We start from the raw sequence: 60,948 nt of genomic DNA on the forward strand, positions 1-60,948 counted from the left end.
TAATTCCTCTTTAATGCACGCTTATAATGCGTCCTCGTCTGTCACACTTCACTGATAATGAATCGACATACGCTATCATGTGTGATGATATTTTCACATTTAGATGTAATGATTCGTCACCAATTAAAAGACTTATAACGAGGATTCTGATAAATTCACACTATTTTAATAATGAATCGTCACCAATTAACAGACTTTTGACGAGGTCCTGATAAATTCACAGACTGTTGACAAGGATCCGAATTAATGCTCACGTTTCTGATTATGATACCCACCAATTTAAAGAAAATTGACAAGAATCTGGCTTAATTCCGACTTCTTTGAAGATCCTGTTCAATTCAATAAAACAAAACATTTCAAACAAACTGAAACTTTGTTTCGTCCCTCTTTAGTTTACACACAACCGATTTTAATGTAGTGTCAGCATATCAATTAGCCGTTGATTTTAATATAGTGTCAGCATATCAATTAGCCGTTGATTTTAATATAGTGTCAGCATATAAATTAGCCGTTGATTTTTCTAGAAGAGTAGCTGGTCATCTTACTCAGTTTTGACCATATATTTCAGCGATTTGTATTGTATTTATATATTTTACACAACATTGTCCAGTTGAAGACACAGTATGTGATGTTTTTTTTTTTTATATGTTAATATCATCAATTGGAAAGAATACTAGTTTCAATTACTGCACGTGAAAGATAATTGCATTTCTTCCGTTTCTTGCTGTTGTTAAGAAGCTTCTTTGGTCCGATCTATCTTCTTTTTATTCTGAATCACCACTAACTAAAGTTGTTATCAGATAGGTTTAATACACAATAAATATGTGTTGGATTATAAACATGTGGGTCTTATTGTACAAATCTTTTTGCACTCAATCATTCTTTGTTTTGTTTTGTTTTCTTACAACGAAAATATTTTTTAAACATTTTATTGTGTTAAAGTTTTAGATAGTTTAACAAACATACCAAATTCCGAGGAAATTTCAAAACGGAAAGTCCCTAATCAAATGGCAAAATTAAAACATGATTAGTTAAAAAATAATAACAAAAATAGTCGTGTCAATAACATAGATAGATGCTTTTTTTTACTTGTCTAATTGATAGAAATCTAAAATTTGAACAAGTTATACATTCAAAAATTTATTTAAAAAAAAACTGTCCTATATTCTTTTGTGGTTTTCTATATTGTGATCTAATGCTATTGCTTCAGAAAAAAGGAGAAGGTTTGGTACCAATAAAACGTTAAATTCCGCTGCAAATGCTTGCACCTGTCATTAGTCAGGAATCTGATTTACAGTAGTTGTCGTCTGTTTATGTTATTTATACATGTTTTTATTCTCCTTTTTTTATATTGATTAGATCGTTGGTTTTCCCGTTTGAAGGGTTTTACACTAGTAATTTTGGGACCCTTTCTAGCTTTTTGTTCAGTGTGAGCCAAGTTTCTGTGTTGAAGACCGTGCATTTACCTGTAATGGTTTACTTTTATAAATTGTTTTTTGGACAGAGAGTTGTCTCAATGGCACTCAAACCACATTTTCCTATATCTCTTTATTCTATCTATATATTTCTGTAGCACAATTGTATTTAATAGAATAGTGCTGATGAAGGGTATATGTTGTTTATATAGAATACACAGACATGGAACGAATTAATACATATTGTACATGCTTGTTTCGTTATCATCTGTTTAAATATGCTGATAAGAACACGTTTCGTTGACATACTTAGTCAACTACTTAAATGGAAACAATATTTAATTACGAATTATAAAATTACAATATATTTATGCATATTCACAAAGGATTTTGAACAGGCTTCAAGTGTCTACATCAATCTGTTTCCTGAATTACTATTGTTAAAACAGATTTAATGCAAAAGTCTTTTTTTAAACCAACAGCTTTTTGCTTTATTGTTAGATTTTGTTTGCATTTGAGTATATCTCATCTTAAAAAAATCAGTCTTTCACCAGTATTTCGAAATGTATTGAATAAATATAATTCTGATATCTCAAAAAAAGTAATTTAAATAAGTTAAATAAGTATTCCTTCTGTTTGTATGTTGTCAACAGATTTGTATGTTATATATGTTGTTCATATTAATGCCATCTCGTCTACAACTGAAGTTATAATGTCTGTTATATGTGTTGATATTACAGGATGGAAATACACCATTAATTATCGCTGTCCATAAAGGGAACTTAGAGATAGTCCAATACCTGATCTCCGTGGGCTGTGAAAGAGATGCAATAGGCAATGTAATTATGATTTTTATTTTATCCTTTTCATCTTTACTATGCATAAATACAAAAGCATGTTGTAAATCAGACAACTTTAATATATTCCTAATATAGTTATATACATTATCTTGTTCCCTTTTCTAGAATGTGACCATCCAAGTTATACTTGTGACAGGGTTTGTACTAAGATAAGTAACATGAACAATGTAACACGTGTCATTTTATTTGGCTTATCAACTTTTATCCGATAAACATAATAAATAACCAAGTTTGTGTTCTCACAAAATTATGTAATAAAAATTAAAGTGTTCTGGATGAGAAGATGTATTAACTCATTTTTGAGTTATAAAAAATACATGATACAATTTTGTAAAAAAGGGTCTTAGTTTACTCCGTGTAGCGAAAGGAATTTATTTATTCCGTTGTTTTATACCATTTTTTTTTTACAATAAATGGATTTCAGTCATATTAGGCGTTTTGAATTTAGTTTTGTGATATTTTTTTCTGATTTTTTATAATATCTCACCGCCATTGTTCAGAAGAAGTTGATAAAAACAAGTTGTGGTACATTCTTAGTTACACACTATTATTAAACCATTATTTGTTATATTGAAGTAGTTACTGGTAAATTTCACTAACATTTATTTCACGTGAATTTGAATTCATGTGAATCTCACGTGAAATTCTCAAAAATCTCATCTTAAACAAGTTTTTACATGGAATCAGTTAATGTGAATCTCCTGTAAACAAAACTCATGTAAATTTCACGTGTAAATCACATTCTATTTTTTCATGTAAAATTCAGATAAAGTTTTAAAACGTCTTAATTTAAAAATATATGTTAAAATTTAATGAAAAGTACAATTTTTTTTTTTGTAAAATTCGTATGAACATTTTGCCACTGAGATTCATGAGAATCTCTTTTAACGAGAAATTCACATGAACATGTTAACGTGAGTTTTATCCATAATGTTTATTGAGGTGAATCTCTTATGAATTTTTTCACGTAAATTTCATGCGAGATTCAGGGGAAATAATGGGAACACATTATGCCTGTCAACATGTATATTAGTGGGCGTTCGTGTCTTGGAGGTATAAGTCATAACTTTGTTGGTTATTACTATCAAAGCGTTTGTTTTTCACTTTCAACGTGATGTATTTTACGACAAATGCATTGGTTTTCACTTTTAACGTGTTGGTTATCATTTGCAATCTGTTGGTTGTAATAACTAAGCGTTGATTCGTAAATCATACTGTATGAAAAACAAACGCGTTGTTTTTTTAAATTCTAAAGCGTAATGTTTCGTTCATCGTTATTGATGCACTTTTGTCAAACAATAAAAATATCTCTAACAAAGTTTGATCTAAATATAGGGTACGCTAAAGACTGGACCAGTAGCAAGACTAAATGAAAAAAATGCCAATAAATCTTATCCAAAGGAATAACACTGTATTGTAATTTTGAAATAGAATACGCTTCAATCATTTTATACAAATAAGAACCGGAAGCAAACACGTATTTACATATTGAAAGCTTACGAAAATGCCAACTAACTAACATTTTAAGTTTTGTCATGTTTACTTGTCTCGTCAAATTTTATCAGAAACAAACAATAATGACCGAGTTTGTGTTCTGACAGAAATATTATGTTATTTAAATCTAAATTAACTTATTAACACAAACAGGCTGAGAACATGAATGTATTAATTTCGTAGCCAGATAGAAGTAATCAAATGTAAATCATCTTTAAACCAATATACAATTATATAAAATATTCTAAAAACATGCTGTTTATGTGTAGCGTAATGAGTAAACGGTTATCTAAATAAGTTTGTACCACTAATTTAAATTATATGTATTGCATTTATTTTTGCTTCACAATATTGTCAAGTTGATGACACAGTATGTGATGTTTGTTACACATTGGAAGAACACTATTTTTCTGATTTTTTTCGTATCTGTAGTTCAAGAAAAGTTGTGTTTGTTACACACTATTATTTAAACCTTTATTTGTGATAAGTAGGTACGACACTTGCAAAGTTCACCAACATCAATTTCTCGTAAATCTCATCTCAAACAAGTTTATACGAGTAATCAGTTAATGCATGTTTCATGTGAATCTCATTTAAAAACTCATATAAATTTAACGTGTTAATCACATTTTATTTTTTCAAATAAAATCCACATGGAGTTTAAAATATCTTTAGTTAAACAAATTTGATGGGGTCAAATTTATTGAAAAATACATTTGTGAAATTCGTATAAAAAGTTTCCAGTGAGATTCATAAGAATATCAATTAACGAGAAACTCACATGAACATTTTAACGTGAGATTCATGTATAAGGACGTTTAAGATGAATCTCACATGACATGTCACGTGTGATTCAGGTTTAATTATGTGAACAAATTTTGCCTGATAACAAGTATATCAGTAGGCATTTTTGTCATTGGCAGTATAAGCCATACCTTATGACAGTTCTAAAGCGTTGGTTTTTTCTTTCCACGTCTTGCATTTTACTACAAATACAATGGTTTTTACTTTTAACGTATTGGTTATCATTTTCAATTCGTCGGTTGTAAGAACTAACACTTCGATTCGTTATCCAGACGGTATGAAAAACAAACGCGTTGGTTTTTAAATTCATAAGTGGAATTTTTCGTTCCACATCGTAAGTTTTGCACTTTTGTCAAATAATCAAAATCTCTCTATTAAAGTATTATCTAAATAGGTAACGCTAAAGACTGGACAAGTTGCAGGAATAAATGAAAAAAAACAACAATAAATTTTATTCAAATGAATTATACTGTATCTCAATTTTGAAATATAATAAGATTGAATCAGTTAATTCAAAAAGCTTACGATAATGACAACGGAACAACATATTTGTTTAGTTTTTCGAATATTTTCTAGAACAGTAACTAATTATGTTTGCAGACTATACTTGAGGTATGCCCGAGTTTTTGTGTAAGATATCGCGAAAGTTTTGAACATATATATCATGTTAAGGAGGGGTATTTGCGAAAAATACCAGAAAAGAGGATGCTAAATTTTGCGAGCCGTAGGACGAGGGAAATTTATTCTTAAGACTGGTAGACATGAACAGGATATCTTTCTATGTTTTAATTTTTTACAAAATTCAATAAATGTATCGCTTGTTAAAATGTTTGATAATCGTTTACATGTGTTACCTTTAAGCTATTCCTATAGATACAATAATTTCTATGGGATAATTTGTTTTTATATTCTTTTTAACATCCACGCAGTTTTCTATTGTGATCTTTAAATCTAAAATTTGAATTATGCCAGAGGACTAGTATTAGGTAATACACAAATTTGTGATTTGTAATGAATCGTTACTTTGACATATTTAACTTTCTTATGTGAATTCAGGATCTCAATAACTGATTATGTACCCATGTTATTTTATTATTACCCATATTACAACAATAACTATTAATTTCCTCTGTTAATACAAGAGCTAAATGACTGATTGTGTACCAATGTTATTTTATTATCACCCCTATTTCACACTAACTGTTGATTTCTTCTGTAAATACAAGATCTCAATGACTGATTGTGTACCAATGTCATTTTATTATCACCCCTATTTCACACTAACTGTTGATTTCTTCTGTAAATACAAGATCTCAATGACTGACTGTGTACCATTGTTATTTTATCATCACCCCTATTACAATCTTAACTTTTGATTTCCTATATGAATACAAGATCTCAATGACTGATTTTGTACCATTGTTATTTATCATCACCCCTATTACAACACTAACTTCAGATTTCCTCTGTTAAGACAAGATCTCAATGACTGATTGTGTACCATTGTTATTCTATCATCACCCCTATTACAACACTAACTTTCGATTTCCTCTATGAATAGAAGATCTCAATGACTGATTGTGTTCCATTGTTATTTGATCATCACTCCGGCCAGGTCATTGTCAACGTTGTATAGGTCACGTTTTCGCAAATTTTGAATACTTTATACATTTATATTTTCATTCTTATTTATGTATTAAGAGCTTGTCTCACAGAAAACCATGCAAAAGTGTCGAGGAGTGATTTTTGCAGAATCTTTTCAAATGTTGTACACACAACACATAGGCCTTGTCAATATTTTGTTTAAATTTTATTGGATAGCCGAGTTTTGTAGCGCGATCTATTTTCACCCTTTTTTACGGGAAAATTGCCAAATTCAAGTTTTTTTTTATTGATTTTAATCCACCAAATAATTCGTTTTAGCCATGAAAAATATCTCTTTTGTTCAACATGTTCAATGCAAGTGATAAGGCATTATTAAGGAAATAAAAAAAATGTAGGTAATAAATATATATTGGATTTTCGATAGTATGGCCTCTATGTTTATTAAACAGGTGTTTGAGGAATTGGCTATTTTACCAAATTTAGGACCTGAAAAAATGCTAAAATATAGAAAAGGCGAAGCTGTAATTAAAAGATGAATATACCAAAATGAACTACTATGATAGCTTAAAGAAATATAAAAAAAATCCACCCACGGCAAATGTTGAGAAATATATGTATTCTTATTCATATTTCGCCTTCGGTCTCAAGTAATAAATTAGCTTAACTTCTCTATGAGGGGTGAAGCTTACATGTAATATCTCTGTTTAAAGAAACAAACTATAACCACATAGCTGGCCAGTGACCTTGACCCTAGTATATAAGCACCTGTTCCATAATAACTTATCATTATTTTTCTAGAGGGTGTGAAGTGAACACTTCACTTGAATTCTTTTTAGTTATTTTATTTGTATCTAAGATTTAGGGGAAAGTTACTAAAGTTACATTTAACTTGTCTACGATGTACAACAAGTTCTAATGTTATTTTGTTAATTAGAAATAATAATTCCTCAATTGTCTACGATGTATAAATTTCTTGTATACGATGTATGACAAGTGTCGATGGAAATTAATTAAAATTTTTATTGTCTACGATGTATGACAATTTTATATATTCATTAAGTTTTTGCCTTAGTACGATGTACAGGCAGCACATTTGTTACTTATTTCATACTCCTGTTTGTTAAACAGGTAGATATTTAAAAGTATTTCTATTCACCTGAAGGTCGTGAGTACTCTTCAGAATTTACACGTGTTTTACCTGCACAGGTACACATTATTTTATTACAATGGCTGAATTTGATTATGCAAATGTATTGCTTTTGCAAGATGTTTAGAATTATGTTTACACTTACAAGGGTGATGGCTATGATTTTCATCACCTCTGAGTTGTTTTTGAAATTAAAGATGATAAATTTAATAGGAAAACAAGAGGTATTTTGAATAAATCCTCTTCTTAAACAGTTATAAAACCTAGTAGTTTTATAAAAGATCATAATGGCATTGCAGTTGGAAATAATTGACAAAGCAACAGAACGAGTCAAAAGTAAGTTTTTAAATCTAGTGCTACTTGTATAGCTTCAAAATCTCCTGGATTTGTGAATTTTTCTCAAGATAGTGCTGTTGAGATTTAAGATAGGCATGTATACATATTGATGCATTGACTCATTATTATTAATGTAGTAAAGAACATGTATGAATCATGAGGTTTGAGACAGTTTATCTGCCTTCAACTCAAGCAGAGTTTGTAGAGAAACCTGCTGCTTTATTCGAATTTTGCCATTAGAGGCTTACTTTAATGAAGATTTAGTTCTAATTTTGATCTGAACTACTGTAATGATACTGTTCATGTACCTCCTTTTGGAGTTTGTGCCATGGCTGATGATAGTCCAGCCGGAACTGAATTTTGATACGTCTTTTGATCCTGCATTAAGGTTTTCAGAAGCCTTTAAGGCTTCTCTTAGTGAGATTAATGGTCCATTGTCTCATCCTGTTTGTTGAACAGTTTAATCATGATTTTGCTTGGAAAATCCCAAAATTGTTTAAAAAGGCAGAAAACTGTGTCTAAGTTTTCTTCTGGACTTTCTGTGACTGTTAATAATACTACCATGTCAGTAAATATCAAATCAGGAAAATATCAAGTTCATAGAGGAGTAATGCTATCACCCTGAGAACTGTGAGAATCCTAGTGTGTCTAGGATAAATAACAAGATTGAAATGGCACTGCCTAGACAGGCCCACTTTGTGGTTTCAAAGATGCAGGAAACCCAGAGATACTTTATTAAGGGGTTGATCATCACCCCTATTGTTGAGGATTTTATTGTAAAATTCTATTTGTTTGTTTGACCATGGGTTTCTATTTAAACGCATAGGAGATGCTCAGAAATATCTAGTTGATAAAACTTATTTGTAATTCTGATGTGATAGTTGATTTATCACGTTTTTAGTTATGATTGCATGAAGCAAACTTGGTGATTATACAAAGATTCTAAAGCAAATTCTTGATTCCTTGGAAGAGGTTCCAGGTCTAGCAATATTTTTTTACTCCCAGCTGTTATGGGAAAGGCAATATCAGTCTTTTAACTGCGGAGGCTCTGTTGGTCAACAGGGCGTATACTAGTAGGCAATTCCCTTCATTGAGAGGGAGAGGTTTCCCAAAAGGGAACAGAGAATCTCAGAGGGGTCACATTTCTCAACCAGTTGCTATATACAGTAGATAACTTTAAAAATATTATGATTTGGAAAATGTTACTAATGATATATTGATATTAGATTTAATAAGAAATGGTTATAAAATTATTTTCAATGATGTACCACATATTTGAATAAAATACATTTCACCTTTCATAAGGATGAAATAATTTCAGAAGTCCAAAAATTGATAGCTAAGGGAGCTATTTAAGAGGTTGATCGATCATTGGAAAATCAGTTTATTTCCTATATTTTCTTAGTTCCTGAGAAAGATGGGTCTTCAAGGCCTGTTACCTATTTGAAAAATTCAAACAAACTTAGCTTGTGGCTAATCAGCATTTGCAGCAGGACCATTTATCTTTTGTTTAGATGTAATTCTTAGGGATGATTATCTATATATATATAGAGAGAGAGAGCTAACATCTATAGATCTCACAGATGCATATTTAAGTATCATTTTGATTATATCACAATTTCCTGATTCATGTGGAAAGGACATTGATATGATATTTATGTTCTTTGTTTTGGATTGGCTTCTGCATCAAGAGTTTTTACTAAGGTTTTAAAACCTGTCTATGTATTTTTATGAAATAATGTCACTTGAATTAAGTATATACATGCTATAGTTTATACATTGATGATTCTTTTATTATGGATCAGAATTTAGATGGTTGTATTGTGAATACAGAAGAAGTGGTGCAAATGCTTGATAAGCTGTGCTTCGGAATAAATTTTGAGAAGTTGGTACTCATTCCTTGGAAGCACATTGTTTTCCTTTGTCTCATTATTGATACTGAGCTATTTAAGTTTTTTCTGACAGATGAGAAATGGTAAAATTATCTCCCTTGGGAAATTCTTCTTAAATAGAATTGTGTAACTGTATTATAGATGATTTGCATCATATATTGGTCTTGTGTCACATGCTTTTAATGCAGTATCTGTGGGAATGTTGCAGAAACATGGTGAGAAATAATGTTGAAACACTGTATAGTTGTTACAGAGTTTATTATCATCAATCTATAGGTGAAATTTTTAACAATTTAAATCAGAAATTAAGAATTGATTTTTAGACCCATCCAAATAAGTTTTTGGATTGGACCAGATGCCTCATTAGAAGGATTTGGGATCCAAATTTGAAGAAAATTTTTCTGTTGGTAGATGGTGCTTCTTTAAGAACATGGGCTCATTTCATATAGATTTCTTAGAATTGTTGGCTATATTTTTCTTTTGGAGAGAAGTTTTTAGTCACAGAGAGTTATACAATCAGAAAATACAATTTCAGTAGCATTTATTATGCAATAGGAGGTATAACCTCTTTGTCACTTTTAAAACATGCTTACTACAAATATTTCATTATTTGGGCTTGGTGTTCAAGAAAGAACATTTTTATCACAGCTCTTTATATTCCTGGTAAGAAAATGTTGATGCTTATATGTCTAAAAAATTTACAGATTCAACAGGATGGCAATTGAAAGAAGATATATTTGTTTTGTTGTTATCACGTTTTCATTTTCAAATCTGTAGATAATTGATTAGTTGTCTTTTGACCAACAAGCTCCTTTCAGAGATGTTTGTACTTTTCATGGTCAGATTTAAGACCTTATATTTTCCCATCTTTTTCATTGTTGGGGATAATTATAAAGGAAATTATTAGTGATAAAGTTCAGAAGGCTCTTTTGATTATTCCTTTTGGTCTGCTCAGAGTTGGTTTTCTTTGCTAATACCAATTTTAATTTATTTGACAGTTAAAAGTTCTGCTAAACATAAAAGTTAGTAACAATGTTACATACCTGAAGAATGCCTTTCCGTCAGGACGAGATTTGATTTAACTGTGTATTCACTATTGTAAAAAATATAAGTGAACCAACACCTGAAGGGTTGATTGTGCGGTAGGGTAAAAACGTGTGTATTATATTCAGAAATCACTTTAATATAAACAGGAGATTTCAGAATCATTTATAAAATATATTTACACTTAATCTTGGAGATCATGCATCTATGATCAAGCATTATCAATATTTTTTGAGAAATTTCATTATTTGGTGTGTTCAAAGAGAACCAATTCCTTATCACCATCTAAAAAGGATGTTATTGATTATTGAAAATTTTTTGTAAAACACAAGCTTTTCATATTCAGCATGTTTAATGTGAATTTTACTTGTTTTATGTTGAAACAGACTTGATCCTTTAAGAAGTAGATGTTACTAAATTTGTTTGTTTACTACATGCATATGTGAAAGGTTGCTTAAGCTTGAATCTGCAATTGAAGAGTTAGATACTCTTTCACTGTGGAGATGAATTTAGTGCTATCTTTTTAAGTTCTTTATATTCATTAGAGGATTTTACATTGAAGACTGTCTTTTATACTTGTGTCTTTATTTGCCTTGACTAAAACTGCCAAAGTACAATCTTTATCAGCTGTAGATTTATTCTATGTTTTTCATTCAGAGACATGGCACTTTATTTTTTCATATACATGAGTTTTTGAAAAATACTAGATCTGTTAGTTAGTCTACCTATTAATGAGGTGATCAAGGGTTTTGATAAACCAAAACTTTGTGTTGTTAAGACAATGATTTATCATGTTTTGTGTACAAAATATGTGAGAGAATTCATCTAAGTCTTTTCGTAAAGTTTAGATAGTTAGAGAGAGTTCTAATTTTAGCTGAGGTTTTAATGTTTACTCATTTAGAGGAACTTCTTCATAAGTGCATTTAGCTTCAGGATGTTCTATTAAAGACATTATGGCAACAGCTTAGTCTGGACATATGATAAAACTTTTTATAAGTTCTATAAAAGGGAAAGTGAATAATATCAGTACTAAAACACTTTTCTTCAGTTGTAGTTACTGGATGATCTTGTGATTTCTATGCTTTATTAAATGTTGGCATTTATAAAAATTGTTTTTAGTTTGTGTCTACACTTTAAACAAGCTAATTTATTACTTGAGACCGAAGGCGAAATATGAATAAGAATGTTCCTTCATCCAAGCATATCTTGGATGTGCAGGATGAAGGTCATTCTTAGAATATGAGCCTGAGGCTCGAAAGTAATTAATTCCCACCCTATGGATTATCAGTCTGAGACCCACCCTTTTTCCAATGGGTTTTATATTTGGTCGACACAAACTTGCTTTAAATTATGATAAGTTATTATGGAACAGGTGCTTATATACTAGGGTCAAGGTCACTGGCCAGCTATGTGGTTATAGTTTGTTTCTTTAAACAGAGATATTACATGTAAGCTTCACCCCTCATAGAGAAGTTAAGCTAATTTATTACTTTCGAGCCTCAGGCTCATATTCTAAGAATGACCTTCATCCTGCACATCCAAGATATGCTTGGATGAAGGAACATTATATATCACTGTACAGCTACTTTTTATTGTATTTTTATAAAAAAAAAACATCATGTAGCTTAATCTTTTTCTTATCACAAAACCACGAATTATGGTGCAATTCTTATCAAAATGAGTGATTTTATACTTCAGCTGCTGTTTTTTTTTTTATAAAATTCAAAGCAAAATCATAGTGCAAGCAAAAATCAAAGTACTAAAAGCTCCCACGGAAAGCTAAATTTAACAAATGAAGAAAAATATTCAAAATCAAAATCCTCCAATTTGAAACTGTTTGTTGCATGTTTTGTCTTTAAACTGTTTCCATGATTATATCTGCAATTGCTTGTATATGCACTTTAATATTCAAAATGAAATATAAGCACGGAAATGTGCTGGATCTGCATATGCAAATGTAATGTTATTGGAAATCGTACATGCTACTCGAGAAAATTCATTAGTGTGTAATTATGCCAATTATTGATATTTTGGTCCAATAGTTCCTGATATGGAGGCTGTAAGATTAGAAAAACACAAATCCTAGTCACAACGACAAAGTTTGATTACATGTAGTACAGGTTTGAAAGGTGATGGCAGAATAATTTGTAATAAATTTTTAACAAAAAAAAATTCATCACGATCTTTTTTTCCACTATTGTTTGGTTTGTTTTAATGCAGTAAGACACTGAATCCTTTACAACTTTTTTCAATAGCCCATATTGACATTCTCATGATTATAGAATATATTGTTTATAAAATCATTGATACCAGTTGACTCGGCAAAAACATATCAAATTTCAGTTTACAGCAAAATGACCATATCATGTCCTTGTACTATTCTATAAATGGTCACTTCCATTCTGGCCTATAATTCTAGTTGTACATTCACAAAAACAAGATCAAGACATCTAATATCTACCCTGAAAAGCATAATTCCTATTTTTGGTAGGTTATCTCGATCGTCGCTTATTCACTATCATTTTCAGAAACTGACTGTTTGGTGGTTGAGGTCTCTGATTTTTCTTACAGAAAACATGCATTGATTCTTTTAAGTTTGTTAAGTTGTAAATCGGTTTCCTTTGAACAAATTATCCAACTCAAAAATTACAAAATTTGTACTTAATATGTATTAAAGCTGTCATTATAAAAGTACATACACGTACTTGTACCAATCATAAAAAAACGTCGAAAAGTGATTATTTGTGTGAATTTTCTAAAGACAGACAAACAGACAGACAGACAGACAGACAGACAGAAAAGTATTTTTCAGACAAGAATAAATGACAACTGCTGTTTTTGTTAAATGTATTCCCAGTTTTTACGAATTATAAGGAACAATTTAGAGCTTGACATAGATGATACATGTACTACACCTGTTATTGTAATCTGCATGTTGATAATACATATGAAAGATATATACATGTATATATATCACCAATGTTTTTGATTTGGGAAACTTTTAAAGACTGTTCCTAATGACTGTTACCTAGAAAATCACCCCCTCTTCCTATGAGAGATTTTCTCATAAATTAGTTTCGTCACAGACACTGGACTTCAGGGAAGTCTGCATCTCATGATCTGAGCAGTTACCTTCTTTATAGTATTGTGGAGAACAATATAAAGGGAGATAACTCTTGATATCAATCATTCAGTTAAAGCTACAATATCTTATTTATTTAGATGTTATACATTTGGAAAGCGTTTTATATGAATAACATTTTTAAAAATGTTCAAAATTGATATCAACATCATATTTTGTTTGATATATGCCCAAAATTGGTTTAGTGTAAAATGTGGAAAAAGGCTTGAGGTGGAGTTTTAACTTAAAAAAATAAGGTATTTCTACTAATTTGCCATGGATAGATTTTTCATATTTTTTTAATGCAATAAAAATTTCGTAAAGAAATTTATTTCATGTATTTCTGTGTTCATCTTTTCAAAAACCATTGACTTGAACTTCGCTAGTAAGTGACATATTCAAAATAAGGCTTTAAAGAGAGCACACTTTAAGTATACAAAACAAATAGAAAATGCCGTATAAATGCATAATTTATGATCTTTTATATATATTTCCACAATATAAATGGAACTAGTTTCAATTGGTGACTTTTAAAGTACTTTGAAATTAACATAAATTTGAAGGAATTTTTGGATAATTTTATTCAATTATGCAAATTAGCTTGTTACTAGAAATAGACACAATCAAGAGAAGTCTAAACTATATTTTCTGGTTTCCATTGAACCTAACATATGAAAAAAACTTCATTAGCTGTAAAACTATTAACCCCCCTCCTGGACAATTTTTAAAATTTTGCATGATTTTTTGTGAGACAAGTTATTAAATCATAAAATCTTATTATCTTTCAGATTTGAGATAAATCCTTTTAGAAACTAAAAAGTAAAAATCATTTGCATTTGGTCCTTTTGTAAACATCTGATATGATTTGTTGATAAGTGTTGATGAGAACACGTTATTGGTTGCATTTTGGAGATACAATTATATAAACCAATCCACTGTAAACCAATTTAAAAAAACAATACTTCTCATACTATATTTGTAGTATGATTTGTCTCCTCGACAGGAACGAAGATACTATAATATTATATACTTTTTAGTGACAACTGACATGTGTGCTATTATATATTGTTTATATATATAACATAAAATTGTTCAGTATATGACTATAGTTTTGATGAGATATATGTTTGTCTTTCAGGATGACTTTACACCTTTATTGGTTGCTGTACAGCGCGGATACCTGGAGATTGTTAAATATCTTATCAAGGCAAACTGTAATATAGAAGCAAGAACAAAGGTAACGACATATGTCATCTGATCTAACTCTTCTTTATTCTGAATCAACACAAATTATTGTTGTTATTTATACAGGTTAAGTGGACAACAAATACTTCTTGTATATATAAAGTCTCAGTTTACTCATTTCATCAAATTTTAACAGATATCAACATAATAAAAGGCAAAGTTTGTTTTTGACAAAACATTGTGAAGTTTATTAAAATCTGAATGAACTTATTAACACGAAAGGGCTGAGAGCGTGTATGTGTGGATTTCTCAGCAGATAGTAGTAATCAAATAAAAATATTTTCTTAATTTTAAGAAAAATACATTTTAACAATGGATAAAGTAAGATCTTATTTTACTCGTTTTATCGAATGAAATTTCTGGACTTTAACATTTCATTATCTTACAACTTATGGATTTGAATCATACGAGGCATGTAGAATATTGTTTTCGGATGATTTTTTTCTCATTGTTCGTGAATCTGAAAACATTAGTTGATAGGAAGTTGTGCTTGCATTCTGAGTTTGATACTTTTATATAAACAGAAATAATGTTTTTAAATCAGTCTAACATTGTTATATTGAATCAGATGCTACGATTTCCTCTGATAATCTGTTTACATAAAATCTGATTTAATTTGTTTAGAAGACGTTGACAAGAACATGTGTTGACAGGAACGTCATTTGTCATTTTAAGCAAGATAGATCTACTGTACCTAGTTTTTGGAAAAAAACAAAAACTTATTGAAGGTGTACATACATTAAATGGATTTGTCTTGGAAATCTTATTTTACTTGTATAATCAAGTTTTATCAAACTTTAAATATTATAAAGAACCAAGTTTGTTTTAATGCCTTTGTCTATGAGAGTTTTATTTTACTTGTCTGATCAAACTTGACCACATATTAGGCAAAATAAACATACTTAAGAACCAATGGTGGTTTAATAAGAAAAATAATATAATTAAAATTTGTTAAACTTGTCTGATTAAAAATTGAGAAGAGCATGATGTGTTATCTCCTTTCTCATCGTAGTGGAGTGATATAAAAAAAAACCAAGGAGGCATCTGGTGTTGTCGATGAAATCGAGCTGAAATTGACAACGTCGTCAGACGTAAAATAACGATAAACAGATTATCATTGGTCATCTCGACTCAATTGCTTTTCTCACTTTCAACGGTACATTCAAGCGAGATAATTATTCTCATTGAGACGATCAGCGATAATTTATAATCATATAATATTTGTTAAACATATTTAATATATAACAACAGTGTTTGACAACAGCATTTTGTTTCATGTTAGTGTTTATTTATTACCGTCAACATAAATAGGTATCAATGATAAAAAGTGAATACAATGACCAGTCACACTGTTAACAACACATACTTATAACTAAAGATATAAATCAGTAAATTGTTCATAACCAAAACAAGAAAAAAATCGTTGTTTAAATAGACATAAAAAAGTTTTAGTTTCACCTTTCAATTCAATTACTGATCAATACCTATCATAAACAACCATTACTATTTTTATGACGACCACTTACATTTTGCCAGTCGTAGTCGTTGATAAACACATATAGAATAATAGGTTGTATCAAAAACGAAACTACCTGTTATTGTGTTTATCAGTAATTATGACGTCACACAATGTATTGCCTAATATTTTCAGTGATACAGCCAGTACGTTGATGCTAGAAAATATTAAGCAGTAAGATCTAAGGGAAAATAAACGAATTACCGATAAACCGTTATACATGATCATAATCAAAGCAACCACTTAATAGAATATTCTTATTCTTGTCTCATCGTATTGATATGATAGTGTTGTACATTTTTTTCGAATAGATACACCTGGAAAAAGTATGGCAACACTTCCATTGAATACAATGTCAAATGAAATGATTTTAGAATGTGTATAATTTGGTATTTAATCTTTTTATCTTTAAACATTGATATCATGGTATTAACTTACTTTTCATCCAATATAAAGGCTACATGGATAGGACATAACAGCTGCACGGAAATAGTTTTTCGCGTTTTTCACAAAAAATGAAAATTTTGCAGAACTCATTTTTCCAAAACATTAGTTCTGCAAATAAATACATATATAAAAAAGAAGATGTGGTATAATTGTCAATGAGACAACTATCCACAAAAGACAAAAATAACACAGACATTAACGACTATAGGTCACCGTACGGCCTTCAACAATGAGCAAAGCCCATACCGCATAGTGAGCTATGAAAGACAATGTAAAACAATTCAAACGAGAAAACTAACGGCCTTATTTATGTAAAAAAAATGAACGAAAAACAAATATGTTACACATAAACAAACAACATATATGTTTGTTATGCATTTAATCATTCAGAACTGTTTGCCAAGTTTAACACACATTTTCTGTGTCAGATGTTTAGTTTAACACACATTTTCTGTGTCAGATGTTTAGTTTAACACACATTTTCTGTGTCAGACGTTTAGTTTAACACACATTTTCTGTGTCAGATTTTTAATTTGCTAGAAAAAAAACTTTTTATAAAATATCTGTATAGAAAACAGTACAAAGTTTTAACAACTTTTTCAGTACAGCTCTAATGCTGCATTTCTCTTGTCTTAATTTTGCCTAAAGTGTAAGTTAATAACACAAATTTAATTTCAAAACAGAAACGATTTAAAAGTATTTTGTAAAACCCAAATTATACACATTCTACAACTATGTCCTTTTACATTGTTTTCAATAGAAGTGTTGCCATACTTTTTTCTAGGTGTATATAAATATCTATATAGCACATCCTAAAATGACTGAATAAATAGTCAACGATTAATCTTACAACGCGATGGATCGTGTTATATGATTATGTACACTACAAAATATAATATATAACAAGTCAAAAAAGGTACAGCATCACCATTAAATAACTATAAAATGAACAAATATTATATATTTCGAATAACAGATACTCTTCTCCGGTAATAGCACGATGTCAAATGAATCCTGTCAATATATTCAAATTGAGACAATATCAAATTCTTGAAAGTTTATACAATTTAAGCGGACAACACAGACGCTGGTACAATTTTAAAATTTCTAAACACGGTGCAAAAATTTCAAAGATATGCCAAATAGTTTTTTGCGATGTGAACTGGCATAGCTCTAAATTCCCAATGGTTGTGACAGTTTAGATGTTATAACTGGATGGAGGGCAGTCCTCAAACAAAACAATCAAAAATGGTTGGTATAACATTTCAAATTTGACACTGTAGGGCAATTGCAACAGAAACTACATAATTATTATGTAATCCTCCCAAACGAATAGCAGTTTAATAATGATAAGAAATATAAGTTGTATCTAATAAGGTAAAATAATTGAACGTGGCTACGTACTTATACATTCAAAAAAGTCTAATACCATATAAGTTTATGAAAAATTAAAGATTAAATGGTGGAATCTCTCTAAACAATTTAAGTAACAGAAGGTAACCAAATGCTGAAAATTCTTTAATATTATAAGATATGAAAAAAAACTATTATTCGACACACTGAAATACTATTAATAGATTTGATTGCAAAATTTTGATGTTAGACCACAGCCTTGTAACCTTTTAACCTTCGATATTTAATAAATGGATGCAGCTCCTGAAGATAATGTGTTGAATCCTTTAAAAGATAACCGTTGAATGTTTACTATTCAAGTTTATCTTAAAGTTAAGATATTATTGAGTTCATCTATTTTTGTGATCGTGTAAAAATCTACAAATATTCCGGTTTAATTATTGCCATTTCAGGAAATGTTCTCTATTATTAAAATAATGCAAATCTTTCTGAATTAACAGTATGTTCTTGATTCTAATGCAACTAAAAATATATAACCTCAGATCATGCCCTGATCTCTAATAAAGTAAATCTGTAAATATCTCCAAAACGATACATGTGTCCTTCATTTCACTATCTATCTTGTTTGTGTGCAGAGGTTCGTGTTTTTGAGACTATATGTATATGTATCAACCAGCTGGTATGCGTTCTGCATTGTCTGCTATAAACAAAATGTAGAATGCAGTTCAGTCGAGTGGCTTAGATTTCCGGCATAAAGCAAACTTTAATAATATGAGCTCCTGTGGTCCATTGTGGGTGGAAGATGGTAATTAAAGACCCTTTTATCGAGGGCAACTTTAATATAGAGCACTTACACAAATGCTTTTATTTTCAAACCCTTTCCACTAACCTGATATACATTGATACACAATATAACTGTCGTTTTGTGTTGTTATGCATAACGTCCAATAGAGACACATGTTAAAACATTGAATTTTCCCCAGACATGTTTATTGAACATCTTTTGTTTAACTTTTGACACATTTATTCTTTTTTACAACTGACTTAAATGATATTAACATGTGGTATAAATCAAAATCTTCTTCTGTGTCTAAGCTTTATTGGTGTGCATTAGTGGAATAGTGCAAAACTGTCATACTAAAACATAAATATTTACATTTTGTATCTATTTAGTATGTGGTGTTTTTATTACTATTGTTGTCAAGTAATCAGGTTCTTCTAAACTCATAGAACTAGAAAATATTTCATAATTTCGAACATTACATTTATAGTTTAATAAATTTCTTAGCGTAATAATACAGTGGAATATAAATCAATATATAATAGCAACTTATTTCTTGTTTATTTAATATCATCTCAAGATCTTGTTGCACAGGACAAAATCATTATGTTTTTTTTTAATCTTCTTACCTGTTTTACCTATAATTTGTATCAGTACTTAATTAATGAAGAGGACTAACTAATGTAATTATCCATTAACATCATTCATTTTCATAGCATTTTAAGATTTCTGAATATTTATATTTGAAATGATTCTAACTTTTGAATATTCGCATTTTTTTAAAAGTAGGATTAAATTGATAAAAAGAAAAGGTAAGATAACAACTTCCATCAGAGTGTATGTGTACCTTTACAAAATTGCGGGAGAAAATCAAATTGACCCTAAGTATTCATAGTTCTTTCTTACATGCTTAAATTATTATACATGTCTTTGTTATTCACTGTAAACATGTTATACTATCACGAAACTATTCTCTTGTAAAATCTAGACAGGGCTAGAATTGATTTCGTTATCGTTATAATGGTATCATATATCTGTATTGCTGATTAATGACAAGAAAACAGCAGATGCTTTTCAACTCATTTTTTTATTTTAAATTTAATGGATAAGTTAAATCGAAAAGACAGGTTTGTAACCATTTCAACACGTTTTTGTTTTTTGTCTGGTATGTATATAAATATACAGGCTGTCAAACAGAAACAACTCACAACAATCATACATCGAACAATCTTGATGTTCATCACACACATTTAAAGGCGTCAACGTTTATTATTATTTGCTTGTAATACCATATTTTCAACTTAACCTGGTCAGGGAGGCCAAAATGCAAATGTATATCCATCTAAATCAATTAAATACTATTGTGTAAACATCTAAATTCGATAATATTGATTAAGCATAAATTATATCACTTATATGTAAATAATATCTCAGACTCATAGAACTATAGAAAGCTGGATTGTATTTTTCCTGTGAGTCCATTGATTTATTTTCTTTTTTTCATTTTTTTAACTGACCGTTTTGAAGGAAGTTTACACTGACACTGACTTCGAATAAATTCCCAGTTCACTGAAAAATATACAGGAATCTGATGTACAGTAGTTGTCGTCTGTTTATATAGTTCATACGTGTTTTCGTTTCTCGTTTATATATAGATTAGACCTTTGGTTTTCCCGATTGAATGGTTTTACACGAGTAGCTGTTTGGGCTCTTTATAGCTTACTGTTCGGTGTGAGCCAAGACTCCGTGTTGAAAGCCGTGCATTGACCTATTATGATTTACTTTCATAGATTATTATTTGGATAGAGAGTTGTCTAATTGGCACGCATACAATATCTTTCTATATCTTTACACAACTGACAATTGTGCCGTGTGTTTAGGGACTTTCCGATTTGATTTTCCTCTGAGTTCTGTATTTTTGTGATTTAATTTATTTGATAAAATCATATAATATTCACATCACTGATAACCAATCTTCTTAAATGCACATATAAATACTGACAATTCCTCTTTAACGCACGCTTATAATGCATCCTCGTCTATCACACTTCACTGATAATGAATCGACATACACTATCATGTGTGATGATATATTCACATTTAGATGTAATGAATCGTCATCAATTAAATAACTACTAACGAGGATTCTGATAAATTCACACTGTTTTAATAATGAATCGTCACCAATTAACAGCCTTTTGACGAGGTCCTGATAAATTCACAGACTGTTGATGATGATGATACCCACAAATTCAAAGAAAATTGTCAAGATTCCGACTTCTTTGAAGATTATGTTCAATTCAATAAAACAAAACATTTCAAACAAATTGAAACTTTGTTTCGTCCCTCTTTAGTTTACACAAAACCGATTTTAATGTCGTGTCAGCATATCAATTAGTTGTTGATTTTAATGTCGTGTCAGCATACCAATTAGCCGTTGATTTTAATGTAGTGTCAGCATATAAATTAGTTGTTGATTTTTTCTAGAAGAGTAGCTGGTCATCTTGCTTAGTTTTGACCATTGATTTCAGCGATTTGTATTGTATTGGTATATTTTACACAACAATGTCCAGTTGAAGACACAGTATGTGATATGTTTTATATGTTAATATCATCAATTGGAAAAAATACTTGTTTCAATTACTGCACGTGAAAGATAATTGCATTTCTTCCGTTTATTGCTGTTGTTAAAAAGCTTCGATGGTCCGATCCATCTTCTTTTTATTCTGAATCACTACAAACTAATGTTGTTATCAGATAGGTTAAATAAACAATAACTTTGTGTTGGATTATAAACATGTGGGTCTTATTGTACAAATCTTTTTGCACTGAATCAGTCATTGTTTTGTTTTGTTTTCTTACAACGAAAATATTTTTAAACATTTTATTGACTTTTTTTTTTAAAGTTGACTGGTTGTGTTAAAGTTTTAGATAAGATAGTTTAACAAACATACCAAATTCCGAGGAAATTTCAAAACGGAAATTCCCTAATCAAATGGTAAAATTAAAACATGATTAGATAAAAAATAATAACAAATTTAAAATAGTCGTGTCAATAGCCTAGACAGATGCTTTTATTTACTTTTCTAATTGATAGAAATCTAAAATTAAATAATTAATTAATAAAAAGTGTTCTGAATGAGAAGGTGTTGTATTAACTCATCTTTGATTTATAAAAAATACATGATTCAATTTTGTAAAATAGTGTCTTAGTTTACTCGTTGTAGCGAAAGAACATTTTTTATTGCGTTGTTTTATACCATTTTTTTTTGTACAATAAATAAATCTCAGTCATATTAGGCGTTTTGAATTTAGTTTTGTGAAATTTTGTTCTGATTTTTTATAATACCTCACCGCCATTGTTCAGAAGAAGTTGATAAGAACAAGTTGTGGTACATTCTTAGTTACTCACTATTATTAAACCATTATTTGTTATATTGAAGTAGTTACTGGTAATTTCACTAACATCTATTTCACGTGAATTTGAATTCATGTGAATCTCACTTGAAATTCTCAAAAACCTCATCTCAAACAAGTGTATACATGGAATCAGTTAATGCTAGTTTCATGTAAATCTCTTGTAAACAAAACTCATGTAAATTTGACGTGTAAATCACATTCTATTTTTTCATGTAAAATTCAGATAAAGTTTTAAAACATCTTAATTTAAAAATATATGTTTCAAGTTAATGAAAAGTACAATTGTTTTTTTGTAAAATTCGTATGAACATTTTGCCACTGAGATTCATCAGAATCTCTTTTAACGAGAAATTCATATGAACATGTTAACGTGAGTTTTATCCATAATGTTTATTGAGGTGAATCTCTTTTAACGAGAAATTCACATGAACATGTTAACGTGAGTTTTATCCATAATGTTTATTGAGGTGAATCTCTTATGAATTTTTTCACGTAAATTTCATGTGAAATTCAGTGGAAATAATGTGAACAAATTTTGCCTGTCAACATGTTTATTAGTGGACGTTCGTGTCTTGGAGGTATAAGTCATAACTTTGTTGGTTATTACTATCAACGCGTTTGTTTTTCACTTTCAACGTGATGTATTTACTACAAATGCATTGGTTTTCACTTTCAACGTGTTGGTTATCATTTGCAATCTGTTGGTTGTAAGAACTAAGCGTTGATTCGTAAATCATACTGTATGAAAAACAAACGCGTTGTTTTTTAAAATTCTAAAGCGTAATTTTTCGTTCATCGTAATTTATGCACTTTTGTCAAACAATCAAAATATCTCTAACAAAGTTTGATCTAAATATAGTACGCTAAAGACTGGACCAGTGGCAAGACTAAATGAAAAAAATGCCAATAAATGTGATCCAAAGGAAGAACACTGTATTGTAATTTTGAAATAGAATACGCTTCAATCATTTTATACAAAAAAGAACCGGAAGCAAACACATATTTATATATTAAAAGCTTACGAAAATGTCAACTGACTAACTTTTTAAGTTTTGTCATGTTTACTTGTCTCGTCAAATTTTATCAGAAACAAACAATAATGACCGAGTTTGTGTTCTGACTGAAACATTATGTTATTGAAATCTAAATTAACTTATTAACACAAAGGGGCTGATAAAATGAATGTATTAATTTCTTAGCCAGATGGAAGTAATCAAATGTAAATCATCTTTGAACTAATATACAATTATATAAAATTTTCTAAAAACATGCTGTTTATGTGTAGTGTAATGAGTAAACGGTTATCTAAATCAGTTGTTACCACTAATTTGAATGATATGTATTGCATTTATTTTTGCTTCACAATATTGTCAAGTTGATGACACAGTATGTGATGTTTGATACACATTGGAAGAACACTATTTTCCAGTTTTTTTTCGTATCTGTAGTTCAAGAATAGTTGTGGTTGTTACACACTATTATTTAAACCTTTATTTGTGATAAGTAGGTACGACACTTGCAAATTTTACGTGTTAATCCAATTCTATTTTTTCTTGTAAAATCCACATGGATTTTGAAATATCTTAAGTTGAAAAAATTTGATATGGTCAAATTTAATGAAAAATACATATGTGAAATTCGTAAGATTCATAAGAATCTCAATTAACGAGAAATTCACATGAACATTTTAACATGAATTTCATGTATAAGGTCGTTTGAGGAGAATCTTACCTGAAATGTTCACGTGAATTTCATGTAAGATTCATTTTTAATTATGAGAACAAATTTTGCCTGATAACAAGTATATTAGTAGGCATGTTTGTCATTGGCAGTATAAGCCATACCTTATGACAGTTCCAAAGCGTTAGTTATTTCTATCTACGCGTTTGTTTTCACTTTCAACGTCTTGCATACTACAAATGTCTTGTTTTTCACTTTCAACGTATTGGTTATCATCTTCAATTCGTTACTTGTAAGAACTAACCCTTCAATTCGTTATTGATACGGTATGAACAATTTTTAAATTCTAAAGTGTAATTTTTCGTTCCACATCGTAAGTTTTGCACTTTTGTCAAATAATCAAAATCTCTCTAACAAAGTGTTATCTAAATAGGTAACGCTAAAAGACTGGACAAGTGACAGGAATAAATAGAAAAAAACAATAAATTTTATTCAAATGATTTATACTGTATCTCAATTTTGAATTATAATAAGATTCAATCAGTTAATACAAAAACGAACCGGAAGTGAAAACTTCAATACATGTTAAAAGCTTACGATAATGACAACTGACCAACTTCTTTTGTTTAGTTATTTTAATATTTTCTAGAACAGTAAATACTTATTTTGAGGTATGCCCGAGTTTTTGAGTACGATATCGTGGAAGTTTTGAACAGATATATCATGTTGAGGAGGGGTATTTGCGAAAAATACCAGTAAAGAGGATGTTAAATTTTGCGAGCCGTAAGGCAGATATTAGTGATCAAATGTAAATCATCCTTTAATAATTACAAATACGTATAAACAATGTTTAAAGTAAGATCTTATTTTACTCGTTTAATCGAATGGAATTTCTTGATTTTAATACTTCCTATATTTCTTATAACCAATCGATATGAATCAAATGACAGATGTTGAATTTTCTTTTCTGATCTGTTTTTTTCGGATTTTTCGTAAACATTGGACATGTGTTTGACTGCATTTGTTGATAAGTAAACATTTGACAAGTGTTTGGCTGCATTTGTTGATAAGTAAACATTTGCCATGTGTTTGACTGCATTTGTTGATAAGTAAACATTTGACATGTGTTTGACTGCATTTGTTGATAAGTAAACATTTGACATGTGTTTGACTGCATTTGTTGATATGTAAACATTTGACATGTGTTTGACTGCATTTGTTGATAAGTAAACATTTGACATGTGTTTGACTGCATTTGTTAATAAGTAAACCTTTGACATGTGTTTGACTGCATTTGTTGATAAGTAAACATTTGACATGTGTTTGACTGCATTTGTTGATAAGTAAACATTTGACATGTGTTTGACTGCATTTGTTGATAAGTAAACATTTGACATGTGTTTGACTGCATTTGTTGATAAGTAAACATTTGACATGTGTTTGACTGCATTTGCTGATAAGTAAACATTTGACATGTGTTTGACTGCATTTGTTGATAAGTAAACATTTGACATGTGTTTGTCTGCATTTGGTGATAAGTAAACAATTGACATGTGTTTGACTGCATTTGTTGATAAGTAAAACCTTTGACATGTGTTTGACTGCATTTGTTGATGAGTAAACATTTGACATGTGTTTGACTGCATTTGTTGATAAGTAAACATTTGACATGTGTTTGACTGCATTTGTTGATAAGTAAACATTTGACATGTGTTTGACTGCATTTGTTGATAAGTAAACATTTGACATGTGTTTGACTGCATTTGTTGATAAGTAAACATTTGACATGTGTTTGACTGCATTTGTTGATAAGAAGTTGTGTTTGATACTTTTATTTCTGAAAAACAAAAAAAAAATGATTCACTCATAGGGTCTTTGCATTGGAACTAAACACATTTATTTAAAAAAAAAACAGTTATTGGCATGACACGGCTTATGTTCTTCTCATATATCTTATGATAGTATGATACTAAACCCCTAACGGGAGGGATTGTGCCTGATATTCATATGATGAAGACATAATCTTTCGATCAGTTTAATTGAGGTATGAAGCTGGCATGTCAGTTAACTGCTTGTAGTCTGTTGTTATTTATGTATTATTGTTATTTTGTTTATTTCTTTGGTTACATCTTCTGACATCAGACTCGGACTTCTCTTGAACTGAAGTTTGGTGTGCGTATTGTTATGCGTTTACTTTTCTACATTGGCTTGAGGTATAGTGGAGGGTTGAGATCTCACAAACATGTTTAACCCCGCCGCATTTTTGCGCCTCTCCCAAGTCAGGAGCCTCTTTGTGTATAATTCGGAGTTTAGTATGACGTCCATTATCACTGTACTAGTGTACATATTTTAGGGGCCAGCTGAAGGACACCTACGGGTGCGGGAATTCTCGCTACATTGAAGACCAATTGGTGACTTCGGCTGTTGTCTGCTCTGTGGTCGGGTTGTTGTCGCTTTGACACATTCCCCATTTCCTTTCTCAATTTTATGTTACATCAATTTGCGTTCATATTCTAAATAACATATTAATGTTTAATGAGAACTGTTGTCAACACATTATTTAAAAAAAAAAACTATGTTTTATATTTGGATTTATCTCCAATACTACATGTATTTCATGAATCAGTATGAAACAAACTTCTAATATCTCACAAAAAAAAACATGATGATGGAGGTTCTCAAATATAACATCAAAACAGACTTTTACTAAACATGCTAAGGTAGAAAATAAATACAAGTATGAAAGGTCATTATATTCACGTTTGATCATCGATTTGTTTTTTTATATTTATAACACACATTGTCCATTTTGTGACACATGTTTTGATTTAGGTTATATGTTGATGTTACAGATAGGATCGACACCATTATTGCTTGCTGTAGAGAAAGGACATCTTGGTATTGTTCAATACCTTCTCACAGTTGGCTGTGAAAATAAAGCACAAGACGATGTAATGTTATCTTATTCTACTACTAATTAACACAATAGTTTTCAAAGCTACCTGGCTTATAATTTAATACGTCAGACGCAAGTTTCGTCTGATCGTTTGGTTAATCAGGCAGGTTTAATTTACAACAAATACCGCTAAGTATATATTAAGTCTCATTTTACTTCTCTTATTAAACCTTATTAGGTGAAACACATTATCAACAAACAATTTATTCACACAAGTTTAGTTTTCTGAAATATAATCCGTATCCTCTTTTTATTCACATAAGAGTTTTTATACCGAGACATGTTTATAATATTTAAAAAAAAACAACAAATACCCTACTTGGTAATCAGGAGTATTTACAGGAGAACTGCAAACTTATAAACAATATCAGACAAAAGATAGTACAAATTCCGTAATTACGTAATATGAGAAAACTGTTAAAATCAGTGTATTTATATATTATTACTGTATACCTAATCATATTTGATATATAATAATTTTACTGTATAATCTCCCTGGTTAAACAGTAATTAATTTACAGGGATACCCGACTGAATGCTGTGAGTCGAGTAAGTTGTAAACAGCAGAGAATTGTGCAATGAAGGATATTAAAAAAAAATTACACTATATAACGGGGGTCTCTCGTTAAAAGTTTCGTCGTTATGGATCCAATATTATACTTATTTGATGTATTTCTTTGAGGAATGACTGTGATAGCTTTTCTGTCTATGGATAAATAACATAAAAACATGACAAAAAGGTGGAGCACACTGAATAACCCGTGTATATTACAATCATTTCTTGTATTTTAATTCTTAATTCCATTTGAAACAGGAGTAAAACATGAAAAAAACGTTGATGACATCACGGTCACATGAAAAAAATATGTCTGTGATCTAATAAACAAAACGATGTCAGCCAATCAGAATACGCGTTACATACAAAATTAAATTATTAAACAATATCGTTTTAACATGACAGTTCTGGTTGTAGTGTTTACATCTAACTACAAAAAATCGTGTTTAATATTTTCTATTTTTTATCAAGAATATAAATACTTTGGCGACTAGATATTTAATATATATGACTACTGACTTATTTCTTATGTGATATATATTTGTATAGCTATCAACTAATAATGCCTATAACATTTTATAACGAAAGTTGTACAATGTAACACAATTATATTGGATTTTATTGAAAGTACACAGCATTGCCTTGATTGTTACACAGTTTCCAATGACATTTTTACAATGTAACACAATTATATTGCATTTGGTTGATACTAATTACACAGCATTGCCTTGATTGTCACACTGTTTTTGGTATGTTTATAGTATGGAAGAACTGCGTTACATGTTTCTGCTCAGTTTGGAAATTTAGAGATTATGAAAGTGCTGATAGAAGACGTTGGAATGAGTCCGTTGGATGTGACTTACCAGGTAATATTTGATGATATAGTACCTAGTGGAAAAGTATAAGCCTTTGTGAGGTATTCTTGCATTTTGTTATATTTTTTTTTGTATCCAAATGTCAATAAAACACGTAATATTTACATGTCTTATTTTCTATTAATTAAAACATCTATGATAAGATAACAAGAACAGTAAGAATGTACCCAGACAATCAACCACCTTATTACACTAACTCACTACACCAAGTATACATCAAGTCAATAATCAAACATATGACGGTAAATATATAATACCAACAACCAACCACCTTATTACACTAACTCACTACACCAAGTATACATCAAGTCACTAATCAAACACATGACGGTAAATATATAATACCAACAACCAATCACCTAATTACACTAACTCACTACACCAAGTATACATCAAGTCACTAATCAAACACATGGCGGTAAATATATAATACCAACAACCAATCACCTCATTACACTATCTCACTTCACCAAGTATACATCAAGTCACTAATCAAACACATGACGGTAAATATATAATACCAACAACCACCCCCCTTATTACACTATCTCACTACACCAAGTATACATCAAGTCAATAATCAAACACATGACGGTAAATATATAATACCAACAACCAATCACCTCATTACACTATCTCACTTCACCAAGTATACATCAAGTCAATAATCAAACACATGACGGTAAATATATAATACCAACAACCAACCACCTCATTACACTAACTCATCACACCAAGTATACATCAAGTCAATAATCAAACACATAACGGTTAATATATAATACCAACAACCAACCACCTAATTACACTATCTCACTTCACCAAGTATACATCAAGTCACTAATCAAACACATGACGGTAAATATATAATACCAACAACCACCCCCCTTATTACACTAACTCACTACACCAAGTATACATCAAGTCAATAATCAAACATATGACGGTAAATATATAATACCAACAACCAACCACCTTATTACACTAACTCACTACACCAAGTATACATCAAGTCACTAATCAAACACATGACGGTAAATATATAATACCAACAACCAATCACCTTATTACACTAACTCACTACACCAAGTATACATCAAGTCAATAATCAAACACATGACGGTAAATATATAATACCAACAACCAATCACCTTATTACACTAACTCACTACACCAAGTATACATCAAGTCAATAATCAAACACATGACGGTAAATATATAATACCAACAACCAACCACCTTATTACACTACCTCACTACACCAAGTATACATCAAGTCACTAATCAAAGACATGACGGTAAATATATAATACCAACAACCAACCACCTTATTACACTACCTCACTACACCAAGTATACATCAAGTCACTAATCAAACACATGACGGTAAATATATAATACCAACAATCAATCACCTTATTACACTATCTCACTTCACCAAGTATACATCAAGTCAATAATCAAAGACATGACGGTAAATATATAATACCAACAACCAACAACCTTATTACACTACCTCACTACACCAAGTATACATCAAGTCACTAATCAAACACATGACGGTAAATATATAATACCAACAACCAATCACCTCATTACACTAACTCACTACACCAAGTATACATCAAGTCACTAATCAAACACATGACGGTAAATATATAATACCAACAACCACCCCCCTTATTACACTAACTCATCACACCAAGTATACATCAAGTCAATAATCAAACACATGACGGTAAATATATAATACCAACAACCAATCACCTCATTACACTAACTCACTACACCAAGTATACATCAAGTCACTAATCAAACACATGACGGTAAATATATAATACCAACAACCAACCACCTTATTACACTACCTCACTACACCAAGTATACATCAAGTCACTAATCAAACACATGACGGTAAATATATAATACCAACAACCAATCACCTCATTACACTAACTCACTACACCAAGTATACATCAAGTCACTAATCAAACACATGACGGTAAATATATAATACCAACAACCACCCCCCTTATTACACTAACTCATCACACCAAGTATACATCAAGTCAATAATCAAACACATGACGGTAAATATATAATACCAACAACCACCCCCCTTATTACACTAACTCATCACACCAAGTATACATCAAGTCAATAATCAAACACATGACGGTAAATATATAATACCAACAACCAATCACCTCATTACACTAACTCACTACACCAAGTATACATCAAGTCACTAATCAAACACATGACGGTAAATATATAATACCAACAACCAACCACCTCATTACACTATCTCACTTCACCAAGTATACATCAAGTCACTAATCAAACACATGACGGTAAATATATAATACCAACAACCAACCACCTTATTACACTACCTCACTTCACCAAGTATACATCAAGTCACTAATCAAACACATGACGGTAAATATATAATACCAACAACCACCCCCCTTATTACACTATCTCACTACACCAAGTATACATCAAGTCAATAATCAAACACATGACGGTAAATATATAATACCAACAACCAATCACCTCATTACACTATCTCACTTCACCAAGTATACATCAAGTCAATAATCAAACACATGACGGTAAATATATAATACCAACAACCAACCACCTCATTACACTAACTCATCACACCAAGTATACATCAAGTCACTAATCAAACACATGACGGTAAATATATAATACCAACAACCACCACCTTATTACACTTCCGCACTACACCAAGTATACATCAAGTCACTAATCAAACACATGACGGTAAATATATAATACCAACAACCAACCACCTCATTACACTAACTCATCACACCAAGTATACATCAAGTCAATAATCAAACACATGACGGTAAATATATAATACCAACAACCAATCACCTCATTACACTATCTCACTTCACCAAGTATACATCAAGTCAATAATCAAACACATGACGGTAAATATATAATACCAACAACCAACCACCTCATTACACTAACTCATCACACCAAGTATACATCAAGTCAATAATCAAACACATGACGGTAAATATATAATACCAACAACCAACCACCTCATTACACTAACTCATCACACCAAGTATACATCAAGTCACTAATCAAACACATGACGGTAAATATATAATACCAACAACCAACCACCTTATTACACTAACTCACTACACCAAGTATACATCAAGGCAATAATCAAACACATGACGGTAAATATATAATACCAACAACCACCACCTCATTATACTAACTCACTACACCAAGTATACATCAAGTCAATAATCAAACACATGACGGTAAATATATAATACCAACAACCAATCACCTTATTACACTATCTCACTACACCAAGTATACATCAAGTCAATAATCAAACATATGACGGTAAATATATAATACCAACAACCAACCACCTCATTACACTATCTCACTTCACCAAGTATACATCAAGTCACTAATCAAACACATGACGGTAAATATATAATACCAACAACCACCCACCTTATTACACTACCTCACTTCACCAAGTATACATCAAGTCACTAATCAAACACATGACGGTAAATATATAATACCAACAACCAACCACCTCATTACACTATCTCACTTCACCAAGTATACATCAAGTCACTAATCAAACACATGACGGTAAATATATAATACCAACAACCACCCACCTTATTACACTACCTCACTTCACCAAGTATACATCAAGTCACTAATCAAACACATGACGGTAAATATATAATACCAACAACCAACCACCTTATTACACTAACTCACTACACCAAGTGTACGTCAAGTCAATAATCAAACACATGACGGTAAATATATAATACCAACAACCATTCACCTAATTACACTAACTCACTACACCAAGTATACATCAAGTCACTAATCAAAGACATGACGGTAAATATATAATACCAACAACCTACCACCTTATTACACTACCTCACTACACCAAGTATACATCAAGTCACTAATCAAACACATGGCGGTAAATATATAATACCAACAACCAACCACCTTATTACACTACCTCAGTACACCAAGTATACATCAAGTCACTAATTAAACACATGGCGGTAAATATATAATACCAACAACCAACCACCTAATTACACTAACTCACTACACCAAGTATACATCAAGTCACTAATCAAACACATGGCGGTAAATATATAATACCAACAACCAATCACCTAATTACACTATCTCACTTCACCAAGTAAACATCAAGTCACTAATCAAACACATGACGGTAAATATATAATACCAACAACCTACCACCTTATTACACTATCTCACTTCACCAAGTATACATCAAGTCACTAATCAAACACATGACGGTAAATATATAATACCAACAACCAACCACCTCATTACACTATCTCACTTCACCAAGTATACATCAAGTCACTAATCAAACACATGACGGTAAATATATAATACCAACAACCAACCACCTAATTACACTAACTCACTACACCAAGTATACATCAAGTCACTAATCAAACACATGACGGTAAATATATAATACCAACAACCAACCACCTAATTACACTAACTCACTACACCAAGTATACATCAAGTCACTAATCAAACACATAACGGTTAATATATAATACCAACAACCAACCACCTAATTACACTAACTCACTACACCAAGTATACATCAAGTCACTAATCAAACACATGACGGTAAATATATAATACCAACAACCACCCACCTAATTACACTACCTCACACACCAAGTATACATCAAGTCACTAATCAAACACATGACGGTAAATATATAATACCAACAACCAACCACCTAATTACACTAACTCACTACACCAAGTATACATCAAGTCACTAATCAAACACATAACGGTTAATATATAATACCAACAACCTACCACCTTATTACACTATCTCACTTCACCAAGTATACATCAAGTCACTAATCAAACACATGACGGTAAATATATAATACCAACAACCAACCACCTAATTACACTAACTCACTACACCAAGTATACATCAAGTCACTAATCAAACACATGGCGGTAAATATATAATACCAACAACCAACCACCTAATTACACTATCTCACTTCACCAAGTAAACATCAAGTCACTAATCAAACACATGACGGTAAATATATAATACCAACAACCTACCACCTTATTACACTATCTCACTTCACCAAGTATACATCAAGTCACTAATCAAACACATGACGGTAAATATATAATACCAACAACCAACCACCTCATTACACTAACTCATCACGCCAAGTATACATCAAGTCAATAATCAAACACATGACGGTAAATATATAATACCAACAACCAATCACCTCATTACACTATCTCACTTCACCAAGTATACATCAAGTCAATAATCAAACACATGACGGTAAATATATAATACCAACAACCAACCACCTCATTACACTAACTCATCACACCAAGTATACATCAAGTCAATAATCAAACACATGACGGTAAATATATAATACCAACAACCAATCACCTCATTACACTATCTCACTTCACCAAGTATACATCAAGTCAATAATCAAACACATGACGGTAAATATATAATACCAACAACCAACCACCTCATTACACTAACTCATCACACCAAGTATACATCAAGTCACTAATTACACTCAGTCTGCGTTTGAATTCCCTCATTTGTTGTTTCTTTGTTTATTTATTCTGCCAATTTTCCCGAATATGAATTTTATAGCACCGCATTATTTTTATTTGCCTATTTTAATTGATCTTAATTTTTCTGACCTTAATCTGATTTTTTACCCATTTTTATCTATTCTGTTAAAACCACCAAGACCCTCAAACATGTGATATGCTTAATCACGAAGTAACAAGTCACTCGGAGTCTGTCTGCACTTACATCGTCATCTTACACAAACATTTCTTACTGAATTTCATTGTTAATTTAATAAGATCCTCTTCATACACTTCATACACCTTTTCTGTGGACTAACTAATATATTAACGCCAGAGAAGAAACATGATATTGATGTATAAAACAAACTTGGTCATCTCTGGTCTTAAAAATTTGCATCGTTTAACCTTTTTCGTTTCCCATATGAATCAGACCGTTAGTTTTCCTGTTATATAGCTTGGTTGTCGGTATGAACCAGGCTCTTAGTTGGAGCCGTACTTTTTACCTATTACTGTTTAGGTTTAAGAATTAAAAGAAAATACCTTTTAAATCAGTAATAGTTAGAAGTTCAAACAGATTTATTTAATAACGGATTCTTAACATTGAGAAATGCAGAGATTTTTATTTGATTTTCGTTGTTCCGTGTTAACTTTAAATTGTTCTTAGAACAAAGAAATAACACGACAGGTGCCGTATACGGTGCAAGAAATGTTTACCCTTCTAAGGCACCTGATATCACTTCCGGTTTTAGTGGAGTACGTGTTGTTTCTTATTTATTATTTATAAAATTCGATGTAAATGTCCTTTGGTTTTGTGAGTCTTTGTTTACTCCTTGGTTTTAATTGTTATTGTCTTTCAACAAAGGTTTGGATTATTTTCTTTGTAGATTTCAATCGTTTCCGTGATATATTAATAAAGACATATAATTCCACTTGAAGGGGGATCTGGACTATTCAACTGCGTCTAATTTCACGCATGAATTATCATGCACACGTTTTCTGTTATTTCTGTTAAAGGTGCTCAAAATGACATTTCACCAAATTTCACCAAATTTCACAATTTTTCCGCCAAAATATAGGTTTTAAGGCTAAATATTTTTGTTTTACTTATCGGTGACCTATATTTTGTATTTGCCTAATCTTTGAAGCAATATTACAGCTTGTTATACTATAGTCTTTTTTATATTCCGATTAAATATATGTCAACACTTCTATTGTCCCTACAATTTCATTGAAAATGGTTCCTTTTGTATACATGTTTAAAAGGAAATTTCTAAGCTTAAATGGTCCGGGACCCACTATTATTTCCGACCAGTTTGATTCACTCTCTGTAAAGATTAAGATAACCAAAATTACTTCTGACAGAAACTTCGAATAGGCCCGAGCCATCTTAAAAGAAAATTTGTTATAACATGAGAAACACGACGGATGTCAAATGTGGAGCAGGAACTGCTTACCCTTCCGGAGCACGTGAGATGACCTCCAGATTTTGATAGGGTTCGTGTTGCTGATTTTTTAGTTTTCTATGTTATGTCATGTGTAGTACTATTGTTTGTCTGTGTGTCCCTTTCATTTTAAGCCATGGCGTTGTCAGTTTATTTCCAATTTATGAGTTTGACTGTCCCTCTGGTATCTTTCGCCCCTCTTTTTTAACACAATAAATAAATACATTGCTATTATTGATTGACATCATGTTAGTTTTTGGCTATGCTAGAAATAATTACAAGACTTCAGGAAAATCGCTTCTCAGTTTCAAAATAACAAGCCTTTGTTAACACTGGCATATATTGATAGGGGATTAATAAAGAAACCAATAGAGCACAAATACAATATAGGTCAATGTGCTTGTTTTCAAGATATTAGCCATTGAAATTATGACGGTTAAATGTTCTTTCTTGATTTTTCATAGCTTCATCATGGACAAGTTAAAGTTCTCAAAAATAGTTAAAAAAAAACCTTGCTTATAATTATACAATTAAAAGATTTATAAAAAGAAAAATGAGGGTCTATGGGCAAAATGTTCTAACCAATCAAATGGATAAAATACATCAAAGATGCAACTTTATGTTTAACTTTGTCATTATGTAGTTTCAAACAGAAGATATATACATAGTCGAGCAGCGACCAAAACAACAACTTCTCTGCGATATGGCAAAGTAACTAATGAGATTCTATACTTTTAATAAAATATTTAATGTGTTTAAACTTGTTGTTGACATCCCAATTCTTCATTTTGTCTCGTTCATTCGTTGACGAAAGGACAAAATACTACCAGCAAACAACAACAGCATTTAAAGTAAACATAAAACAGTCAATAACAAATAACGAATGCAACCAACAGAAACTTCAGACACAATGTCAAAAATCAAAGACATGCTAAATATCAGGTACTAACAGCAACCAACAAAAACAAAGAGCAATCAATGTTTTATGTGTACTTGACATGTGATAAAACAAAGCGATACTCAATTAAATGTTAAGGAACATATGTATACTATTATATTGTGTTTTAGGGTGATACTCCTTACCAGCTTGCTGCAAAGGAAAACCGACAAGATTCTACAGGAAAAAGAAAAGAAAAGAAAGAAATAATGGACTATCTCAAGGTACATGTACTGCTCTATTAAATGGTATATAACGATCACAAAAGTTTACAGAACATATTAATGATGAAACAAAACCAGCATGGAACAGAGAGGAGTGATAGTTTTGTTATATGACTTTGTAGTATTATTTTATTAAACGGCAGATAACGACCACAAAAGTGTCGAAAAGTATATAAATTATATCAGTAGACATGTCATTAATTTAAGCGAAACGAACTTCAAACATATCAAAGTAATATTGTTTGTCAGGTGACTTTTTAGTATTGTAATCAATTAATTTAATATCAACATCTCAAGCAAGACGATGTGTATAAATTGATAAAATCATCAATCTATCTATAAAATATTGTAAGAAAAGACAACAAAGCAACCTTATAGCACAACACAATGAAAATGAAAATTTAAAGGGCAACATACAGTCATCAATGATCATCAAATATCTGTACATTTGTCGTGTGTACAATGTATGAGTGTTAAATTCATATAGCTTGTTAAGATTACATTAGATGTCAAATTCACCAAAATTTCAAACACAGGAAAATGTTAACACTGAAACTTCAATGACGGTTCATCTTTCAGAAAAGTGGACTTGGTTCTTTCGATGATTTTGTTAGGCCCACCAAATATTATGTTTGCATTATTAAGTTTGAAGAGAATATTTTTATTGTTTGACATCTAATTGAACTCAAACAGTTCATCAACATAAGTGTCTCTATGTTCAAAGTGTTAAATAAAATTAGAACACAAAAATGAAGAACACAAATAAAATACGATTTTAAAATACTGGGTGATAATATATTTTAAGCATCAATATTAAATAAGATATTTAAAACTATGTGTTTTTTTAGCTCACCTGGCCCACAGGGCCAAGTGAGCCTTTTTCATTACTTGGCGTCCGTCGTCCGGCGTCCGTAAACTTTTACAAAAATCTTTTCCTCTGAAAATTCTTGACCAAATTTTACCAATTATCCTTGGGGTATCTAGTTTTAAAAAAAGTATCCGATGACCCAGTCATCTACCCAAAATGGCCGCCATGGTTAAAAATAGAACATAGGGGTAAAACGTAGATTCTGGCTGATATATCTGAAACCAAAGCATTTAGAGCAAATCTGACACGTGATAAAGTTGTTTATCAGGACAAGATCTATCTGCCCTGAAATTTGCAGACAAATCGGACAACCTGTTGTTGGGTTGCTGCCCCCGAATGAGTAATTATAATACAATTTTGCAGTTTTTGAGTATTGTCTTGAATATTATAAAAGATAGAGATAAAATGTAAACCGAATTAATGTTCAGCAAAGTAAAATCTACAAATAAGTAAACAAGATCAACATTTTCAGTTGACCAATTAAGGAGTTATTGCCCTTTGTAGTCTCCTTTCAACCATTTTTCTAATATTTCAGTAATCTTTTACAAAAATCTTCTCCCCTGAAACTACTTAGACAAATTTAACCAAACTTGGGAAACATTATCTTAAGGATATGTTGTTTCAATAATGTGTCCAATGACCCTGTCCATGAACCAAGATGGCCGACATAGCTAAAAATGGTACATAGGGGTAAAATGCAATTTTTGGCTATTATCTCTGAATTCAAAGCGTTTAGAGCAAATCTAATTCATATAAATATGTTCATTAAGTCAAGATATAACTGCTCTGCAATTTTCAGACAAATCAGTCAACCTGTTGTTGGGTTCCTGCCCTTTAATTTGTATTTTTTAGAAAATTTTGCAGTTTTTGGTTATTATCCTGAATATTATCTTAGATTAAGATAAACTGTAAACAATATGTACGTATAGCAAAGTAAGATATACAAATAGGTCAACTTGACCAAAATGGTCATTTGACCCCTTAAGCAGTTATTGCTCTTTAAACAATTTTCCTAAATTTCTGTAAATTTTTGTAAACTTTTACAAAATATTTTCCTTTGAAACTACTGAGCCAAGGTCATTATAAATAGAGAAAATTATAAACAGCAAGAATTTTCAGTAAAGTAAGATTGACAAACATATCATCATCACCAAAACATAATTTTCTCATGAATTCTATTCTAATTTATTATGTATGTCCTTTGTTGAGACCAAGGTGAGCGACACAGACTCTTTAGAGCCTTTAGTTATTCTTTTAATTATTCTTTTTGTACAATTATAGATAAAAAAAGCATTGGCTTAAAATTCTATTAAAACATTAAGATAATCTAATTTTGTGCATCACAATGAGTTATGTTTTATTTGTGAAAATGGCTGCATTGTGTGGGAATATTTAATATTATTGACCATTCTATCAAGTTTGCTTATAAAACACATTATATCCGTGTTAATTACAAACTTATTTGATCAAAACAATTGGAGAACACCAATGTAAACAACAAATCGTTGGAATTAAATTCTGTGTATAAGTAATGTAGCACATACTTACAACTTATCGTCCAATCAAATTGTTTGAATTTGCCTTCTATTTTTCATAGTACATACTTTTTCCGTGTACTAAGGAACTACGCATGAATGACCATAAGGGTAATATTTCATTGTATCGTAATCAAGATATGGAAATAAAAATTGCTACTGGTTATTTTGAAAAAAATGGTGTGTTCCAAATTAAACTAAATAGTTTGTAATTAGTTTTCAAATTAATTTTTAGACACCCCACTATTTAATCTTTGGATCTAAACATGTTTTTGAAAATAAAAGTCTCTTTAAGTTAAATAAAAAGTAACATATATAGTTATTTATAACTAGATTTAAGTACAATGCCATCTAAAGTTGTAATAAGTTATCTTCTATTAATTACTTTAAACCCAAAAATAGAGTGAACCATGAAACATTGTTAAGAAAATTTAAGCAATTTGATCTATTTCGTAATGAATTGATTGATTATTGATTGCTCAATGTCCAGTAACAGATATGTCATGCATGTAAACTATCCACTAGACTTACTATGAATATATACCAGGAGCAGGTCCATCCATTTTTTAAAGGTGTCCCAACCCAATATAAAAGGGGAGGGGGTCCAACTGTATGTTCTTATTCAAAGCATTTATCATCCCAAACAATAAGCGTTTTCCAACACCCTCTTTTTTTATCTGTCACTGCAAACTATCTATATGTTTTAAAATTTATCATGTATAGTAAAACACAGCTTTATACGAATAAACATACTTACACCAGCAACTACAATCTTTTCATTCTGGAGTCAATATTTTACAATGATAATAGTGAGTAAATTTACAAAACTACGTAAATGAGCTACACATAGTCAGCCAAAACATATCAATAGACTAATTACAGGATTACTCAAGTTGTAAATATGTGCTAAATTGAATAGTGTATAAATAGGTATATACTATATAAGCCCCGAGCTCTAATTTTCATAGTATATACCTTTCTATACACTAACCGACACATATGTTAAGAATTGACTACAATCAACGGAAAATTTATATAGTCAACAATATGCATTAATTTAAGGTCAGAAATTAAATAGCATTTAATTAAATATATAATTTGATATATATTACAAGTAAATTTCATGTTGTAGATCGTCATGTCAACAGAAAATCAAAACGTCAGCTCAAAAAACCCTCAGAAGAAGGGTATATTAAAAGTCTCGAAAGGTTTGATTTTTTATATGATATGTGTGATAAACATCTATAAAACTGTAACTCACTGTTAATGATTTATGACTTAGTAACTGGTTTGATACCCTTTAAGGTGATGTTGAAAATATATAGGATGTTCGTTTATGTCTGGTAGTCAATTCGTGTTTGGTAATACTGTTATTTGTGTTATTATATGCAGAGTATGGAATATATGTTGTTACTCTTCCGCTGTATAATTAGGTTTGTTTTGTGAACTTTTAACTTATAATATTGCTATCTATTGAGAACTTCTGGAATCATTTTTTCTTTAAATTTGATTAAATGTTCATGCAGATCGATTTGCTGTTACGTATTACAATTTCTTTGTGAGGTGATTATTTGATTATTTTTTTTTAAATGTTTTCATACAAAACCACGATAACATATTAATGACTGGAAGGAACCAAAACATTTAAGTCAAATTAATCTTAACACATAATAGCATGTTAAGTTGGGTAAGTTTAAGAGTTATGCGAAATTTGAATTGGAGATATATGATATTGATGTGTACATGTGACGATATATAAAACTCCTTGCTGTCCGTGAATTATTTGAAATCTTATCATACTTACTGAAATTTGTTTCAATGTCTAACATTTAAAAAAGAGTTTAGGTTTAAACAAAATCGCATGTAGTTTCTTGTTTATACTGGCTTTTCTTATTATGGCAGAATAATAGTTCTGAAAATTGAAGTCCATATTTTGTAATTCATATTACTTTCGGCTATAATATTGAAGGTCCTAAAGAAGAAATACAGATCTTCTCTGATAAGGAATTCAAAGGTCTGTTAATAAGCGGGGCGTACAGGTGCTTCTGGAACAGAATTTTTTTAACTGGTCCATTTGGTGTGGGGAAAACGAGTTTAGCCAAAATTTTAGTTGGAGACGAGGTTCCAGAAGAACGGCAATCTACGGATGGTATATGGATTTACCTGGGAAGGGCTGGAATGGACATAAAAGAACGTTGTTGGATTTTCTTAAAGCATGGTATTTATTTTCTAACAAATAAGCAATAGGAGTTAACTGATCTAAATGAAACTTACAGTAATGTTTCAAAGTTCGAGCTGGAGATTGATGAAAGTTCCTGTCAGAATAGGTTTTAAACTTCAGTTCAAAGTGTGATTTATAGATAAATTGAGAACAATACGTTTAGTTGTAGCTAATGTTCAGTCAGAATATGATTTAAATCATAACGGAGTTTGAACAATAATATATTTAAACTAGGTAAAAGAACGAATCATTGCCAAGGTAAATGGGCAACTCGAGTTACCATTTGAATTAAACATCGACCTAGATTCAAATTTTATGTAACTGTACCAATAGCTGGTATTCGGATTTCTATTTTCCACTTTGACTGAAACTGATAATACGAAGATTAATTCAGGAATCTGATTTAATTAAAATCTTCTTCTCTACTAACAACAGAATACATTACATTTAAGTCTGCTGACTCTGTCACCATCCGGGACTTTTAGATGGAACATCATTTTGTATAAAGACGCCTTAAAAAATCAGAGCAGAAGTGTAAATGAATTGCAGAAAGTTAAATATCTATATAATATTGATCCTTAAAATGAACAAAAAGAGATTTGAATATAGATGAAATGTGATTCAGTTTTAGTAATATTTATCAAAGGTAATGATTAAGATACATGTACATATAACTATTATGAAGTGAGGGTATGTTGTTATATTTAAAGTATAACGCTTTTGGACATAGTTGAAAATCCTGCCGTCGAAATTGTGTATTGCTGTCTTTCATGTATAAACAAGATTTGCACAAATAAACATAAACAATTGACAACATAACAGACCCCACAAACAACCATCACTCAACTCCTTTACTTGTTTATGCGATTACATATTTTTTTACAATTTTTGAAATATAATTTCGAAAAAAATATTTTTTCATAAATCAGTTTATTCATTATAAGGAACCATATTGAATGCCACAGTTCAAAGTTTACTCAGGAGTAAAGAAGTGACAGCTACAGTAGTTGCTGTTAAATCAGTTGATGATAAAGAAGATCTCGATACAGTAAAACAAAGCGAGGAGACGACGAATCAAGATGTTGTTACCTCTATTCCGGATGCAGGCGAAGTAACACATAGCGGGAACATGTCTAAACCAGGTCCTTTTAAATCTCAGGACAATATTCCACATGCTGTCAAAAAGAAGTCAAAGTTCCAAGCATTCCTCGATCTCTCAAATCGATTACAGAAAGCATGTAAAGGTACAGTTGTGCTATAATTTGAACCAGAATCAGATTCATTTTGAAACATACATGTATCAAAATCTATGGCAGCAATGGTGTTCAGTTGTGTTTGTTAAATCATAAAATTAGAACAGTAGATGTTATCAAGAAGATTATATAAACACATAATTAGTAGAATACATTATATCGTAAATAAAGAAAATATAAGAAAAAAACATACATACAACATAAAGAATTTTTCGCTCTGTTTGCATCAGTATTAGGTAATATCTAAGGAGTTACTGTATGATCTTTTTAGTGATTTTGGTGTCGTATTGATTGCATACGATGTAATTATATATTATTTATAGTATACAGTTGTGCATAGATCAATTATATATGGTAAATATCAAGCAGAAAAGTCTATTACCTAAAACAAGGTATTTAAACAACTGAAGCGATACATGAAAAATTGGCGTCCAATCAGTTTTTTTTTAATGTAATTTACAAATAAACATCAAGATGCATTGCAAAAAAGATATAATCAGTTTTATCAATCTTAATTAATAATGATCAGACAGGATTTATACCTGGTAGAATTATTGGCGAAAATATCAAATTGATATATGATAACTACCCTATACTGCAGACAATCAAATCCCTGGCAGTCTCCTTCTCATTGATTTGGAAAAAGATTCGATTCCATCAGGTGAATTTTCATAAAACAGGTTCTTCACATTTTCATCTTCGAAAATTCCAACACTTGATTTAAATTATTTTTTACAAATACAAAATCTGTAGTAAAACCAACTCATTTTCTATCAGACTTATTTTTTCAAGTGAGAGAGGTTGCAGACAAAAGGTTGTTTTATCCCCTTGTATCTTTATTGTCATTTGTCTGTCAGAATTTAAGGAATACTATTTACAATAAACCTTTTGGAATTGGACGTTAAAATCGATGTGTTGGTCTTGTCTGTGCAAGGTCAAATATTCACATCTAAATAATTTTGTTTTATTTTTGGATGATTCCCTTCCTTTCACCTGTCATAGTCGGTGTCAACAGTCAGTACCAACACTTCCGAAGTGTATATTAATACATGTTTTTTCAAAGATGTTCAATGGCATACGTGTTATGACATTAGAGTAATTATCTGACTGGAACAGTAAGCAGAGTACAACAATTGTTTATCAATGCAACAAGTATTACATTTTCATATATGAGGAATTGTCTGACTAGACACAAAGAGCAAGGTTTTACAGTTGGCTTGCACTGCACCAAGTATTCAGTTTTCACATCAGAGATATTGTCTGACTGAACACAAAGAACAGAGTAGAACAGTTGATTATTAATGTACCAAGTTCTAACATTAGAGAAATCGTCTGATTGGGCACAGCGAGCAGACTATTTAAACTAAGATACATGCCATTTTCGTTGAGATTTGTATGATTTTAAAATTGTAAATTTGTTTTAAATGTAAAATATTTCTCTATAGGTAAGAAGCCCTTACACATCATAACTCTAGAGGATAGAAATAAACAGAAGGAGAAAACTAAGAGAGACGAAAACCTGTCTGCCATGGATATGTCAGAAGAGGACATTATCGAGCTTGTCCGTTCTCAATGCCATAAAGGTCATTACGAAATGGTAATTGTACCTATAGACTTATGGGATTTTGGTGGTCAAAAAATCTACCATATGACTCACCAACTTTTCATAACAAGTAGGGGGACATTCCTGCTGATCTTTAATGGCAGTAAAGATATCCACGATGAAATACCAGATTATACAGAGCTCCCCGGATGCCAGAACAAACGAAATACTGCAGGTAAATAAATATCTATGAATGAAATATAATGTCCTTTGAGTGTACACACAAAATATTGTCCCTGGACATATAAAAAAGTAAATTGCCTATTTACATGCACAGAATATATTATCCGTGTATGTACAAACCAAATATTGTCCCTTTACATACACAAAGTATATTGCCAATTTACATACAAAGAATATATTGTCCATTATCATATATGACTACAATATGTTAAGATGCATGCGTATGTTTTATTTCTATCTATCTACTAGAACCGTAGTATTGTCCATTAACCAATTAAGTATGTTTGACTCAAACAGTTCGGTCAACATACCAATCATTCTGTCATACATAGTTAGCCAGATATAAATGAAATACACACAGGTGGAACCCACTATCTTTAGATAAAAGCAACAGTAGTACACCGGTGTTCACAAGTCATAAACACCCGTTGTAAAAGAGGAATACAGTGTATTTTCAATTCATTAAATATATTTGTATAGGCTTCTACACAAACTTAGCTGAAAAAATAGGAGAATAATTTGACAGGGCCTCATATTTTTAAAACAGACATACAGACATGTTTTCAATTCAAACAAGGCTGGTTATAATTTACAATATATATTTGATTTAAATGATAAGATTTCAGAAGTTATGGTATTTCTTTACATATTATTTTGTTACATCTCGATGTTGATTCTTACTTTCAATGTACTTACATGCACTTATGTTTGTTGTAGTTTACCTTATCCATTGGGTGAATTCCGTCCTCACATATTGCCAGACGTTTGCTGAAAATGAAGAGTATGCGAAAATTTTATGTGTGGCAACCCACAAAGATCTAGTTAAAGTACGAACTGTAATGACTTTTAATTGTAATATTTATAATTTCTATTCACTGCCATCTGCAGTTTAAAAAGTAAACACCCTCTCGATTATTATTTTTGTTTTTAATTAGTCTTGTGATCCTATATACAGCTGTATTAAAGAGGAGGTTACATAGAAGTTTCAACCTATTGATGAATAGTAATACCTCTACAACACTGTAAAATGTTCTTCCTTCTTGGAATCATTACTGATTATTTAATGATATGACTGGAATTTCAGCGCTTTATAAATAATGTTTTGATCTGTGTTTAGAATAAAGTGATAACAAACACCCAAGACGATGGTATAACAGAGTTTATACATCATGTTATGATCCGTGTTCAAAATGTGGGGGTAAAGAAGACCCTATACTCTAAAATAGCAGAGCTAAATAAAATATGTTTTGATCTGAAATAAAAGAGCTGTTTGTTCTATGGTGATAGCGAGGGTTTTAGAATCTTCAAAATCTTGACTTTTCTATTAACGCTATAATCCATATTTATTTTAGGGTGATGTTGAAGAACAGAGATCTTCATTAGAAACATCAATCGAAAAACTCTTTCAAAACCATGGAGGAAAAAAACATCTTCAATACAAACCACTTATCTTTGTTAATGCACGAAACAAGGAAGACGAAGAACTAAGCACATTAAAGAAACAGCTGGTAGAAGTTGCATTAGACCATCCTCGCTGTGGGGAACTGATGCCGACCAAGTTTGTACCCCTTGAACTTCAACTAACAAGATTGGTAGAGAAAAACAAGAAAATACTAACAATGAATGAACTGAATGACATAAACAAGCAAAACGACAAAATGTCTCTAACCCCTGCTCAGCTTAAATCCTTTCTAAAGGTTAACCATGCTCTGGGGAAAATAATCTACTTTGATGAAGCTTGCTTGAGAGACAACGTTATAATAGATCCTGTGTTTTTGGTGGATGTATTGCGTTCCATTGTCACGGATGACCAGTTTTGGCCAGAGCACCTTAAAGAAATCTTAAAATCTCTAAAAGAAAGCGGAAAATTGTTGAAACATGACTTATTTGAAATATGGAAGCAAGACTGTTTCTGTGAGATCACAGCACATACAGATTACATCGTAGACATGCTAGTTCATTTGGACATAATATGTAGACCAAAAGACGATGAAGATGGACCAGACTTGTTCTTGGTGCCATGTATGATAAGTACCAAACGAGAAGACAGCCAACAGATAGACCATGACAGAAGCATCCATCTGGCTTACAGTTTTAAGGAGGAGGTAGTACCACCTGCTATTTTGTACAGATTAATTGCCACCTTCATATCAATATGGAAGTTACGCGTCAGTGCAAAAACCAGTCGTCTGATGATCTTTACAGACAGTGCTGATGTAAAAATAGACGAGGACCATGATATGAGATTTGACATTCAGGGAAACAGATTCATAGTTACGGTTTCGCATAAAGAAACGAAAACCTCCATTGTACCATCCATTGCATCTACAGCACAGGAATGTCTAACACATGCTATCACAAACATTTCCAATTTCTATTTCTCAGTTTCTGAGGATTCTAATTGTACTAGAGATTTGCCGTTTAATATTCAAATGGGTATTGCTTGTGGGACAGACCTTTGCTTTTTTGACCACACATTGTCATCAAAGGAGGAATGGACATGTCCAGAACACAAGACAAAACACAAAACAAAAGATGTGTCAATATGGTTCGCAGACAAGGTAATATTTTTTTTGTTTTTACAATACTGACTTCACTGTTGAATGACGTGAAATTGAGAAAGGAAATGGGGAATGTGTCAAAGCGACAACAACCCGACCATAGACCAGACAACAGTCAAAGGACATTAATGGGTCTTCAATGTAGCGAGAATTCCCGCACCCGTAGGTGTCCTTCGGGTGGACCCTACAAATATGAATACTAGTACAGGGATAATGGACGTCATACTAAACTCCGAATTATACACAAGAAACTAAAATTAAAAATCATCCAAGACTAACAAAGGCCAGAGGCTCCTGACTTGGGACAGGCGCAAAATTGCGGCGGGGTTAAACATGTTTATGAGATATCAACCCTCCCCCTATACCTCTAGCCAATGTAGAAAAGTAAACGCATAACAATACGCACATTAAAATTCAGTTCAAGAGAAGTCCGAGTCCGATGTCAACAGATGTAACAAAAGAAGATGAATAAAATAACAATAATACATAAATAACAACAGACTACTAGCAGATAACTGATATGCCAGCTCCAGAACTCAATTAAACTGATTGAAAGATTATTGTCTTCACCATTTATGCTCATTTGAGAGTATGTCCTTCCAACAGTTCATTATAAGTATATTCCAAACACTAGGTAGCAGACCTGATACTTGAATTTAATTGATATTCGAATAAAAATAAACACGTAAATAAAACAAATCTTCCACAGCAATATTGTTGTAGAAATGTCATTTATATTATGCAAAAATTATAATCGATACCGAAAAACTGATGACAGCGAAATAACAATATAAGATTAAAACATGCGTCAGCATAGCCGAAAGTGACCGTTGACAACTTATAAGAATTACTTCACATTAATAAAAATATTTACTATCTCAAACATTCGGTCAAACATATGGAATTTACTGTAGTCAACCAAAGTTATAACACAGACAAGATCTAGAAATTAGACAAACCGTCTTTTTTATAGCAAAATATTGCCTTTACATGACACTGCTTTTGTCGTTCCATTGTTCCAAAAAAAGAGATTAACTGAAAACAAAAACAGGACAACAATATCAGCAATTTAAGACAAATCCTAGTCTCGAATTTTTTCCTTGCTTTCTAGTTTTCAATATTGGAATTTCACATTTATCTGTAAGCGACACAGTCTCTTTGAAACATTTAATTGCAATACCAAACCGGAAAAATTAAGGTAGATAGGGTGTCTTCCTCCATTTTGAATTTGGAAATACCAGAAAACAAGGTCTAGATCTTTAATAGAATGTGCAAATTTTCAGAGTAGTAGGTAATTCATGTGTAAGACCTTTGACCTCAATATATAAAATGACATGTTTAATCATATTTATGGTTGTATTTTACAAAAATCAGAAAACTTCTGTTTGATTATTATTTTCCAACTTTGCCACATAAGGGGAGGCAACTCAAATGCAAGGGTAGATAATTCAGATTAAGTTAATTTTACAATAGAATGTGTTAGGAATTTTCCTATTTTGTAATGTAGCAAGAAAACAGGTCCAGTGCCACATGTTTCCTTTTCTTAACTGAAAGCATACTATAAAAGCTATCTTCTCATATGGTATCTCGAAATTCTATGGTTTAGTTTACGCTTTATTGCAGAAAATTTGGTTTTCCATGCATAATCTATACAAAATCTGTCAATTTTAAACACCATGTAGCGTGAAAATAAGTCCCGTGACCCATTTTTTTTTTATCATTATCTTTTAAAGAGCATGATATAAACTACATTTTGGCAAATTAGTAAAAATATCTATGGATTATAATTTAGACACCCCATCTACCTTAATATGAAAGGGTCTTGTAATGTATTTGGCTTTCTGCAAAATGTATACATTTAAACTAACTCAACGGTACTGTCGAAAAGCTTAGCACACAATAAAAGGCGACAAATATCGATGACATTTAATGAAAGGTCCCATGATGTGAACAAATTAGAAAAATAAAAACGGATCATCAATTTTCCGATTTTAACAAACGCTATAGTCAACCAGTACACCTCTAACTAATTACGTTTAATGACGTCATAATTTGTTATGTGTTACATTTATATGACTTGCATTATGTTTATCTTGCAGTTACATACACAAGATGACAGGTGCCCTTCAGATTGCACTGGTAAGATATATATGAACGACAGTAATATTGTATATACTAACATGATGATATAACACCAACAACATTTATTTTTCAGTGGAGGAAGCAATACGTATTTTTTTAATTCCCTGTCCGTCTGTTGGTACGTCCTAATTTCTTTTTCTGTTATCTAACTTTAGTCTGCCTGAATCAAATGTAATGACAAGTATATACAATGCGTATTACTACATAACATAGTCACGTTTACCAGTCTTGTGGTATTTCGATGACCAGTACAATAATTCAGATATTTTTTATATACATAATACAGACACCAAACATCAATTCCCAACTGATATGAATATTATCTAATTATGATAACACTACTATTTGACCCCGTCAACTCAAACATGATCTACATTGTGTTTTTATGTATCACTAGTGGATCATATCTAATGATGCTACTATTAACATAAATGACATATACTATATCACAGGCTTAGACAAGGTATGGTTAGACCGGCAGCCTGAGGACAAACATCTTGGACGACTAGCAGCTAAACTAACACACGAAGACACAAGGAAAATATATATGCGTTTACAGGAAGTCGAACCAGCTCTGCAATGGGACATTATAAACGAATCGAGCAAGAGAGAAGGGTTCTACATAAAAATTAACGCTCTATATGAATGGAAGGATAGTTCAAAATATGCCTCATTTAAACAGCTGCAACAGAGTCTGAAAGATGAAGATATAAACATCCACAAATTATGTCAGGTACACATTTGATAATGTATATGTTATATTAAATCATATGTTATGTTATGTAATGATGGTTGATTATTTTCTTCAAACGTTCGTAGATGATTGAAATGATTATCAACTTTGCCTGATCAATTTGAATTTAGTTTTGACCTAATATATTTGCTTTTGAACTACTTTGTTGTTGTTTTTTTTTTTTTTTTTTTGTTTTTGTTTGTATATAGTGTTTAGTTAACGACACTAATCGGTCCAGCTTTATTTGTTTGCTTAATTCAGTTTTGGGTGTAACAATAAACTAACACTAGATGTTTCCTTTGTACTTGTCAAGAGTCAAACAGTAACAATAATAACAATACTAAGATCTGTAAATGGGTCAACATTGCAATCATCAATTCACCCAATGTACATGTAACAGTCTTTGCTCTTGAATGAATATTTGTGTCCTTTGTTCATTTGATTTTGGATATTTTCGAAATTGGGACATTTTGCGAATGTCAACATATTCAGCTTCTAATCAAAATTAATTGTTATTGCCAATTCCGACAACAGGTATACCTTACAATACCATTACATAACTTCCTGCGCAGTAGGCGCTAACAATGAACCCGCGTGTCTTCTTACTCAAATTTGGTGATTCGTCAATTGAACCAGTGTAGGTTTTAATTGACCCTAGAATATGATTTTTATAAAACAAGATCAATTAACCATAAGGATATGGAAGCTTAAACTTGGAAACATGTTGAAGAAAATAAGGTCTGCAAATAAGTTTTACAGCCGTAATTGTCCATTGACATTTTGTTGGAGTAATTGCCCTTGACTGATGATGTTTCCAGTTTGCGTAGAAACCATAATAGATAGTAAAACGTTTAAGAAAGCAAATACGGATTAAGTATAATATGAGTTCCGCATATATATATATATATATATATATATATATATATGTGTCGACATCCTTGAAATCGCCAATTGACTTATAATATTACAATTAATGTTTGCTAATGCATTGACTAAAATGCATTTTGTTAAAAATACGGTAATGTCACATTATGTGTAGTAATTAATTAGTAGGTATTTTGTTTTAGATATTATTTAAATAAAATTGAAAATGGAACTGGGGTTGTACCAAAGAGAAAACAACCCGAACATATAGCAGACAACATCCGAAGGCCAACAATGGGTCTTTAAAGTTAACATTTATAATTGAAGGTTATGCCAGTCCACTACACATGATGGAACCTTTTATAACACACAAGTTTGTGATTGCAGGTTCAATATTCCTCCATATTGATCATTCTTGGTTACAATATAGATTTGTGTGGACAGACATATAAAAAAACACAATAAGTTGATAATTAACAGAGATAAGTTAATATTGTCATAGCAATGTATGTGTAATTGTTGTTTATCATTTGATATTTCAGATTTCAAGAGAGGTTCAAAAAGAGTTTGGTAAGCGATGATTTTTTAAGCAAAGTTTAAAGCTTTTTTGGTTTCAGGGTCATTTTGTTGTTGATCAACTCGTCCTCTGAAACTATTGAATATGTTGTCAATAAAGACGTTATATATTTTAATAAAATTGAGGTCATAGACCAATAGTATGATGTCATGAGGATCCTCCGCAAATAGTATGGTGGCATTACAGGGTTAAACAAATGTTATGTGGATAGTAGGATCCTTTACAAATATTAAGATAACACTAAGGTCCTGCACCAATATTATTGCATGCATCAAAGGTCCTTCACAAAAAAAATACGATGACACTAGGGTCCTTTACACATATAAGTACGATACTAAGTTTTCACACGCTTACAATAACAATAAAGATCTTACACATAGTATAATATAAAAAGGCATTGACAATGGATAAGAAGTCACAGGACTATTTTGATAACTTTGGGGTCCTACAAAAATAGTATGATGACATAAAAGCACTATACAAATATTAACACGACATGACTTTATGTTCCAGCATAAATAGTATGTTAACATAAGGGTTCTACACAGATATTATAGGACATTACGTTCCAACACAAATAGTATGATGACATAAGGGTCCTACACAAATATTAAGTTGATAGTAGGGTCAATCGCAAATAGTAAGATGACATAAGGGTTCTACACAAATAGTATGTTGATAGTAGGGTCAATCACAAATAGTATGATGACATAGGGGTCCTACACAAATAGTATGTTGATAGTTGGGCCAATCACAAATAGTATGATGACATAAGGGTCCTACACAAATAGTATGATGACATAGGGGTCCTACACAAATAGTATGTTGATAGTAGGGTCACTCACAAATAGTATGATGACATTAGGGCTCTACACAAATAGTATGTTGATAGTTGGGCCAATCACAAATAGTATGATGACATAGGGGTCCTACACAAATAGTATGTTGAAAGTAGGGTCAATCACAAATAGTATGATGACATAGGGGTCCTACACAAATAGTATGTTGATAGTAGGGTCAATCACAAATAGTATGATGACATAGGGGTCCTACACAAATAGTATGATGACATAGAGGTCCTACACAAATAGTATGTTGATAGTTGGGCCAATCACAAATAGTATGATAACATTAGGGCTCTACACAAATATTATGATGACATTAGGGTCCTACAAAAAATAGTATGATGACATTAGGGTCCTAAACGAATAGAATGTTAGCATAAGTGTCCAGTTAAAATAGTATGATGTCATTAGGGTCCTTCACGAATATCATTATGGCATTAGGGTTCTACACAAATAGTATTATGACATAAAGGTCCTACACAAAAAGCGTGAGAAGTGTATGGTCCTACATTAACAGTCTGATACAATTATGGTATTACACAACTTGTATTTTTATTTTCTGGTCCTACACAAATATGATAGCATAATTGTCCTAAACACATAGTGTGATGCATGAAAGGTCTTACACATATCATTATAACATTTGGTCAGAAATTACAGATAATGATGACGACATTCGTCGAGAGAAAATATAATTCATTATCAGCTCCTCAAATGTTTAATAGGGGTTTTGTAACTATTGGTATAAAGTACAATTTATTAATTCAAAGATTTTACATAAATACATATTCATGTTTTAGCTCATTTTACATATAACCTGCATTACGAATACTAGTGGCTAATTATCCTATCAAACTTATGTATTTTAGATCAACCAATAGACAAGTTGAAACTTAGACCATCATATTCCAATATACAGAAACTGCCTGATCATATTGGTAATAAAACTTTCCAGCTTGGAATAGAACTTGGACTTTCTGTTGTTCAGATGCAACAGATTGAGAGCGACCATGTGACAAACCTTCGTAGCCAAACAGAAGAGGTCCTTAACACATGGAGGAGATTCTCAGAAGCTACATATGAAGTTTTAGAGAAAGCCCTCCATCGTCTTCAATTATCTCGCGTTTTATCCTACTTAACATATGAAGAAGGATCAGAGAAACAAATGGAAGAAGGATTAGATGAGGAAGTGGAAGTAGAATTGGAGGAGGCAGTGGGAGTAGGATTACAGGGGGAATTGGCAGGTATGTACGGTCTGACATAATCATTTATAAGATACCTGTCTATTGGTAAAGTGTGAAGAAATCATAAAAAAATACTTATAAAAGATAACTGTCGGATGTATTGTTTGTCCTGACACTTTTTAACAAGGAAATGATAATCGAGTATTGGATTAGTCGAAGTGTGCAGGAAAGTCTGTAAATGGGAACTGGATTCCTTGTTCGTGGTTTACATTCAATGATCATTATAATTTATACAGTAAACTCGTATATTAAGGCTGTAAATGGGCACTGGATTCCTTGTTCGTGGTTTACATTCAATGACCATTATAATTTATACAGTAAACTCGTATATTAAGTCTGTAAATGGGCACTGGATTCCTTGTTCGTGGTTTACATTCAATGATCATTATTATTCATACAGTAAACTCGTATATTAAGTCTGTAAATGAGCACTGGATTCCTTGTTCGTGGTTTACATTCAATGACCATTATAATTTATACAGTAAACTCGTATATTAAGTCTGTAAATGGGCACTGGATTCCTTGTTCGTGGTTTACATTCAATGATCATTATTATTTATACAGTAAAGTCGTATATTAAGTCTGTAAATGAGCACTGGATTCCTTGTTCGTGGTTTACATTCAATGACCATTATAATCTATACAGTAAACTTGTATATTAAGTCTGTAAATGGGCACTGGATTCCTTGTTCGTGGTTTACATTCAATGATCATTATAATTTATACAGTAAACTTGTATATTAAGTCTGTAAATGAGCACTGGATTCCTTGTTCGTGGTTTACATTCAATGATCATTATAATGTATATAGTTAACTCGTATATTAAGTCTGTAAATGGGCACTGGATTCCTTAATCGTGGTTTACATTCAATGATCATTATAATTTATACAGTAAACTCGTATATTAAGTCTGTAAATGGGCACAGGATTCCTTGTTCGTGGTTTACATTCATTCAAAGATCATTATTATTTATACAGAACAAGTAAACTCGTATATTAAGCGATCGGAAAGGTTTAAGTCATACTAATGAACACTAAGTCATGTAGATAGTTACATAAACACATAAACAATTACCAAAATAAAAACGCCTTTCATTTTTAACGAAGTGAGACTAAAAGGCAAAAAAATATATATTTTTTATTTGGCAATCGCCAATGGCAGTCAGCAGGGTTTAAGAACATCAGCTGTCCGACCTGTTAGTCAAATGCGTTTTGTGTAAATATACTTTTTCACTTTTTTTGTCTTTTGGAAAATGTTGTTTGTGCTGTATTTAGACCCTTCTACAACGAAATTTGTTTTAAATGCACACGTATAAAAATGGCGGTTTTTATCCAACGCAATCATAGGTTTGAACGTAGTTTTCAATTAAGACTCGTTTATATATATATATTTAAAAGGGACGAAAGACACGAAAGGGACAGTCAAACTCATAAATCCAAAACAACCTGACAATCCCATGGCTAAAAATAAAAAAAACAAACAGAAAAACAATAGCACACATGACACAACATAGAAAACTAACGAATAAACAACACGAACCTCACCAAAAACTAGGGGTGATGTCATGAGTTCCGGTAGGGTAAGCAGATCCTGCTCCACATGTGGCACTCTTCGTGATGCTTATGTTATTTCAAATCCGGTAAACAGTCTTATTCGGTAGGTCACATTCCTGAAAGGGAAGGGGATTGTATTTACTACATAAGCAACATATCGGATATCATTTGTGAAACGGTTATTCCATAACGGTCAACCAACTCGTGATGGCGTCCGTAAAATTTACGAGGGAATGATTTCAACTTCACCATTTGGAACTCTTGGTTTAACAGCTTCCTTGTAAGCAGTTACTCTCTATCAAGAATATTATGATAGGAAATGCAAGCACGGGAATATCGTATCAATTGGGAGATATATACCCGTATGCAGGTGCTGCTAGAATGTTGCTACTTAGAAATGGAAAGTTCACAGTTGGAAAGCTGAAATCATCTCTTTTGTCGTAAAGTTTTGTTTTCAACCGACCCTCATTGTCAATTTCTAGATGTAAGTTAAGATATGAAGCCGACTTAACTGTATCTGTAGTATCCTTTATATCCAATTCGATGGGATAGATGCGTTCCACAAAGTCACCAAATTTTGAATTGTTTAGTGAAAGAACGTCGCTTTTGCAAATTTTGTGTTCTTCCCTCTTTATATATATATATAAATAAACGAGTTTAAATTGAAAACTACGTTCAAACCTATGATTATATATATATACAACTCGTCTAAACATCAACCCAACAATGTTAGATCTGTAAATTTGCTTTATATATATACACGTGATGCTTAGCATTTTCTTTTGTAAATGTCTTATGTCTATTTCAAATTTCAGAGAGAATCATACAAGAAATTCAAATCAGTCAGGTTTTAGATTATATGATATCACATTTGGTGATATCATCTGATGACAGACGTCGCATTGAGCACTATGCTGGACAAGATGAACAGAATAAAGCATTACTTAGAGTAGTGAATAAAAAGGGAGAACCTACGTACAGTGTGTTTGTTGATGCACTCCGAACAAATGGATACACAGATCTAGCGACTGAGTTGGAATGTGATTCACAGGAAGAAAGCTCAAGTTCAGCACTAGTATATACTGGAGACAAGGACACTAAAGGTATGAACCTGGTTTTATAACGCTAAGCCTCTCACTTTTACAACAATCTCATCAAATTCCATTATGTTTACAACGATGCGTGAACAAAACAAACATACTAAATAAAATAGTCAAATAATGGGTTCAGCAGTCATCAATGTGTTACAATCTTAAAACAAACAATTTTACAAAAATCACAAAAGCATGTATCAAATCAAAAAAAATTCATTGCTCAATTGCTCGTACGATGCATGCAGTTAATGACCCACTCTTGTATCAAATGTAGTAAAACGCTGACTTACGATACACTTGTTTATTAATTCATTGAATACATGTACATGATGCGATAATGAAAGTCGGTTAATTTTTGTAGGGTTGTCAAATTGGACTATTCCGGTGTTTAAAATTCGTCTACAAAAGAACTACTCAAATATAATTAACAGCATACTGCATGGTAAAATAGTCGATCATCTGATATCACGTGATGTGCTTTCCACAGCTGATAGTGAAAGGATAGATGCTTGTCCAGCCAAAATAGAAAAGATCAGGAAATTAATGGACATACTTTTGCATGGAAGTGAAAATGGATTTATTGAATTCCTCAACGCTCTTCGAGAAGACTCTGAGTATACAGAACTGGCAGATGAAATAGAAAACACAACAGTTTCAAGCAGAGATATATCAACAATGCAAAGCTGCTTTAAATGAACAGGAAGAGAGTAGGTCAAAAGGTCATGAATATTTTCTTTAAAAAACTAAACATAACTTTTTTTTTTATTTTTCACTAAATGACTTGAACTGATGAAACGAATATCTGAAGTTTAAAATGATTTGTAATATTAAATGAATACGTGCATTATATATAACTTTCGCAATATTGGTTTAAGTAAAGATTATGCTATTCGTCAGTTTTACCTAAAAAAAAATCTTTTTGTTAGAGTTGAATCTAAGAAGATGTGGTTTGATTGCCAATGAGATAGTGCTTCACCGTAGTCTGAATGACAAACAACAAAAGTGGGACGAAAGCTACCAAAGGGAGAGTCAAACTCATAAATCTAAAACAAACTGACAACGCCATGGCTAAAAATGAAAAAGACAAAAAGACAAACAATATCACAAATGACACAATATAGAAAACTAAAATATAAACAACACGAACACCACTGTTGGTCACATTCATGAAAGAGAAGGGGATAGAAGTTACTACGTAAGGAACATATCCGATATCATTTTTGAAATGGTTATTCCATAACGGTCAAACAACTCGTGATGGAGTCCGTAAAATTTACGAAGGGATGATTTCAACTTCACCATTTTGGAACTCTTGGTTTAATAGATTCCTTGTGAGCAGCAACACTCTATCAAGAAAATCATGATAGGAAATGCAAGCACGGGACTATCGTATCAATTGGGAGATATATACCCCGTATGCAGGTGCTGCTGGAATGTTGCTACTTAGAAATGGAAAGTTCACAATTAGAAAGCTGAAATAATCTCTTTTGTCGTAAAGTTTTGTTTTCAATCGACTGATTTATGTGATTCGGAATACAAGAAACAAACATAAGATGAACGGTTTCGTATTTTTAACTCGTTGTCTCAATCCGGCAATACGATATGGGTAATTCATGTTTTTGATTTTGATGTTATATTTGTTATTCTCGTGGTGTTTTGTCTGTTGCTTGGTCCGTTTCTGTGTGTGTTGCGTTTCGGTGTTGTGTCGTTGTTCTCCTCTTATATTTAATGCGTTTCCCTCGGTTTTAGTTTGTTACCCCGATTTTGTTTTTTGTCCATGGATTTATGAGTTTTGAACAGCGGTATACTACTGTTGCCTTTATTTGTCTTATAGTTGAATGCCTTATGGTATTCTAATAAATACGTACATCTACTTTAATTGCACTTTCTTTTGATAATTGTATCGATGGCAATTATGCCACACTTTCTTTTGATAATTGTATCGATGGCAATTATGCCACACTTTCTTTTGATAATTGTATCGATGGCAATTATGCCACACTTTCTTTTGATAATTGTATCGATGGCAATTATGCCACACTTTCTTTTGATAATTGTATCGATGACAATTATGCCACACTTTCTGGGGTTTGAATTAATGACAGTCAAATTCTAAACGACAAAGCACTTTAAATCTCTACACCAAAAACAAATAAGATTCACTACATATTTTTTTAACAAGAACTCGATATGGAACGCATGTGTTGAAGAAACCTAGGTGTCATAACATTGTATGGTGCCATTTATTTACCAATGGTGTAATTTAGTTTTCCGAAAGGTTCATCATTGATAACATTGTACTAAGGTGTTCAAAAGGTTCATTGTTGATGAAATTTTGTATCCATCCATTATTAATCAAACTTATTTTCAAAGGAATTGATAATTTCAAAAAGTCAAATATGAAAAAATAACTGATTATACTTTTATTTTTATTTTAGATATAATTCCTCAGATAATTACCAAACTTGTTTCCAATACCAGCAGTCGATTCAATTGTAAGATGCCAACTAACAGAGGAGACAGTAATTGTTAGACAACCAACATAAATTAATCAAATCAATTTTAACTGATTTGATGAGGATCTATACATGGTCTACCAACTTTTTATTTCATGTGACCACAACATCAAAACATGTAGTTTTAGTTTAAAATTGACAAAGATATGATTCAAAATATTTAGGCATAATAGCTGTATTATAAAGGTGCTAAAATTACAATGAACTTTTTGTCAGAATTTGAATAATAGTTTGTTTTTTTGTATATTTTGTATATTTTTAGATTTTCATAATCTGTATATATTCATAATCTGTATATTTTCATTATCTGTATATATTCATAATCTGTATATTTTCATAATCTGTATATTTTCATTATCTGTATATTTTCATAATCTGTATATTTTCATTATCTGTATATTTTCATAATCTCTATATTTGCATCATCTGTATATTTTCATTATCTGTATATTATTATTATCTGTATATTTTCATTATCTAAATATTTTCATCATAGTTATATTTCAAATGATTTTGAACACGCTACTGTGAATATCAAACAGAAGCCAATATGAACCATGCTTAGGTTTGATGTGACGTCTGTTAATGTGGCGATGGAACACGCTACTGTAAATATTAAACAGAGGTCAATATAAGGCATGCTTATGTTTGATGTCAAGTCTGTTTATGTGGCGATTGAACACGCTACTGGGAATATTAAACAGAAGCCAATATGAAGCATGCTACGGTTCAATGTGAATAGTTATCAAAAGTACCAGGATTATAATTGTATACGCCAGACGCGTGTTTCGTGTACAAAAGACTCATCAGTGACACTCAGATCAAAATAATTAGAACAAACCAAATAAATACAAAGTTGAAGAGCATTGAGAATCCAAAATTCCAAAAAAGTTGTGCCAAATACGGCTTAGGTAATCATTCTACTCCTGGGGTAAGAAAATCCTTAGTTTTTCGAAAAATTCAAAGTTTTGTAAACAGAAAATTTATAAAATGACCATATGATTGATATTCATGTCAACACCGAAGTGCTGACTACTGGGCTGGTGATACCCTCGGGGACGAAACGTCCACCAGCAGTGACATCGACCCAGTAATTTAAATAGTTATCAAAAGTACCAGGATTATAATTGTTTACGCCAGACGCGCGTTTCGTCTACAGAAGACTCATCAGTGACGCTCAGATCAAAATATTTCAAAAAACAAATAGATACAAAGTTGAAGAGCATTGAGGATCCAAAATTCCAAAATTCCAAAACATTGTGCCAAATACGGCTAAGGTAATCAATTTTTTCCTGGGGGTAAGAAAATCCTTAGTTTTTCGAAAAAATCAAAGTTCTGTAAACAGAAAATTTATCATAATGAAGTCTGTTAATGTGGAAACTGAACACGATACTGTGAATATTAAACAGAAGCCAATATAAACCATGCTTAGGTTTGATGTGACGTCTGTTTATGTTGCGATGGAACACGCTACTGTAAATATTAAACAGAGGCCAATATAAGGCATGCTTATGTTTGATGTGAATTCTGTTAATGTGGCGATTGAACACGCTACTGGGAATATTAAACAGAAGCCAATATGAAGCATGCTAGGGATTAATGTGAACAGTTATCAAAAGTCCCAGGATAATAATTGTATACGCCAGACGCGCCTTTCGTCTACATAAGACTCATCAGTGACGCTCAGATCAAAATAATAAAAAAAAAAAAAATAAATACAAAGTTGAAGAGCATTGAGGATCCAAAATTACAAAAGGTTGTGCCAAATACGGCTTAGGTAATCAATCTTCTTCTGGGGTAAGAAAATCCTTAGTTTTTCGAAAAATTTAAATTTTGTAAACAGAAAATTTAAAAAAATAAATGACCATATAATTGATATTCATGTCAACACCGAAGTGCTGACTACTGGGTGGTGATACCCTCGGGGACAAAACATCCACCAGCAGTGGCATCGACCCAGTGGTGTAAATAGTAAATGATGTGAAGTATGTTAATGTGGAGGTTAAACACGCTACTGTGGATATTAAACAGAGGCCAATATAAAGCATGCTTATGTTTGGTGTGAAGTCTGTTAATGTGGAGATTAAACACGTTACTGTGAATATAAAACAGAAGCCAATATAAAGCATGCTTATGTTTGATGTGAAGTCTGTTAATGTGGAGATTAAACACGCTACTGTGAATATTAAACTGAGGCCAATATAAAGCATGCTTATATTTGATGTGAAGTTTGTTAATGTGGAGATTAAACACGCTACCGTGAATATTAAACAGAAGCCAATATAAAGCATCATAA

General features: G+C 31.4%; 1 protein-coding gene and 1 long non-coding RNA gene across 2 annotated transcripts; both read left to right on the forward strand.

Annotated features, from left to right (window-relative positions):
* The first annotated feature begins 27,016 nt into the window (after window positions 1–27,016).
* Window positions 27,017–53,508, forward strand: LOC143050943 (uncharacterized). The gene is made up of 13 exons (XM_076224043.1): window positions 27,017–27,111; window positions 28,434–28,538; window positions 36,767–36,859; window positions 40,395–40,470; window positions 41,232–41,480; window positions 42,428–42,727; window positions 44,182–44,514; window positions 45,240–45,349; window positions 45,875–47,083; window positions 49,183–49,222; window positions 49,678–49,958; window positions 51,365–51,392; window positions 53,114–53,508. The coding sequence occupies exons 2-13, from the start codon at window positions 28,485–28,487 to the stop codon at window positions 53,506–53,508; spliced, it is 3,168 nt and encodes a 1,055-aa protein (XP_076080158.1). The 5' UTR covers window positions 27,017–27,111; window positions 28,434–28,484.
* Window positions 53,509–55,860: 2,352 nt separating this feature from the next.
* LOC143052954 (uncharacterized) lies at window positions 55,861–58,876 on the forward strand. Its single transcript, XR_012971307.1, has 3 exons — window positions 55,861–56,145; window positions 56,498–56,843; window positions 58,575–58,876. It is a non-coding gene; the product is annotated as an uncharacterized LOC143052954 (long non-coding RNA).
* The last annotated feature ends 2,072 nt before the right edge of the window (window positions 58,877–60,948 follow it).

Source organism: Mytilus galloprovincialis, chromosome 11, assembly GCF_965363235.1.
Source record: "Mytilus galloprovincialis chromosome 11, xbMytGall1.hap1.1, whole genome shotgun sequence".
Classification (NCBI taxonomy): Eukaryota; Metazoa; Mollusca; class Bivalvia; order Mytilida; family Mytilidae; genus Mytilus; species Mytilus galloprovincialis.

What these genes read in the sequence shown, in the direction of transcription:
- LOC143050943 (XM_076224043.1), top strand. Translation starts at nt 28,485, where the DNA reads ATGAAAGTGCTGATAGAAGACGTTGGAATGAGTCCGTTGGATGTGACT. An exon ending in ATTACAGAAAGCATGTAAAG is followed by an intron (nt 42,728 to 44,181) that starts GTACAGTTGTGC and finishes ATTTCTCTATAG; the next exon opens with GTAAGAAGCCCTTACACATC. An exon ending in CAATATGGTTCGCAGACAAG is followed by an intron (nt 47,084 to 49,182) that starts GTAATATTTTTT and finishes TTTATCTTGCAG; the next exon opens with TTACATACACAAGATGACAG.